At 36.0% G+C, this 72,089-nt stretch overlaps 3 protein-coding genes across 7 annotated transcripts in view; all 3 read right to left on the bottom strand.

Moving 5' to 3' along the window:
• Nucleotides 1-27,885: 27,885 nt before the first annotated feature.
• LOC147532223 (Pseudouridine synthase family protein) lies at nucleotides 27,886-35,819 on the bottom strand. Of its 2 annotated transcripts, none has more exons than XM_086648142.1 (15): nucleotides 35,561-35,819; nucleotides 35,386-35,445; nucleotides 35,128-35,275; nucleotides 34,259-34,331; nucleotides 33,346-33,391; nucleotides 32,684-32,794; nucleotides 32,180-32,246; nucleotides 31,627-31,723; nucleotides 30,653-30,713; nucleotides 30,401-30,531; nucleotides 29,934-30,051; nucleotides 29,027-29,150; nucleotides 28,844-28,948; nucleotides 28,701-28,769; nucleotides 27,886-28,346 (listed from the first exon to the last, which is right to left on the bottom strand). In XM_086648142.1, the coding sequence occupies exons 1-15, from the start codon at nucleotides 35,675-35,677 to the stop codon at nucleotides 28,297-28,299; spliced, it is 1,377 nt and encodes a 458-aa protein (XP_086504268.1). In that variant the 5' UTR covers nucleotides 35,678-35,819; the 3' UTR covers nucleotides 27,886-28,296. The 2 variants fall into 2 exon arrangements, with proteins under 2 accessions (XP_086504268.1, XP_086504267.1); XM_086648141.1 differs by having other exon boundaries at nucleotides 35,128-35,290.
• Nucleotides 35,820-43,521: 7,702 nt separating this feature from the next.
• Nucleotides 43,522-48,167, bottom strand: PIP5K2 (phosphatidylinositol-4-phosphate 5-kinase 2). Its single transcript, XM_086646244.1, has 8 exons — nucleotides 46,608-48,167; nucleotides 46,270-46,434; nucleotides 45,935-46,100; nucleotides 45,700-45,810; nucleotides 45,401-45,594; nucleotides 45,171-45,301; nucleotides 44,991-45,060; nucleotides 43,522-44,259 (listed from the first exon to the last, which is right to left on the bottom strand). Exons 1-8 carry the CDS (start codon nucleotides 47,792-47,794, stop codon nucleotides 43,968-43,970), a joined length of 2,316 nt encoding a protein of 771 aa, XP_086502370.1. The 5' UTR covers nucleotides 47,795-48,167; the 3' UTR covers nucleotides 43,522-43,967.
• Nucleotides 48,168-64,466: 16,299 nt separating this feature from the next.
• LOC147532225 (Pleckstrin homology (PH) domain superfamily protein) overlaps nucleotides 64,467-72,089 on the bottom strand; it is an 8,368-nt gene continuing 745 nt past the window's right edge. For 2 of the 4 annotated variants that reach the window (XR_015227943.1, XR_015227944.1), the window contains 11 exons: nucleotides 71,701-72,089; nucleotides 71,198-71,551; nucleotides 69,196-69,295; nucleotides 68,308-68,756; nucleotides 67,328-67,483; nucleotides 66,603-66,770; nucleotides 66,390-66,530; nucleotides 65,840-66,070; nucleotides 65,635-65,748; nucleotides 64,963-65,200; nucleotides 64,467-64,650 (listed from right to left, as the gene is read on the bottom strand). The exon at nucleotides 71,701-72,089 is cut by the window's right edge. Coding sequence is in view for 2 of the 4 variants with exons in the window: in XM_086649221.1 (XP_086505347.1) it covers nucleotides 65,030-65,200; nucleotides 65,635-65,748; nucleotides 65,840-66,070; nucleotides 66,390-66,530; nucleotides 66,603-66,770; nucleotides 67,328-67,483; nucleotides 68,308-68,756; nucleotides 69,196-69,295; nucleotides 71,198-71,551; nucleotides 71,701-72,089 (2,273 nt within the window). In the remaining 2 variants the exon portion in view is untranslated. Of the gene's footprint in view, nucleotides 64,651-64,719; nucleotides 65,201-65,634; nucleotides 65,749-65,839; nucleotides 66,071-66,389; nucleotides 66,531-66,602; nucleotides 66,771-67,327; nucleotides 67,484-68,307; nucleotides 68,757-69,195; nucleotides 69,296-71,197; nucleotides 71,552-71,700 lie in introns of those variants that run through there. The other 2 variants (XM_086649221.1, XM_086649222.1) reach the window with 1 other exon arrangement.

Below are 72,089 nucleotides of genomic sequence, written 5' to 3' on the forward strand. Positions count from 1 at the left end.
ATTGGGATCTATTAGTGGAGCTGTGGAGCACAGTTGGAGAATACCGTTAATGGAGTTTGAAACTTCTAACTGCATTAGCCCTTATTTTGTTCAATAGATCTAATAACAACACACGACCTTACACATATTACTAGAAATATGAACCAATAATGGAAAATATAATCTTCGCAGAATTTTGAAATTATATCTTGATGCGTCTATATTGACAAATTATGTAAGTGTTGTGGCTTTAAATGCTTTTGCAAGTAATTTGATTGGATGTAGACAAATATGGTATGAAGTCGAAAGTCCAATGTATTCGAGAGCATAGGGGCATTGCAGGCAGTTAGATACATGAACAAAGGAGTATACTACAACAGGATAGTGTACTCGACGTCCAGAAAATTGGAACCCAAATTTCTTTTGGCTTATTATAATTTTTATGTTTACTTATAGGGGGAAACTGTTATGGAGTAAAGTATGACTAGGCACAATCACCTATTACCTGTGCTGACACTTATGCTTCAAGACTGGCACAAGTCGAGCACAAATTAGTTTTTCAGTAGGTTTGGCGATTAACCTTGACTATGGGCAAACAATTTCTTTTGCTGGCGGAATCACACAAGAGAACTAAGCTTACTAAATTACTTAAGAGATTAGCAAGTAAGCTCAACTTACACCACTAGCACTTTGGTGGAAGGAACTCTTTTATTGCCAAAGAACTCTCTACAAACTTATACAAGCACGCTTTCCATGTCACTCACTACGGACTCTGTGAGGGTAAGAAATCGCGAGTCAAGAAGTCAGTTGGACCGAGTCGTTGACCGGAAGTCGAACCTCTACCTATTAATATTTTTGCAGGCACCGACGACGTTTTTGGGCTTAACCTGTGACAAAAGAGACAAGAACACACGTGACCGTGAGATCTTAGGCGACACCGGGATGGTGCCGGCCTAAGGGGGCTCAGACGGTCAAGTCAGTAAACTTGGCAAATAATGAATAGGGATTCTAAACTAGAGTTTGAGATATGGAGTTAAATATGTTGCTTGAGCGAGTCGATCATTATGAGAAAATGTGATACAACCGAGTGTATGCATGCCTAGTTCTCTAGTCGTCGAGTGAAATAAAGCGCTTGCACCCCTTAGTCGTGTGGAGAGAAATGATCAGTCGCCTTCCTTGAACAGGTGATCGTCAGGAGAGAGAATGATCACTCGTCTTCCTTGAGCAGGTGGTTGTTAGGAGAGAGAATGATCACTCGTCTTCTTTGAGCAGGTGGTCGTTAGGAGAGAGAATGATCACCCGTCTTCCTTGAGCAGGTGTTAGTTGACTGCCAGTGGTTTGGATGATCGATGTGATGTGAGAGAGAAAATAGTTGATTAGCTGATCGCAAGTGAATTGGATGTCATGTGTTGTTATCCGTGGTCAGATGATTTAGTCGATTATCAGCTGATCCTTATATAGAGTTTTGTGGTCAACTGTCTGTTTTGGTCAACCGTCACCTGGTGGTGAGTTGTTGCCTTGAATGTGGTAACGCATGGTGATGAGACATGAAAATGTCCCATCTGAATCTCTTAACTCGGGTTAGTTAGTCCAGTTCGAGCGGTTACTCTGATGATTTGTTTCTTTTTCTACTCAGGTACCTTTTTCAGAGTTATGTGTGCAAAACGGATAAAAGTCGGAGAAATGCAGACTAGGGGTATTTTGGTCATTTTGTGATTCTGATTTCATGATCAGTATTAGTGCTCGGATGGAAAGTAGAGTCCAAGACGAACCCGTAGGCGAAAACGAAAGTCAAATCGGAGTCCGGATGAATAAATTAGAGCAAGTCAAAGTTCGGGTCAAATTTGGTATACTAAAAGTCAAGAGGGACACGTGGCATGCATCCGGCAAGAAATCGAATGGACCAGGGAATGCGCGGGCTACTTTCTGTCACGTCCAGAGGTACACCAAGATATATGCGTGACCCGGACAGCCCAAACTGACTCGATGACGTCAGCTGACGTCATCATCTTCTTCTTCCTTTTATTATAACCGAGAGCTGTCTAAACTTCTTAAAACAAAGACTTCACCAAGATTCCGACCGACTGAAACAGAAATAGAAAGAGATGCAGAAAAAGGAAAGTGATTTTATTTAGAAGAGAGAATGAAAGATATGGAAAGAGAGCCGAGAACGGAAAGAAAAGTTAAGAGGGAAAGAAAACCGAGATAGAGAAGGAAAGAGATGGAGAGAGGTATAGGCTCTCGGCTATAAGAAATAACAGGAGGAACTGATTGAATCATCTCGGTTTTGGGGATTGATCCTCTCGAGCTCGACCTATAGAAAAATCAGAGAGAGAGAGAGACAGAGAGAAAGAGGAGAATCATCTCTCCGCCATTGAAGTATAGCCGAGAGCTAGAGAGAGAGTGAAAAAGATTATATCTTAAGTTCTGTTTTTTTTTCTTCTTCTTTTTCTTATAACTCTTCTCTTAGTGAGAAAGAGAGAGTTAGATAGAACGAGTTGAGAGAGAGAGAGAAAGAGATACTGTAGAGAGAGAAAGTTTGAATTTATAAATCCATTATCATCTTCTTCTTCTTCTTTCTTTATCATCACTCGGTTATAATTATTAGAGAGAGTTTCTGTATTCATTAGAGAGAGAAAGAGAGAAGTTTGGAAAGAGAAATAAAGAGAAAACAGATAAGGAGAAGAAAAACCAGGGAAGGAAAATTATTTTCTCACCTGGAAATCGTTTCCGGGAAGACGAGAAAATAATTTTCCCTGAGGTTCTGTTTGGCTGCGCAGAAGGAAAAAAAAGCGAAAAAAGGTGTTTTCTTCTCCGAATCTTTTTCTTTCTTTAATGTTATTAATTTTTATCTCTCCCACCATGATTATGATCTCTTTAGTGATGAGTAGCTAATTTATCTAATCTAGGGTTTTACGATGAAACCCATTTTTGATCTTTTAGAGATATAATTTTTATTGATTAACTCTTGATTAATGCTTCATAGTTTAATTCGTTTTAGTTTGATAAATAGATTTTCTTTTCACTATTTATACTTTACGATTTGATGCGTCGTGCTTATGTTAAATCATTTGACGGTTCATACTTATTAATTGATAAATAGTAGTTTAGAAATTTATTTATTTAAAATAAAATGATTACATTGTTATGTTTTATTCGGTTTTAACGAAAACATCTCCCGGAATTAGGATAGTTCATTATCCGAAATTTCGAGTTATAAAAAAAGAAGAGAATTAACCATTTTAAGTATTTGTTTCTAAAGGTGATTTTATGTGGTGAATTTCTAAAATCCTAGGTCCTCTCCCCCATTTAAGTTCGTTGTATCATAATTTGTTTTATTAATTTGTTCATTATTATTTTGTCACCAAAACCAAAACCATTTTCAAAACCGTCTTACTTCCAAGTATTAGAATAGGTTTCACTTCGTCTCTGAGGAACGAACCGGTCTTACCGGAATTTATTACAACTTGACACCCGTGCACTTGCGGGTGTAGACCTATTTAGGGTAACCTTCTAGGCCCATCAAGTTCTTGGCGCCGCTGCCGGGGACTATGTTTTAAATTTGTTCTAATCTTGGAAAGTTTTTATTTTTGGTAAGTTTTGATTTTTGGCCACTTTGACTTGCTTCTCTATTTTTGGTGTGTAGGGCATTAAGGAGCGAAAGAGAAGGCGCAAACAAGGAGGAGGAGTCGAAAAGAAGAAATTTACATTTTTTATTTTTTATTTTATTTTTGGGGAGAGAGAGACTTTAGACTTTCTGAATTTTATTTTTGGATTAAAGTTTTGACCCTAAATTAGAGGGCTTGTAAATTGTAACCGAAAGTCAAACGAAGCCTCGGGTTCGGACACTTGAGGGAAGAGTGGCCCGGGTCGTCATCAAAGGTCATCGCCCGTCTTGAACGGGAGGTAATTTCTCTGGCCACCCACGAATCCCCTGTAAGTGGGTACTTGTATGTTTTTTGTGTGCCTCATTGATTTGACGAACTGCTTAGTTTAATCGTCTTTAGTAAGGGCACAAACCCCATTACAAGATAGGAGTCGGATTTCATCACCGATCTCTTGCCCATTTAGGAAACAACGTTGCGAATCCCAAACCTCACTTACATTAAAATCTGGTTTAGACATTGGCCTTAGGGTATCGAGCTCATAGGATCTTTGAAACAATTCAGGGACTTAATTTTTATTTGGGCATTCCTAAAGGGAAAGTTCATTCAACTCTTTATAAGGTCGCCTCGAGAAGAGGAAACGTTACCAGGTTGGACGGCTATCACAACGTTTATCGTTGGTCGTCTCCAAGAGTTGTTTGATCGTAGTACTTGGATGGAGTAACCCTCATAAACATTATAGTTCAAGCTTTGTAACGAAGTAGGAGTTGTCTAGATTTTTAAGGGAAACCTGACCAACTTGTCTTTCGTCTAGATTTTGTTTAGGTTGCTTGGTGGAGTTAGACTGATTGTGTTTGCGTTCCTCTAGGGTCTTCGTAGTGATTCCTCGGTTTTCGATAAAAAATAAATAAATAAATAAATAAAAAAATTGATGAGAAATGGATAGATCGTGGTCCCAACATAATGGCAGAAGGGACGAGAGTTTTTCAAATCTACCATGGTGGTATTTAGCAAATGGGCAGAATAGTAGTAGTCATCCTAGAGACAATGTGCATAATGATGGTCGTAGGGATTATTACCAACCTCAAGAAGGTTATGAACCATATTATAGATATCCTGACAGATCATCTTACATGCATTATAGTAGAGAGTCTTATGCTCCAAATGTGTCCCAACCTCAATGGGAAAACATTGAAACTAATGACTCTTACATGCATTATAACGAAGAATTTTATGCTTCACACGTATCTCAACCTCAATGGGATAACGGTGAAACCATTGATCCTTCATCTTTAGCATCACCTTCGTTGGCCGAAACTATGAGTATGTTAAAGAAGGTTCATGAAGAGTCTATGAGTGCGCTAAGGAGGATTAATGGAGAATCTTCTGCTCCACACGTGTCTCAACCTCAATGGGATAACGGTGAAAAGGTTGACTCTCCATCTTTAGCATCATCTTCGTTGGCCGAAACTATGAGTATGTTAAAGAAGGTTCATGAAGAGTCTATGATTGCGCTAAGGAGGATTAATGGAGAGTCTTATGCTCCACACGTGTCTCAACCTCAGTGGGATAACGGTGAAACTATTGACTCTCCATCTTTAGGATCATCTTCATTGACCCAAACTGTTAGTGATCTTCAAAAGAGTACTTTCGAGTTTTGTCAGACTTTAGAAGAAAAGAATGACAATACCTATAGAACTCTACAAGAAATAACAACTAGTATTATAGAAGAAGATCACCATGAGAATGTAGAGTACGGTCCACAGTGTCCTGTGTACTATGATGACGAGGATACAATTTTAGAGGAGTATAGTTCTCCCGACAACATCGTTATTGAGACTAAAATCTCAGAAACGATGGATCCCGATATTGAGATATCCTCTCATTGTATCGAACTTGAAATACATTCAGACCATAATGAAGAGTTCACTAGAGTTGAAGATGATTTGAAGTCGTTTGACTCAACTGAGGATGATGAATCATGGTTGACCAATTTGCTAAATGAGAGGATTGACTCGCCTGATTTAGGCGAAGATTTAGAATTCTTTAGGGACACCAATGATAACATGATAAAAGAAATTATAGAAGGACTATCTAACTCGACTTCTAGGGATTGTGAGTCTGATAGTAGGGTTTCTCCATTGAAGGAACCCGAAGTACCTGTTTTAGCGAACCCTAGTTTAAGTCCGGGTGTCATTGATAGTCCTCTAGATTGCTTTGTATTTTGTCCCTCAAAACCATGTGTAGATTTTGAAACACTCACTCCCTCTGTCGATCATCCATATGAAGACCCTTTCTATCCGCTTTGTACACTCTCTGGTGCAGTACCAAACTTAACGACCTTATTGTCGTCTAAGTTTGGGGATTGCCCTTCCTTCTTGATAGTCTCACTTACACTATCACCAATTCACAAAAATGTGAGACTATCGTTCACTGAAAACTTTGTGTTTTTGGTGGACCCACAGATGTATCGAATATTGGTTTATAGTTAGTTACACTTCTGTAATCCAGTAGGTATAATTTTTTTCCATTTTTCGAATCATCTGTTTCGTCTGGCTGAAGACGTTAAACTTAGCGCTTTCTGGGAGGCAACCCACGGTTAGGACGTTGGAATCAGGTAATATCTTTCCCTCACCCTGTTATTTTTTTTGCATAGTCTTCAAAACATTGAGGACAATGTTTGGTTTAAGTTTGGGGATAGGGGATTGAAATTTTGCTAAGTCCTTATTTCAAAAATTCAAAAGGGTTTAAAATTTTTTCAAAATTTTTAATTTTTGGATTGAAAGCGTGAGTCTAGTTGTTTTTGCTTGTTAATAGTTATAGAGTCTAGTTTGTCAGACTATTCGTTTGCTAAAGGTTTTTTTTCCACGAATTTCGAGTCTTGAAGTTGTTTGTGCACTAGCCATGTGAGTGTTAGATAGGTGAAGAGTTGACTTTTCTGAGAGAACTTAATCGATCATTAGTGGAGACTTAACCTATGTGAGATTCTGAGCCTTTCTTGTTGTTTTGAGTGATCTCTTCTGAGCTAACTCCGAGTAGAATGAAGAGCTACTCAACCTCGCAATATTCACTAGAGCTCAGTTGATCTCTTGAGTTCAAATTTTACAACCACTAGGGATGTCATCAGGAAGTAAACCTTTCTCTTGTAGTCTGAGAAACTTGAAAACAGTGTCAACTAGAGGAAGATAGAAATCCATTTGTTAGAACCCTGAGAATAAGGCATGAAGCAAAATGTAGAGAATTATACCCAAGGAAAGAATAATGTCAAGAAAGTTCTTTATGTATTTGAGTTTGATTACCAGAAAAGTACTATGAAAAAAAAAAAAGAGAAAAAACAGAAAAATCAAAAAAAAAAATGTGTTTGTTTAGTTTAAGTGTTTATCCCTTGAATTAGTTCTTGAAGATTTGAAGACGTCAAGTTCTCAGGAGTTCTAGTTCATTCTTAGTCTATTGAGGAACGAACCGGTCTTACCGGAATTATCACTTGACGCCCAAAACAGATGATTTGAAAAATGGAAAAAATTATACCTACTGGATTACAGAAGTGTAACTAACTGTAAACCAATATTCGATACATCTGTGGGTCCACCCAAAACACAAAGTTTTCAGTGAACGATAGTCTCACATTTTTGTGAATTGGTGATAGTGTAAGTGAGACTATCAAGTAAGAAGGGCAATCCCCAAACTTAGACGACAATAAGGTCGTTAAGTTTGGCATCGCACTAGAGAGAGTATATAACGGATAGAAGGGGTCATTATATTGATGATAGATATAGGGAGAGAGTGTTTCAAAATCTACACATGGTTTTGAGGGATAAAATGCAAAGTAGTCTAGAGGACTATCAACGACACCTGGACTTAAATTGGAGGTCTCTGCATGGGTTGCCTCCCAGAAAGCGCTAAGTTTAACGTCTTCAGCCAGACAAAACAGATGATTTGAAAAATGGAAAAAATTATACCTACTGGATTACAGAAGTGTAACTAACTGTAAACCAATATTCGATACATCTGTTTCAAAACACAAAGTGTAACTAACTGTAAACCAATATTATCACTTGACGCCCAAAACAGATGATTTGAAAAATGGAAAAAATTATACCTACTGGATTACAGAAGTGTAACTAACTGTAAACCAATATTCGATACATCTGTGGGTCCACCCAAAACACAAAGTTTTCAGTGAACGATAGTCTCACATTTTTGTGAATTGGTGATAGTGTAAGTGAGACTATCAAGTAAGAAGGGCAATCCCCAAACTTAGACGACAATAAGGTCGTTAAGTTTGGCATCGCACTAGAGAGAGTATATAACGGATAGAAGGGGTCATTATATTGATGATAGATATAGGGAGAGAGTGTTTCAAAATCTACACATGGTTTTGAGGGATAAAATGCAAAGTAGTCTAGAGGACTATCAACGACACCTGGACTTAAATTGGAGGTCTCTGCATGGGTTGCCTCCCAGAAAGCGCTAAGTTTAACGTCTTCAGCCAGACAAAACAGATGATTTGAAAAATGGAAAAAATTATACCTACTGGATTACAGAAGTGTAACTAACTGTAAACCAATATTCGATACATCTGTGGGTCCACCCAAAACACAAAGTTTTCAGTGAACGATAGTCTCACATTTTTGTGAATTGGTGATAGTGTAAGTGAGACTATCAAGTAAGAAGGGCAATCCCCAAACTTAGACGACAATAAGGTCGTTAAGTTTGGCATCGCACTAGAGAGAGTATATAACGGATAGAAGGGGTCATTATATTGATGATAGATATAGGGAGAGAGTGTTTCAAAATCTACACATGGTTTTGAGGGATAAAATGCAAAGTAGTCTAGAGGACTATCAACGACACCTGGACTTAAATTGGAGGTCTCTAAAAAAAGTACTTCGGGTTCCTTCAATGGAGAAACCCTAATGTCAGACTCACACTCCCTAGAAGTCGGTTTAGATAAACCTTCTATACTCTCTTTGATCGCGATGTACTCAGGGTCCTTAAAGAATTCTATATCCTCACCAAAGTCAAGCGAGACAATGGTCTCATTTAACACATTTATCAACCATGATTCATCGTCCTTAAGCGAGTCAGACGACTTCAAATCAACAACCTCTCCATGTTGGGACCACGATCTATCCATCTCTCTTTCAATTTCTTTCTTTTTTTTTTTTTTTTTTTTTTTTCAAAACCAAGGAATCACTACGAAGATCATATAGAAAAACAAACACAAAAGTACCCACTTACAGGGGATTCGTGGGTGATCAAGAAATTACCTCCCGTTCAAGACGGGCGATGACCTTTGTGGACGACCCGGGCCACTCTTCCCTTAAGTGTCCGAACCCGAGGCTTCGTTTTGGTTTTTGGTTACAATTAAGCCCTTTAAGTTTAGGGTCAAAACTTAAAACATAAAAAGAAAGTCTAAAAAGTCTAAAGTCTCTCTTTCTCACCAAAATAAATACAAAAAATAAAAACTGTAAATTTCTCCTTTTGAGCTCCTCTTCCTTGTTGCGCCTCCTCTTCAGCTCCTTAGTGTTCTGCACACCAAAAACAGAGAAGCAAGTCAAAGTATCCAAAATTCAAAACTTACCAAAAATAGAACTTTCCAAGATTAGAAAAAATTTAAAACTTAGTCCCCGGCAGCGGCGCCAAAAACTTGATGGGCCTAGAAGGTTACCCTAAATAGGTCACCACCCGCAAGTATACGGGCGTCAAGTGATAATTCCGGTAAGACCGGTTCGTTCCTCAGAGACTAAGTGAAACGTATTCTAAGACTTGGAAGTAAGACGATTTTTTGTTTTTGAGAATTGTTTTGGTGATAATAAAATATTAAAATGATTAACGAAAATAAAAGAGATGAACTCAAATGGGGGAGAAAGCTAGGGTTTCGAATCCGCCTTGTCATGATACGTTCATAACCTAATCATCAATGACATTACAAAGCTTGATTTCTCGAATGATAATAAGTCAACTAATGAAATACAACTAATAAGCATCGACCATAAAAGAATTTAATCTAATGATGGTGGATCAAATCGGAGGTATAACCATGAAAACTAAATTATCAACATTGAACTCATTCACCATATTACGGATACTAACTATTGCTTATCAACTAACAAGTATCAATCATAAAAGAACTTAACCTAATAATGATAGATCAAGTCTAGAAGCATAAACAATGAAAGAAAATCACTAAAATTATGATACGAGTCTAAACAACAATATTTTGATGAAAAGGCTAAATATGTTAAACTTGATCAAGGTTTCATCTAACCCTAGATAAGAATTCTAGCTGCACATGGCCATAAATACAAACATGATCTTCATTATTATCTTGTCACAAATTTCAGAAAAGAATATAAATCAAGACAAGCAAAAGAAGATCACAAAGGAGTAGTAATGCCTTTAGAAGATGCTCCAAGATGTTGAAGATGAATATATGTTTATGTTGATAGCAACTACAACACTCTCTCTGTTTAAGCTCTTTCTCTCACTTTATTTCTACTAACACTCTCTCTTCTCTCTCACAAAGAAAAGAAAATGATAAAAAAAAGTGATGATGAGTGCTCTGCTTTCTCTATAAAGCTCTCTGTCATGTAATCTCTCAACTCTAATAAAACAGTAAAAGAAGAAGAAAATAAATCTATGAATTCTATCTATCTCTCTCTAAAAATTATGTCCTTGAAGCTCTAGAGAAGATGAAGAAGACAGAGCCTCAAAGATTATTCCGACCCCCTTGTTTTTATTCTCCCCGCAAGATGAGATCCCTTGCTATTGTTTTAACCTCTGTTTTTATAGGAGAAGCTGAACCAGTCTTCACTTTCTCGGTTGCTCTATGTTTCAAATAACAGAATCCTTATCTCTCCAAATCATATCTCTTTCCAAATCTCTTCTATAAATATTATGGTTAAGGATTCTTTCCCTCTCTCTCTTTAGTTTCCTGTTTGAATTGAAACTAAGAAAGTAAGAGAAGCAAGGAAGGTTATCCCAGCTCACACTTTCCATCTCTAAAATCTCATCTCACCCTCTTTCCCTCTCTAGAAATATTCTTGCCTTTTTAATCCATGGAGAGGTAGGAACCCGAGATGGTAATAGAGGGAAATAGGAATTCCCAAAAATTGGGAATCAACCAACGTGGGTATTTGCTGGATTTATAGCAAATGATTGGCTACTTCACAGTACATACTAATAACCATGCGTCATCCACGTTAAAGCCGCGGGATTTCATGAGTGTTACAGGAGCCGTCAGATCGAGGTAGGCACGAAGATGAAGGGATAGATTTTCTGGGACCATCTTAGCAACCTGCGTCCAGATATACTAGACCTCCGCCTCTTAGTCATCCCGAGAGTGTACCGAAAATCTTCTTTGAGCTGTCCGATTCGCGCCATGTGTCTCTGGCTTATTTGGTCATCCCTCATTGACCCCAATCTTTGACTAGCTATATTTCTATCATCCGAACTCCGATTGGACTCCCGTTTTCGCCTACGAGTTCGTCTTGGACTGCATTTTCACTAGAGCACTAATTTCGACCAGGATTACCAGAACCAACAAATGACCAAAATGCCCTCAGCATGCCTTTCTCTCGATTTTAATCGTTTTTCACACTGAACTCCGTAAGAGACACCTGAGACACATAAACACATAATTCATCAGAGTAACTGCCCGGAATGGACTAACTAACCCGAGTTAAGAGATTCAGATGGGACATTTTCATGTCTCATCATCTATCGACTTCTAGGAAGCATTGTTAGAAAGTAGATCAGGTGAGAAGAGTTGGTTAGCTTCCCCATCCCGTATTAGTGGTTGTTTCCTTCCTATGAGATCAGTCGTTCACAAAAATTATAGTCCGTCTTTTTCATGTGTTGAGTTTTCTTCATATTCATACTCACACATAGAGTGAACCATTCTGAGTGACTTTAATTTTTGAGTGTATGACCGTGAGGCAGTAGTCGAGGCGAAATGTATCGAGACGGTAATCGAGGTCTTGTCTTTTCAAAACCGAAATGATACTCATATTGGCTAGTCACGTGCACTTCGAGTCTTGATTACTAGTGAAGGGATTTTTAGCATTTGTATGGTTTGGTCGACTTGGATTTCATCTCTATTAACTTTCGAAAGTGTACCGGATAAACATTTTTTCCCCATATCATATTTAGACCCTTCTGGATTTTGAAAGTTCTGAATTTTGTGGGTATATTCACTGCAAACCCTCACGAGACAAAACTCGTCCTCTAGGGCAACCTAGAGGTTTAACGGCTTGTTGCACGTGCTAAGTGCAATCGTGATTCCCTGCGAAAGTGGTGAGTTAGGTTTGGTTTTATTATTATGTTTTGCTCGAGGATTAGCAAAATCTAAGTTTGGGGATGTTTGATGAGACATGAAAATGTCCCATCTGAATCTCTTAACTCGGGTTAGTTAGTCCAGTTCGAGCGGTTACTCTGATGATTTGTTTCTTTTTCTACTCAGGTACCTTTTTCAGAGTTATGTGTGCAAAACGGATAAAAGTCGGAGAAATGCAGACTAGGGGTATTTTGGTCATTTTGTGATTCTGATTTCATGATCAGTATTAGTGCTCGGATGGAAAGTAGAGTCCAAGACGAACCCGTAGGCGAAAACGAAAGTCAAATCGGAGTCCGGATGAATAAATTAGAGCAAGTCAAAGTTCGGGTCAAATTTGGTATACTAAAAGTCAAGAGAGACACGTGGCATGCATCCGGCAAGAAATCGAATGGACCAGGGAATGCGCGGGCTACTTTCTGTCACGTCCAGAGGTACACCAAGATATATGCGTGACCCGGACAGCCCAAACTGACTCGATGACGTCAGTTGACGTCATCATCTTCTTCTTCCTTTTATTATAACCGAGAGCTGTCTAAACTTCTTAAAACAAAGACTTCACCAAGATTCCGACCGACTGAAACAGAAATAGAAAGAGATGCAGAAAAAGGAAAGTGATTTTATTTAGAAGAGAGAATGAAAGATATGGAAAGAGAGCCGAGAACGGAAAGAAAAGTTAAGAGGGAAAGAAAACCGAGATAGAGAAGGAAAGAGATGGAGAGAGGTATAGGCTCTCGGCTATAAGAAATAACAGGAGGAACTGATTGAATCATCTCGGTTTTGGGGATTGATCCTCTCGAGCTCGACCTATAGAAAAATCAGAGAGAGAGAGAGACAGAGAGAAAGAGGAGAATCATCTCTCCGCCATTGAAGTATAGCCGAGAGCTAGAGAGAGAGTGAAAAAGATTATATCTTAAGTTCTGTTTTTTTTTCTTCTTCTTTTTCTTATAACTCTTCTCTTAGTGAGAAAGAGAGAGTTAGATAGAACGAGTTGAGAGAGAGAGAGAAAGAGATACTGTAGAGAGAGAAAGTTTGAATTTATAAATCCATTATCATCTTCTTCTTCTTCTTTCTTTATCATCACTCGGTTATAATTATTAGAGAGAGTTTCTGTATTCATTAGAGAGAGAAAGAGAGAAGTTTGGAAAGAGAAATAAAGAGAAAACAGATAAGGAGAAGAAAAACCAGGGAAGGAAAATTATTTTCTCACCTGGAAATCGTTTCCGGGAAGACGAGAAAATAATTTTCCCTGAGGTTCTGTTTGGCTGCGCAGAAGGAAAAAAAAGCGAAAAAAGGTGTTTTCTTCTCCGAATCTTTTTCTTTCTTTAATGTTATTAATTTTTATCTCTCCCACCATGATTATGATCTCTTTAGTGATGAGTAGCTAATTTATCTAATCTAGGGTTTTACGATGAAACCCATTTTTGATCTTTTAGAGATATAATTTTTATTGATTAACTCTTGATTAATGCTTCATAGTTTAATTCGTTTTAGTTTGATAAATAGATTTTCTTTTCACTATTTATACTTTACGATTTGATGCGTCGTGCTTATGTTAAATCATTTGACGGTTCATACTTATTAATTGATAAATAGTAGTTTAGAAATTTATTTATTTAAAATAAAATGATTACATTGTTATGTTTTATTCGGTTTTAACGAAAACATCTCCCGGAATTAGGATAGTTCATTATCCGAAATTTCGAGTTATAAAAAAAGAAGATATTGAGATATTGGGCCCTTATGGTATCTCGTACACATTCCGACGATTGGCCGAGCGAATAAGTCAACTTCAAAGTGGATCTGTTGTCCCATTTTAAGTATTTGTTTCTAAAGGTGATTTTATGTGGTGAATTTCTAAAATCCTAGGTCCTCTCCCCCATTTAAGTTCGTTGTATCATAATTTGTTTTATTAATTTGTTCATTATTATTTTGTCACCAAAACCAAAACCATTTTCAAAACCGTCTTACTTCCAAGTATTAGAATAGGTTTCACTTAGTCTCTGAGGAACGAACCGGTCTTACCGGAATTTATTACAACTTGACACCCGTGCACTTGCGGGTGTAGACCTATTTAGGGTAACCTTCTAGGCCCATCAAGTTCTTGGCGCCGCTGCCGGGGACTATGTTTTAAATTTGTTCTAATCTTGGAAAGTTTTTATTTTTGGTAAGTTTTGATTTTTGGCCACTTTGACTTGCTTCTCTATTTTTGGTGTGTAGGGCATTAAGGAGCGAAAGAGAAGGCGCAAACAAGGAGGAGGAGTCGAAAAGAAGAAATTTACATTTTTTATTTTTTATTTTATTTTTGGGGAGAGAGAGACTTTAGACTTTCTGAATTTTATTTTTGGATTAAAGTTTTGACCCTAAATTAGAGGGCTTGTAAATTGTAACCGAAAGTCAAACGAAGCCTCGGGTTCGGACACTTGAGGGAAGAGTGGCCCGGGTCGTCATCAAAGGTCATCGCCCGTCTTGAACGGGAGGTAATTTCTCTGGCCACCCACGAATCCCCTGTAAGTGGGTACTTGTATGTTTTTTGTGTGCCTCATTGATTTGACGAACTGCTTAGTTTAATCGTCTTTAGTAAGGGCACAAACCCCATTACAAGATAGGAGTCGGATTTCATCACCGATCTCTTGCCCATTTAGGAAACAACGTTGCGAATCCCAAACCTCACTTACATTAAAATCTGGTTTAGACATTGGCCTTAGGGTATCGAGCTCATAGGATCTTTGAAACAATTCAGGGACTTAATTTTTATTTGGGCATTCCTAAAGGGAAAGTTCATTCAACTCTTTATAAGGTCGCCTCGAGAAGAGGAAACGTTACCAGGTTGGACGGCTATCACAACGTTTATCGTTGGTCGTCTCCAAGAGTTGTTTGATCGTAGTACTTGGATGGAGTAACCCTCATAAACATTATAGTTCAAGCTTTGTAACGAAGTAGGAGTTGTCTAGATTTTTAAGGGAAATCTGACCAACTTGTCTTTCGTCTAGATTTTGTTTAGGTTGCTTGGTGGAGTTAGACTGATTGTGTTTGCGTTCCTCTAGGGTCTTCGTAGTGATTCCTCGGTTTTCGATAAAAAATAAATAAATAAATAAATAAAAAATTGATGAGAAATGGATAGATCGTGGTCCCAACATAATGGCAGAAGGGACGAGAGTTTTTCAAATCTACCATGGTGGTATTTAGCAAATGGGCAGAATAGTAGTAGTCATCCTAGAGACAATGTGCATAATGATGGTCGTAGGGATTATTACCAACCTCAAGAAGGTTATGAACCATATTATAGATATCCTGACAGATCATCTTACATGCATTATAGTAGAGAGTCTTATGCTCCAAATGTGTCCCAACCTCAATGGGAAAACATTGAAACTAATGACTCTTACATGCATTATAACGAAGAATTTTATGCTTCACACGTATCTCAACCTCAATGGGATAACGGTGAAACCATTGATCCTTCATCTTTAGCATCACCTTCGTTGGCCGAAACTATGAGTATGTTAAAGAAGGTTCATGAAGAGTCTATGAGTGCGCTAAGGAGGATTAATGGAGAATCTTCTGCTCCACACGTGTCTCAACCTCAATGGGATAACGGTGAAAAGGTTGACTCTCCATCTTTAGCATCATCTTCGTTGGCCGAAACTATGAGTATGTTAAAGAAGGTTCATGAAGAGTCTATGATTGCGCTAAGGAGGATTAATGGAGAGTCTTATGCTCCACACGTGTCTCAACCTCAGTGGGATAACGGTGAAACTATTGACTCTCCATCTTTAGGATCATCTTCATTGACCCAAACTGTTAGTGATCTTCAAAAGAGTACTTTCGAGTTTTGTCAGACTTTAGAAGAAAAGAATGACAATACCTATAGAACTCTACAAGAAATAACAACTAGTATTATAGAAGAAGATCACCATGAGAATGTAGAGTACGGTCCACAGTGTCCTGTGTACTATGATGACGAGGATACAATTTTAGAGGAGTATAGTTCTTCCTTTTATTATAACCGAAAGCTCTTCTTAAAACCGAGACTTCACCAAGATTCCGACCGACTGAAACAGAAATAGAAAGAGATGCAGAAAAAGGAAAGTGATTTTATTTAGATGAGAGAATGAAAGATATGGAAAGAGAGCCGAGAACGGAAAGAAAGGTTAAGAGGGAAAGAAAACCGAGATAGAGAAGGAAAGAGATGGAGAGAGGTATAGGCTCTCGGCTATAAGAAATAACAGGAGGAACTGATTGAATCATCTCGGTTTTGGGGATTGATCCTCTCGAGCTCGACCTATAGAAAAATCAGAGAGAGAGACAGAGAGAAAGAGGAGAATCATCTCTCCTCCATTGAAGTATAGCCGAGAGCTAGAGAGAGAGTGAAAAAGATTATATCTTAAGTTCTGTTTCTTTTCTTCTTCTTTTTCTTATAACTCTTCTCTTAGTGAGAAAGAGAGAGTTAGATAGAACGAGTTGAGAGAGAGAGAGAGAGAGAGAGATACTGTAGAGAGAGAAAGTTTGAATTTATAAATCCATTATCATCTTCTTCTTCTTCTTTCTTTATCATCACTCGGTTATAATTATTAGAGAGAGTTTCTGTATTCATTAGAGAGAGAAAGAGAGAAGTTTGGAAAGAGAAATAAAGAGAAAACAGAGAAGGAGAAGAAAAACCAGGGAAGGAAATTTATTTTCTCACCTGGAAATCGTTTCTGGGAAGACGAGAAAATAATTTTCCCTAAGGTTCTGTTTGGCTGCGCAGAAGGAAAAAAAAAGCGAAAAAAAGTGTTTTCTTCTCCGAATCTTTTTCTTTCTTTAATGTTATTAATTTTTATCTCTCCCACCATGATTATGATCTCTTTAGTGATGAGTAGCTAATTTATCTAATCTAGGGTTTTACGATGAAACCCATTTTTGATCTTTTAGAGATATAATTTTTATTGATTAACTCTTGATTAATGCTTCATAGTTTAATTCGTTTTAGTTTGATAAATAGATTTTCTTTTCACTATTTATACTTTTCGATTTGATGCGTCGTGCTTATGTTAAATCATTTGACGGTTCATACTTATTAATTGATAAATAGTAGTTTAGAGATTTATTTATTTAAAATAAAATGATTACATTGTTATGTTTTATTCGGTTTTAACGAAAACATCTCCCGGAATTAGGATAGTTCATTATCCAAAATTCTGAGTTATAAAAAAAGAAGAGAATTAACCATTTTAAGTATTTGTTTCTAAAGGTGATTTTATGTGGTGAATTTCTAAAATCCTAGGTCCTCTCCCCCATTTAAGTTCGTTGTATCATAATTTGTTTTATTAATTTGTTCATTATTATTTTGTCACCAAAACCAAAACCATTTTCAAAACCGTCTTACTTCCAAGTCTTAGAATAGGTTTCACTTAGTCTCTGAGGAACGAACCGGTCTTACCGGAATTTATTACAACTTGACACCCGTGCACTTGCGGGTGTAGACCTATTTAGGGTAACCTTCTAGGCCCATCACATGGAGTTATTACCATGAATGGGGATATCTTAACTCCCATCCAACGGATATATTGGGATATTGTTATCTTGAATGACGGTAAAGCCTCCTCAACGGATATACGAACGAAAGTCAGCTAAGGAGGAGAGGACGGACCTCTTCTATCCAGAGCAGGATGTACGTCCGTATTTTGGTTTACCGAAGGGGCGAGGACGGACCTCTTCATCCAGAGCTGGATGTACTTCCGTACTTTGGCTGGTGAGGACGGACCTCTTTATCCAGAGCTGGGCATACTTCCGTACTTTAACGTTGCTTCGGCATGCCTGAAAATAAATGGGTCGGACCCATTAGCCATTAATTCATGGGATTGGCCACCGCGTAAGCCCATCAATCATGTATTTCTGGGGGGGCCCCTGGTGACGTATTTTGGCCCATACAATTTGTCCCCCACTCTCTAAGTCGACGAAGTGCGGAGACTTAGAGAGTAAAGTCGCTGAGACTGATTCGAAATTTGGTATCGTTACATTTGTAACTTGGTACATGTCCCGTGGGGACGTGGTAGCGAGAAGTGTCGCTTTTTGTGAGTCAAAGACGTTTGGAGATCGATAAGCTATTGTCAGAGTGTTCCGATGCTTTTGTAGAAATTTGCAAATATTTCTGCGTCCTTTGGCGTAAACCGTAGAAGGGTGGTATGGGTCATCACTATGAGGTTTCGAAAACAATTTGACAAAAGTGATAGCCTCGTGACAAAATAATATTACCAAAATGTTTTGTAAGAAATATTTGACCATAATAACATTAGTTACTGACCCAAAAAGAGTCGGGGTTGAAGCTTGGAGGTTGGTCGAGGAGCAAGGATCGACACAAGTAGGTCAAGGGACGCGATTGACCAAGGCAGGTATAGGCTGACCTCGGGTCAAATGTGCGATCAGCACATGTTGCCCCGGGGTCATGCGTGTGTTGATCAGTGCGTGACCCGAGTCAGCGCGTGCTGACTAGCGCGCTGACCTCTGGTCAATTGCGCGGTCAGCGCGTGACCACGGGCAGCGGGTCCTGACCAGCGCGTGACCACGGTCAGCGGGTCCTGACCAGCGCGTGACCACGGGCAGCGGGTGCTGACCAGCGCGTGACCACGGGCAGCGGGTGCTGACCAGCGCGTGACCCTGGTCAGCGTCCGTTGACCTGAGGTCAAGCGCGTAAAGGGACCAAAATCTTTTTTGTAAAAATGTAAAATGAGGGGCTTCATACCTGAGTGATTTTTCGGGTCATTCGACGACGATGATCGTTTAACGGGACGGTGATGCGATGTTGGATGAACCAATGCAATGAGCACCCGTAATTGTTCCTTTATAATTACTTTTCACGAGGTACTTTTATTTTTGTCTGATCAGGGCGAGCTCGTGAAGCAGGAGTACCAATCGAGGCAAGACATTTGCGAGGTGGTCCTGATGTAAGTTTTGGATGAGGTAGATCCGGAGCTCTTGGCGAGGCGGACCTAGTGCTCCTGAAGAGGCACGTTGTGATGCAGGTTTGTCAGTCAAGGCAAGGTGTGTGTCGTGTAAACCTGACATAAATATTTTAATGAGGCGGGCTCATAGGATAGGACTTCCAATCGAGGCAAGGCATTGCCAGGTGGTCCTATGTAAAAAGTTAAATGAGGCGGGCTCATGGGGTAGGAATACCGACCAAGGCAGGGTGTCTGCCTGTAGTCCTGACCTAAATTTTTGATGAGGCAGATCCGGAGCTCTTGGCGAGGCGGACCTAGTGCTCTTAGAGAGGCACGTGACGCAGATCTGTCAGTCAAGGCAAGGCTTATACGTCGAGTGTACTTGACGGAGACTTAGTGAAAGGCTACTCAAATCGAGGCAGGATTGTAGAGTAGTGGTACTGACCGAGGCATGGCTTATAAGTCGAGCGCATATCCTCCCACATTTTGATTCACAACTATTTTCAATCGGTTATTTTCACAACTTCCTTAAATGTCTCTTGATTTTCTCCCAATATTCTCTCGCATACGGTTATTTTTCTTCCGAAATTAACTAACTACTTTCTAAAGTATATATTCCACGTTTATTTTTCTCCTGGCAACTCATTATTTGTTTTCGATCTCTTTTTCCCTCTTTCCTAAATTAACTAACTACTTTCTAAAGGTTTTCCTATTGGTAAGTTAATTTGATTTATCTGTTGATTTCTCTTTTTCTTTCTCTCGTTTGATACTTCCTTCTTATATTTCACTAGTTTCTTTTCTCTCATTCGATACTTCTTATATTTCATTAGTTTCTTATATTACTCATTTGTTACATTTTTCTTTTTTCAGGTGATCTCAAAAGAAAATAACATTAACAAAAGAAATTATAGTCACTTTACTCAGTTTCTTAACTTTTTGATGTAAATTTTAAATTGAATTTGATTCAACCCCTCCCTTTGTCTCTATATATATAAAGTTTAGTTTGGGTTCATTTCTCAGTTTTATTTTTTCTGTATTTCTTATAGTTTGATTCAAACAATCTCTTTCAGTCTCTCGGTGTAATTGTGAGTTACATCAAAAGAGGAGGATTATGGTTCCATGAATGGTGTAATTGTTGCAGTATGTTGGCAACCATTTACTACTTCACTATCCTTACATAACATACTTTTATTCTAACTTCTATCTCTTAATTTTATACAATTTCTTTGCTTGATGAGTTGATAATGTTTATTTCTAATTAAGAAATGGTAGTTTATTTTGCAGCACTTTTAACCGTTGTGGGACTACACATACCAGGAAGGAGTAGGAGAAATATTTTGGAGGGCAGGAGTGACGAAGAAATGTTGGTTGTAAAAAGGTACACGAATTGTAATTCATTCTTTGAAAAAAATTTAGCAATTTTAATCAAATATCATTTTTTCAGTCTAGCTATTTGAGTTTAATCTATTAATTCGCAGTTATGGCTAATTCTTTTCATTTTCCTGATGGTAGAATGTTTGAGTTACCGAGCTTCAGCCTTTCATTCATTGGGGTATGGAGATTGGAGAAGTTTGAAAAATTTGTACTCTAACTTGGTTTAGTGTTTTTTTTCTAGTGTTGGCCGATTCCAAACTTGTGAAAAGGGGATACGAGGATTTTGGTATTGGATAAAAAAGAACTCTTTCATTGCATGTTGCTAATTTTTTTTTATGGAGTTCTTTGTCCTTTTTTTTCTTTCACTTCTAAAATTTGAAAATTAAATTAAAATTTTATTATTTGATTTTTTTTATTAGTTTCTTTGTTTCCATTACTAATTCGTGGAATAATCTTCTTCTTTGTTTGTGCCATATAATGTAATTTCTATGTAATATCTAATTAGTAGTTTACATAAATTGTATTTTTTATTTAAATTCTTTTTTTGTGGAATCTCAAAGAATTGATTATACCTTCTTATAGCTAGGTGTCCATCGTGCCCTACGAGTGCGGCAAACCCTTTTGGCTAACGTCGGTATAGTGCAATACGCTAGAATGTGTGAGGTGTTTGGGTGCAACTTGCAAGTCAGGGTCGAGCATAAATTCGATCGTGCATGTACCGTGGTTTTCATTTTTTCTCCATTTGGGATCACACAGGTATCTGTGATTCGCATAGTTGCGAATTACAAATACCTGTATAATATCGGATGGGGAAGGATGGAATCCACGGTACATGCACGTTCGAATTAATGCTCGACCACTTGCACCCAAACACCTCACACATTCTAGCGTATTGCACTATACCGGTTTTAGCCAAGAGGGATATGTCGTGCCCGTAGGGTGCGGTATATATATATATTATGATAGGTATCCAATGGTAAAATTATATAGGCGAATTAGAGAGAGAAACAAACTACACACATGACACATAACTCATTACAATTAGGTCAATTAATGTCAAATACTAAAAATTCTTTTAGGAATGATCAAACTTAAAGAACGAGGGAGTGTAAGAGTCTTGGAGAGAAAAATAGAGAAGAAGTGCAACAATACCTATTGTATTAAGAAGACAGAATAAAAGTTTGAGATCAAACAAAAATGAGAGAGAGAAAGCAATATTACTACGTATCAAAAATCAAAATCCTACAGAAAGAGAGCGAGTTCTATATCAGAAATCAAAATCTTATGTATTACGGTGGTTTTACGTCAATCTCTATACTTTTTTCAAATGTGAGTTCTAAATGCGCCTATTTTTGGATGAAAATGTGTCACTAGAAAAGTGGAAACTAAGTGGTAGTTCTGTCATGTCATACATAGTCTTTTACCTTAAGGGAGTTTTAAATGAGCCTATTTTTATATGACAATATATATAAATTTTGAACAGAACACAACGTTCTATAACATTTGTCGAAAACAAGCTACAGTTTCCAATATTTAATTCTCATTTACTCAAGCTACTACAATGACTAACTTACCAACCACTTCCCTACTATTGATTTTTTTTTTTGCTAAGTAATTCTATCCATTTCATCCTCACAATCCCATCGCTAAGAGAAGAAATAGAATCAGAAATAGTGTTCGGTCCAAAAATCAAATTTTGAGTTGAAACTGTTTGGCGCAAAAAGTAGCGTTTTTGTTTGCTAACTTTCTGGTCCACATTTTACTGTGACCAATTGCACAACTGTTTTGATTTAAAAAGCCGGCCCGACCCCGTCTCTACAAGCCCGAGCCTTATGGACACGAGCTAGGTTGACCCGGGTTCCTTCCCAATCTGGGGTTGGGCCTACGATTTTTTTGAAAGATTATTTGAAATGATTTTAGGATGTTTTGAAATTGATTATTCAATTACATTGAATTTTGCACGCAGGGAGAAGGTCCACTTATACGCCAATTGGACAAATGTAATCTTCGAAGACAAAGGGGTATATACCCCTTTTATTGTATGGAATGATACCGCAAATTCCACCAGAAACTCATTTTATAGTTGGTATGTGAGACTATTTACTTCGAATTTCGCTGCATTCGATATAAGCTTTAAGATATAAGTTATTTTCATACTTAGTTTTAAGTACCATGGTGTAGCTTAGCAATTTTTTAAGTGGAGAGATGTTCATTAATCAAAGCAAAAATAATAATGAGTAATGGTGTTTGACCGACTGGTTGTACGATGTTAGCCAGAAATCTGGTGTGCTCGGCCACGTCTGGTCAGACTGCATTTTTAGCAAAGTGAGTTGAAGAAAGAGACAAACTATATGACATATAACACATAACACATTAATGCAATAGGTGTCATGTGACACAAACTACGCATTAATGTGTCATATGACACAAACAACAACGATCTTTACTTTGAAGACTTGCTTGAAAATAAAATTAAGTGGGCAATCTCGTTTAAGCGTTTCCATCCACATAAATGTCATTATTTAAGATTATATGTAAGTTGCTTAATCATTCATTATCTGCTTCAGATTATATGATATGTTTTTTATGAGTGATTTTTTATTTGATTTTGTAGGATGGTGAGAAAGAGGCTGCTGAAAGTTTTGAGGTTTGAAATGAGGAATGGTAATATTGTGAAAAATTTTAATGCAAAATAGGTCACTATTTTGAGAAATTTTGGTAACTAAATAATGGAGAAATGAGGTAATATAGGTCGAAAAATGTGAGATATCTTCTCTTTAATGCAATACGTATTGTTGTACTTCTTCTCTCTTTTTCTCTCCAAAACTCTTACACTCTCGTTTTTTAACTTGGGTCGATCCTAAGAGCATTTTTAGGATTTGACATTAATTGGCCTAATTGTAATGAGTTATGTGTTATGCGTAATATACTATGTGTCATGTGTATAGTTTGTTTCTCTCTCTAATTCATATATAATTCTACCATTGGATACCTATCATATTATATATATATATATATATATATATATATATATATATATATATATACTAGGTGTCCACCGCACCCTACGCCTACGGGCGTTACAGATCCCTTTTGGCTAACGTTAGTATAGTGCAAGGTGACCAATACGTGGACAATCAATTTTTTATATGGACAACTATTTTATGTGGACAGCTAGAAAAATAAAAAAAATTATATGGACAACAATGTTTAAGAGGACATCATTCTATGATTTTTCAGTCATGTCCTCTGACAATTAAAAATTTTACTTCAAGTCTTCCCTCTCCTTCTCTCTACTCAAACAAAAACTCCCCACCTACGCCTTCTCTCTTTGTCTACTCTTTCTTTAATGATGGTGGAAGAAAATGACGAGTGACATAGATGAAGACTAAAAAAAATTCGGAGGACATGAGTGATATATATTAGAATAATGCTCGCCGATGCCTTCATGTTTATGTATAACATTGGTAAAACCTTAGCCAGACTCCCTCTTTCCCTACTTCTTCTTCCACTTTCTCTCTCTACACTTCAGCTAAAATTTGGAAAAGTAATCAGAACATGAGTACTGCTTCTAGAGTTTTAATCCGAGACAAGCACTTATTCTGCTCTTCAAAAATTTTAATTTGGGAATTGTTGCATATAGATATTATTGTTAAATTTATTTAAACTCAAAATTAATGAGTAGATATATTTTATTGGTTAAGTAATTAGAGAGTTAATTTTAGTGGGGTTAATGTACTAGTTAGTGGAGTTAATGTACTAGTAACTGGGTTAATGTGCTAGTTAGTGGGATGATTTTAGTAGTGGTCTTAGTTAGTGCTTGTAGTTTTAGTCTATAAATAGACAAGTCTTTGTAGTTAATTTCAGATCAAATCAAGTCAAGTAATTCAATTCAAGTTAAATATCTTCTTTATTCTTCTTTGTTTGTGCAAGTATTTTTAATTTCCAACATTTGGTATCAGAGCTAGAATTATTTTGTGATTACTAACCGAATTACAAAATGAATGGATCAATCCAACCTCAGCTTCCGCGGTTTTGTGGGAAAAATTTTGATCAATGGTGTATCCAAATGAAAGCATTGTTTGGCTTCCAGGAAATTTGGGAGGTTGTCGAATTTGGGTATGTAGAACCAGTTGATCAGGTAGCACATGAAGTTCTCTCTCATGTCCAAAAAGATAGTTTGAGAGAGAACAGAAAGAAGGATAAGAAGGCCTTGTTCTTTCTCTATCAAGCTGTTGATGAGATAGTCTTCGAGAAAATCTCAAGAGCTGAAACAGCTAAAGAAGTGTGGGATTTGTTGCAAAGATCCTACAAAGGTGATGAGAAGGTAAAAAATGTAAGGTTGCAAACTTTACGAGGTGAATATGAATCTCTTAATATGATTAACACTGAAAATATTTCTGACTATTTTTCTAGAGTTCAATCTATAGTTAATCAATTGCGGGTTAATGGTGAAAAATTAACTGATCTACGTGTTATTGAGAAAATCATGAGATCATTGACAGGTAGTTTTGACTATGTTTTCGCTGCAATTGAGGAAGGAAAAGACCTTTCAACTATGTCAGTTGAAGGTTTAATGAGTTCATTATGTTCTCATGAACATAGGATGAACCAGAGAGCTGTTGCAGGGTCTATTGAACAAGCTTTTCAAAGCAAAGTGACTCTGCTTGAAAAAGGTGGTTCTAATGGTGAAGAGAGTCATGGTAAAGAATCCAAAAGAATTGGAAGGCATGACAAATCTAAAGTTAGATGTTTTCGTTGTAAAAAATTATGTCATTATCAGTCAGAATGTAGAGTTTCCAAAAAATACTCAGAGCATGCTAACTTTGCTGAAGATGATGCAGAAGAGGGATAAATTCTTTTATTAGCTTGCAGAATAAATGAAGATTCAGATGAAGATTCGGATGAATATTTAGATGATTATTCGGTAGAAAGTGATGAAGATGCAGTTTGAGACTGTCTTGTTAAAGAAGATCATCTAGTAAAAATTGATATTGATGATGAGACAGTAGCTTCAGAATCTCAAGTAATTGAGATTCCACCTATTTCTCTGAATATTCATGAAAACTCAAATCCAGAATTATGTCCCAGTTCAACTTATATTCAAGTTATGTCGTCGAGGTTTGATGAATACGTTGTAAGCAATAATAATGATGATTCTGACGAAGATTTTGCAAGTTTTGCATTTTTTGCAGATTGCAATCCTATCACTTTTAAAGAAGCAGTAAAAATGTGGGGCAAATTTCAGCTACAAATGATGAAATTCATTCAATTGAGAAAAATGATAATTCGGGGTTAAATTATCTTCCTGCAGGAAATAAGACAATTGGGTTGAAATGGTCTTCCAAAAACAAGTACAAACCAGATGATGGTCAAGTAGACAAATTAATTGTGAAAGAGTATGATCAAGAACCAGATTAATGTGCAGTTTTAAATTGAAGAACAAGTGACTAATATTTTTACTAAGCCATTGAAGGTCCATTTATCTTTCAAGTTGAAGATTATGATGGACGTTATGTCGTTTGAGTTTAAGGGAGGGTACGTGTTAAATTTATTTAAACTCAAAATTATTGAGTAGATATATTTTATTGGTTAAGTAATTAGAGAGTTAATTTTAGTGGGGGTTAATGTACTAGTTAGTGGAGTTAATGTACCAGTAAGTGGGTTAATGTGCTAGTTTGTGGGATGATTTTAGTAGTGGTCTTAGTTAGTGCTTGTAGTTTTAGTCTATAAATAGACAAGTCTTTGTAGTTAATTTCATATCAAAATAAGTCAAGTAATTCAATTCAAGTTAAATATCTTCTTTATTCTTCTTTGTTTGTGCAAGTATTTTTAATTTCCAACATTTATACCATTGGTAAAACCTTAATCAAACTCTCTCTTTCTCTACTTCTTGTTCTTCCACCGTCTCTCTCTAGACTTGAACTAAAATTTGGAAAAAATAATCAAAACGGAACAATATTACTAGAAATCTACAATTCTAATCATCACCATTAGTAATGGAATCATCCTGCCATAAATCTCTAAGCAATTTCAACAACAGTTGAGCCTTCCATTTTGCCCTAATCGTACAATCACTTTTAACAAGTAACAACAACTGCGTCACAACTCTGGCAACCACCTTATCTCTTAAAACAAAAAAATTTAATCAGACAAAAACTCCTCATGTTCGGATTGTTTTTTGAATGAAGACTAACATGAAGATGAAACAATTAGATTTTCTATTTTTAGCTATTGTATTTGTTAATAGTCCTCACATTAATTAGTGTTAATATTCAAGTCCCTGGTAGAGTGATCGTACCAAGGACCGACTAAGTCAACTAAATCAAATATAGTTAAGTAGCATCGGGCCCGAAAATAGTTGTCCATATAAAAAAAATTGGTTGTCCACATATTAGCCACCTAATGCAATACGCTAGAGTGTGTGAGGTGTTTGGGTGCAAGTCGGGGTCGAGCATAAATTCGGTCGTGCATGTACCGTGGTTTCCATCCTTCCCCATCCGACATTATGTAGGTATCTGTAATTCGCAACTATGCAAATCACAGATACCTGTGTGATCCCAAATGGAAAAGAAATGGAAACCACGATATATGCACGTTCGAATTTATGCTCGACCCCGACTTGCACCCAAACACCTCACACATTCTAGCGTTGCGGCGTTAGCCAAAAGGAATCTATCGCGGTCGTAGGGCATGGTGGACACCTAGTTATTAATAACGAAGAGTATTATTACGATATAACTGTGAAATAATAACTGGAACCGAGATCCATATCTTGTCTTCGTGATTGTTTCTTGTCCATTTTGCTAATGTATCCACCTGCTTGTTGCCATATGTTTAAACTGTTGGGGTCCTTCCTTATAATAAAAGGACTCCTAGTTGAAATAGGATTTCCCTTATTCCTTATTTGGGGAAAAAAATAGAAACTTCTATTCTTTCAAGTCTAAAAAGGAATCCTATTTCTATAGGAATACCTCCTTATTTATCATTATACATAGAAAATGAAAGGGAAGAAATTATTCATACTTTCAGGTTAGAGTGTATCCTCCCAGTTGGGAGAGTTACCAGAGAATCCTTTCAGATCATATCCTCTCAGATTAGAGATAGATAGAGATCAGAGAGATGAGAACAGAAAGAGGTTAGAGAAAGAGAGATTTCTGAAGTGGTTCTTGCAAGAGAGATTGAAAGAGAAGAATATTGATTTGAAGAAAAGAAGATTATTGATCTTGTTAAACTTCTCCATGCTTTGTGGTTATCTACTTCAGCTTGTGGTAATCTAAGATTTGTTCAAATCCTAATGGTAGTGAGAAATCTTTGTATCCCCTTTCTTGTTTGGTTTATCCACCATAAGCTTAGTGAAGAATTGGTTAATCGTCTATTTATTTAGGGAAGAATTGTTATCCAAGAGCCTTTCTGCACATCTTGAACAATTAGTTTATCCACTATAGGTTTGGTGAAGTATTGTATAACCCATTATTTAAATATAATGGAAGATTTCTGGACTAGGTCCCGTGGTTATTTTACCTTCTATCTTGGAGGGGTTTTTTGCCACGTTAAATAATCTTGGTGTCTCTCCTTTTACATTCACATCTTTTATCTTCATATTTGTGAACAAGTTAATTAGGTTATTTTTCCTAACACAAATCTATACAAAAAATTGATTAGCATCTTTCCATCCAAATGCACAAATGTATTATTGCTCCTGAGTTCAAACGTTAGCAGTTCCTTACTGCTTAAAAATATGCCGACCATTACAGAGACTATCAACATCTTTTTAAATCTTAAATAGAAAACTGAAGCCTAGTAGCCTACAACAACATAATGGACCATCTTCAAAATATAGAAAGAATGCTTCATGTAAAACAAGATAAAATCCATCATACATCAAACTATAACTTCAAATTACACATGTACTCCCTCTTTTAACACTTTTTAAGTTCTCCATGAAACATAGGAAAATTGCTTCGCAGATGCAGATATGAAAGCTTTTTTGCTTTCCTTTTGACAGAGATGGGGGGACATAATAATGTAAATTAATAATGGCTTATCCTCAAAATTTTGATGAGAAATCAGTGGGATCTCATGTCTTTGTCCTTGCCTTCAGTTTCGCCTGGCGCTCTTCGTATGATGCTGAAACCAGTTAAAACTTAGAAGCATTACAATTTAATGGAAACCCTAAAGACCAACATTTAAAGGACTTAAAATATATAAAGGCCAACTAGAGAGTGAAAAAACAGATGATCCTTGACAAAGGTAGTGTTTAATTGTTTTCTATAAGTCAGACCTGAAAGAGGTTTGAACTGACTGAAGTAAGATTTCACAATATTAGCGTTTGTCTGACTCATGACGTTTAACTCGTTTGAATGGTTGATTCGGGTACATTTGACAGACGATAATGAAAATCTAGAGGTGACACATGAAAAGGCTAAACATAGATGGTCGATAATGACTATTCAACTTTAAAGGGTTATAGTGGGGACTCACGCTCTGTGGGTCGTGACATGAGAGGAATGTGAGCTGGCTTCTTCTTGCCATGATTCAAGACATTTCTATCTGAAAATCAAAGTTTCATCACTCAATATATGTAATCAAAGAGTTCTCAGTGAAAATGTGTAATTTTTTTTTACCTGTAGATGTGGAGCACGTCAAGAGTGCCTCCAGAAAGATAGCAGCTTGAAGTTTGTAAGCATTGAATTCATTAGTCAAATGCTCTTTTAGTCCTTGCTGTGCATCTAAGACGTAAAATTCACACTTACTTTCATATGGTACAAAAATATAGAGTAGAATACAATTACTTGTCTCTGGAATACCTGGTGAGCAAATGAAACTAAGATCTTCAAATTCACACGATCGGAGAATCAGTGGAACCTCAGAAGCCATTTTGAACTGAGGTTTCCTAGAGGTCATGTTAGTGTCAAGTAATGCGTCTATTACCTACAGCATGTTCAAACAATTAGAATAAGGATCTCGACAAACTGGATCGAAAATGCAAAAGAAAAATAGTGATTGTTTCAAAGGGAACATCTGAAATTTAGAAGATCTTGAAGAAATTGATGTTAGCAGTTAGGCTTATTCTTTCACAGTTGCATACATAACTACAGCCCAAACTTAAGACAAAAATATCTACAGTCCTAGACCACCAACGCTTAATTGCTAGCATTGTTATAATCATTTTCACAAGAACATTAGGTGCCATAAATCTAGTAGAAGACACCAATTGAACGGATAGGTTATTCTAATCAATGTTACAATATACTCTACCTCCCCTTGTGAACCGCTGACCAAATTCCTCACGCTGTTCTTTGGTACTTTAATGATCCTGGTGTGTTCAATTTTCCGCCTTAATTAACCAATGTTTCTTCTGATAACATGCTATAGAGATTAACTAGTTGAGCAGTAAGGTACAAGATTGTTTAGGTACTTCGTTAAGATTTTAAGTTTATGGAAATGGAATGCTCTGACTCTAATGTATGTAGACTATATGCGTCATAACATATATCCCCAAACGCACCATGACCCAAAATGACATACCGAAGAGATATTTTAAGTGCTAGAGTGAAAATTGTGGGATATTGAACGCTGTTTGATAGTTTTATCCAGTGAAACGTTTTTAAGGTAGCTTATCCATGTAAATGAAGTCTTAATTAACAAACAGGATACATCAATCAGAGAATCGGAGTGTGAATTTCAGTAAGGTTAAGGATATTGTATACGCACAGAAGGGGATTCAAGACCTTGACCAATCATAAATAACACAGCAACCATGCATCGGACCTGGTGCCACAGAAAAGCACTACCTTTAATTGTAATTGAACATAGCTGACCATATTCAGACCTGTGAATATTATAGAGAAACATTTATCATGATGTACTGCACTAAATAAATATACGTAAAAGAAATCACAAACATGACAAAGAATTGTTTTTACGCTATATCAAAGTGCTTGTATCATGTATGGGCCTGAGAGCCAAAGAGGTAAAGAATGAACCTCTTTTTGACAACGTCAAGATTCGAACCCTAATCTCTCTGGTGGAGAAATTAGAAATATACATGTGATGACTCAACCAAAGTAAGTTCCACAAGAGAATTGAACCTTTAATTGCGATAGTTTACAAGAGAAAAAAGGATTGTTGCGATACTATCATAAAAACTGTTTACAAGTTTATTGTGAGAGAATTTGAACCTTTCATCGCTGGAAGAGATTTCAAAATCTGAGATATAACGCATATAGTTGTGAACATTCACTGCATCCATCTTACAGAAGTTCCTAAAATCATGCTCCCCTGTAAGTTTCTTACCGGCTTTCTCCATTGCCTGGTAAGAGAAACCAAAATAGAAAAACACAGAGTTGTTATTACTTCCCAAGAACCTAGAACCAGTAGACACTAATGCAACATAAATTTCAGAGAGAGAGAGAGAGTTACAATTTGCATACCGAAATGTCCATATTCTCTCTCCAAAAGAGGTACTTGTATTCCCTGCCCAAACAGCTAAACCTGCAGTTTTTAAGTACATTATTCACCTACAGCCCGGAAGTTCAGATACATTAAGTTCTTCCCCCCGAGTTCAAACAACTATTGTAACTACAGAAGCAATTCAACTGCAGAAAGCAATGAAATACTAAAATGGTACAGAGAAAAAGGAGAATTTTCCCTTCAGCAACTTCAGGGGCCAAATCTCATGAATCTACACTTCATTTGACACCATTAATCTTCTTCAGGTGAGCGTACAAACGGGACTAGTAAAAGCAATTACATCACAAGTCTTGGATATCTAACTTTAAAAAATGCTCATATTTGAATTTTATTTCTCCTTAAAGTGAACGGAGATTGAGCCCGTATGCAAAGATTTCAGATCTATAAGGACATCATTACAAGACCACTACTGGTTCTACGAAACATGGACACACCTTTTTAGTACTGTTCACCATGTTGGGTGCTCGGACTCTAAGATCCTTCTGTTGGATATTACAACGAATACTAGCAATCAATTTAGTATGTACAGTTTCTGTATGTGTGCTGTGTGCATACTTGCACATAATCGAGTTAGGACAATAAAATCATTGTAGGTCAACGCCTTTAATCTAACAAATGTTACGTCATCCATGATGTTACATAGCTTTTAGCGAGAGGCATACAAAATAACGGTACAACTTTTGGTGGTTTTCTTCCTGTCACTAATTTGTTCATTTTCCTTTCCAGAGTAAAAAGTGTTTATTTGGTGATCTTTTTATAACTCAGAAACAGATGGCATGTCCTCTATTATGGAACTTTTTTACGCTTACAAAAATTATAACCTTGTTAGGAAAGCAATAAAACGCAAAGACCAGAAACAGCAAGTCACTCAAGTGTATAATTCAAACAAACACATGAAGATTCTAATGCATAACACTATAGAAGAATAGAAAACCTTGCATGAAAATCAGCAGGAGCCGGACACCAGCCAAGGACTCGGATATCGTTTGGAAGGACTCTGTTCAGCACCCTCACATAGTCAATTTCTTCTTCTAAGAAACAAACAATTAGAGAATGAATAAATCCAGCAAGAACTGAAAAACTAGAGAAGTCCCATTTTACCCCGAGTGTAGCAATAACTTTGTAAACAATTAATGATACTGGTTAAAACTAGAATTACATCCTAGGTTCTTAACTGAACATAAATGGATCTTTCTGATTCCACGTTAGGAATTACTTCATGGTCATCGTAATTCATAGGAGCAGATTTGCAGCAGGTAACAAGATAACAACTGCCACAGTCGGCTCCTCTGAATTATTTTCTTGTATTTCAAAAGTTATATATTTAACTATACCATGCAATGGGTACGATAAGAAATGTCGAGATAGAGATGACTCCTTTCTAGTTTCTTTTCAGGGCGATATGGTTTTCTACATGTTAAAGTAAAACGAAAAATGACTACTTAGAAAAAGAAAACGGAAAAATGGAACAAGAGAAGATGGCAAACCACATGATTCTTTTGGAGAGTTGTCATCCGCATTCTTGATACTTGATCGTAACAATAAAGCAATCACCTACACCAAATAACTTAGCATTATTGAGAGAGGTGTTGATTAAACATACTTTAAGAGGTTTACAGTAATGCAATTTGTTTTGTTAGTAAATAGGGACTTTACATATTTCCTTAAACCTTTTCTTACATTTTCTTTTATGGAAAGTATTTGAGCATCGAAGAAAATGATATTGTATTAATTTTCATTTCTACACACCGCGAATCACGATTATTGATGGCCAATTGTAACATGCTTCTTCTATTGTCTGCTAACTTCGAATACAAATTTCTATAATATTTCCATGAGTTTTGCAACTTCTATCACTTTCATGATCCATGAATTTGTAATTGAATCCATACTGCTAGTAAGAACTTGAAATAGAAAATGTAGGTCATGATCAATCATCCTTAACAGAAACACAAAAGTACTTGTGAGGAGTTGTCGTGGAATTGATTTACCTGCCCAACTGCAGAAACACCCTTGTCTGTTCTACCACACCTTGAGTATCGCGACTGCTCCTTATCGACAATCAAGAGCCTCGTCTTCTTGAGTGCTTTAAATATCTCAGACTGTAAGAAAACCGAAACTTGAGTGAATCATGACCAAAAGAAAATACCCCGTAAGTCGTACCTAAATATAAAGGACGACTTTGTAGGAATTTCATTGGGTGATGCAGAATAGCTTAGGAGGTCCGTTTCCAAAGTCAGAACACAAACTACTACAAGCAACCAATATCTTTAGCCTAAACATACGGAGTAGTTGGGTTTGGTGGGTGAGCACCGATTAGTGGTCTGATATCCAAGGTGGTGTTAGTGGTTGCTGCTGCACCACTGTCTACAATAACCTTAAACATAAATGTCTATCAATAGCTGAAGTAATAAAATCAGGTATAAACCCCTCATAGTGTTCCCAAAATCCAGAAAAAAGAAAAAAGGGAGAGCGAGCAAGTGAGTGGGGCCTCTTGCTTTGCTAGTAGCGCGTATAAGAGATATCAGACGCTACCAACTTGCAGAAACATAATCTTATGCACAACCAGTTATCAATGCGACCATTGTTAAGATCTTCCAATCAAAAGAAACTTGTTGGAGGACCATCCACTTCAATTCCAGAACAAACGTACCTCAACAGTCGGATCCATTTGTGCCTCTGAAGCAAACCCGTAAAACCTGCAAAGATTGATATAAAGCGTTTATACTCAGTTAGGTTATGCATTTGCATCAAATTAGAAGACAAAATATAAGATCAAGACAAGTAGAACTATCAGTTGTAAGGATTTAATATATAGGTGACGAGTTAGAAACTTGTTTAGGTATACTTCAAACAAGACAAGAGTCACAAGACAGGCAAGGGGTATGGGATACTTGTCTTCCAGAACACAGTATTTTAGAGGCTCCAGAAGCCCATCTATTTGGGTCTTTGCTATCTCTCATCATAGAGAAGGAGAACTTTACCCTGATTCCTCCTTTCATCGTAAATTATGTCAGACCAAGCAGTACAAAGAAACTACCAACGCACACTGACTCTATCCCCCTAGCAGCAATTAATTGATTATGGTGTCTACATCAAGACGACTACCGTAGATGCACACATCTGATATACACTTCCCAACTGAAAGACTAAAACGTCTTTTCTTCCTTTCTCGAGAGTAAACTTTGGAGTTCTTTTGTCAATGGAATAAATTCTGACATCATGAACATCACAACATGACATGTCTAAGGAATACAATTCAACCAAATTTTAGGACAAAAAAGCAGACGATTGGAGTTCTATATAATTGTGGAATTGGCGCCTTGTCTAACTCAACCAAGGGAAAAGAGTGAGTCTTACAAGCCAATCTGGCATATTTTTACATATAAAAAACTAAGACACCTCGAAGAGAAAAAAGATAACACGTCTTCAGATGATAAAAGAGAAGGTGATGTGACCATCCAGGTTTTGAAACCACCTTAGGTCATGAATCAATAATTGCACACTTGATACATATATCACCTCTTAACTTATAATATTAATACAATTAAAATGTACTTGTGTACCTTTTACCGAAGTACATGACTTTAAGAGCAATATATCTCTTGGCATGGTGATGTATGGTCCTAATGTTACAACCTGCACGCAAAAGCAACTAACATATAAAGATATGCAGATGTGCTCGGAATTCATGATTTCTGTAGTGACCAAAAACACATAATTTTCAGCAGAACCTTGAATTATAAATTTCCCCACAACTGCATATGATCTGAGCAGAAATTACTTTAACTTCATAACATTAACAAAGATGAACTCGTGTTCCATTCTCTTTACCCGCAAACACCCAAAAAAACCGGTCAGAAGGGTTTGGTGTTATTATTCCTAGTCCATAATAAGATACCATATACAACATAACGAGAGACGACATAACAAAAGTATGTTTAAAAAACTACTCAATGTAGCTTTAGGAAAGCAGCTTGAAGGTGAGTATTCTCATTTTCTAACCAACCACATTAGAGTCATGAAACATATAAACGTCGAGAAAGATTTTCAGCCACCTATTTTACACGAAGCATAATAACTTTTTTATTTTACGTGAATCAACCGGGAAGTTCTACCTCAGCATATCATACACCAAAATTTAAAATATGTCATAGTGCATAGGTCGTAGTGCATTGACAAATTCTACAATTTCTATGCTATAATTACTAAATATGCTGAAGAAACCTCCTTTGTTCCAAATATAATTATTATTATTTGTTAGTACTTATTACATCCATCATTATCATCCCCAAGTAACATAAGGATTTGCCTGAATAGTGGTATTAGGTTGAATTCGAGTCTATTCAGACAATTCAGATTCAGACAATGGAATAAAAACAAACACCACCTTAGCCAATTAAGAAATCAAAAGGGTGAGAAATCAACAACTAACCTGAGGATTTATCTCTTACATTCTTCATTTTAGTTTCATCAATGGATTTGATTCCTCTTTGTAATTCCACATTCTTACTAACTTCATCTCCACAGCTTCTACTTAAGTTGCTTCTGTCCTCAGCAGAACTGTTGCTAGATTCTACTAACTGCACTTCAAAACCCTAGATTAAGCTCCAATTACTTCAATTACACTAAATCATACTTGAAATTGAAAAAAGAGAATCGATTATATTACAAAGTGTTCGTTCACGCAAACCTTTTGACAGTGGCAATGTAAAACCTGAGATGAAAGTCTAGCGTTCTCCATCTCCAATTCCTAAAAAAAATTAGTTAAACTCCATTAACTGCCTAAAAGAGTTCTAGAGAGAGAGAAAAAAGGAAGATTCGAAAAGAAGAAGAAGAAGAAGAAGAAGAAGAAGAAAAGTTTACACCTTTACTCTAATTTGGAGGGAATTGAGCTGAGATTGAAGGTTAGTGATGACATCTTCACCGTTCAATCTTTCTTTATCCAGAGAGAGTGAGAGACGATCGAATCCTTCATCCGCCATGTTCGATCTCGAGTTGTCGAAGAGAATCCTAAAACCCCAGAAAATCTACGGAAGTATAACCCTTATCGCCGCTATAGGATACGCAGAAACATTTTGAATCGTTTCGCGGAGTTTTTGTGATGGTTATTTTTCACAACGGTTTATGGATGTCACAATATTTATTGGGGAACACATTATTTTGGGAAGTTTTATAGGGGCCTCCCATAAGTGTTATAGGCGCCTCCTTCCTTCACTTATAAGGGGGCCCTTTAAAACTACCCACACATTTTTCTTTTGGTCGAATTGTTCCAAAAACATGTCTTTTTTTCGAGGTGTTGTTAATAAATGTAATATAAAATAACAACTACAGTAAAAATATATTTCATCAAAAAACTACAGTAAAAATAATAATATATTTTCCATAAAACAACAGTAAAGAATTTTTTTAATCGGGATATCATTTTTACAGAAAAATCTTTTTATCGATAATTGAATTTCTCACTTATCTCTACAAATGAAAGAGATTCTTCTAATCTCTTATTTAGGAAAAATAGAGAGTCTTTTCTTCTTTGCAACGGTTTACATTTTTACTTTTTTGTGTTTCTCTCTACAAGTGATACTTAAAAATTTAACACATGTTTTAGTTAGTTATTTTTGCCTAATAATTTCATCTGAGTATAAAGTAGAGTTTTGCATAGTAATATAGTATTGTTTAAAAAAGACCGTGGCTTTCATCCTAGATTTGTATTTTGTAGTGGGAATTTCTTGGATGTCTATCACCCACCGACCACCGCTCATTCTCTTTACGCTAGAGAAGGGTCGCATCAAATTGTCTTTGTTAGCAAAATATGGTCTGTATTATGATGTTTCGTAACGCCCATATCATTGTGTAACATAACGTATTATGAAAGATTACTTTTGAAGATAATTTGTTCACAATGGTGTATGACTTTCATATGATATTCCTTTGTAGCATCCCACAACTTGTAAATTTCATATGACATTATATTGGTTGATACTAATTGTTCTATGTTAATAAAGTATTATGACCAGTCGAACAGTACGAGCATTTCAAGTTTTCTATTGTGTTTTAAGTTATCAAAAATCCCAAAAACACAAACATCTCAAAAGAAAATACCGCACACATAACAATTGCGAGAATTTCGTGTATAGTTTATCAACTAAAACACTTCAAAAGTAAATATATCTTAATTAAGAGAGTTTTTTATGATGTGTAATAAAAATTATTTTACATTGTAAACCTCGTCAAAAAGTCTTACACTTTTATTAAAATATCACAATAAGAATCACTTGTTTGGAATGTCATATCTTCATTAGTCTAGCTTTTTCATTAGTTGCCTCTTTGGAAAGAAAGATATAATATCTTCGTCAGGGGGCTTGACAATGATTTAAGTCTGCAACAACAATACAATGTCTTTGACATAATATATTTTGAAATTAATTCTGTTTCGACCCCTAATTTTTTACCAACCGGCTCTTATAGGTTTTCAACGATTCATTGTGGTATTCTTGTAATTTTCATTTATCCACCTCACTCTTCTTCATGGTTGTCAGCAATTTTCACCAGAGATGGTGGTTGGAGAGAAAATTTTCACCAGAAATGGTGGTTGGAGAAGAAAAGAGAAAGATTTATCAAAAAAAAAATCAAGGTCACCTGTAGTAATTGATTGAAGATAACCCTTATGCCATGTTAGGCGCGCGGGAATAGCGTGGGAATGGAATGTGATTCCCGGGAATCACATTCCAAATCATTGTTTGACTTGCGGAATGGTGTGGGCTCGGGAATGTGATTCCCTCAAAAAAGGGTAATAGCAAACCCTGGGGGAGGGTTTGTGATTCTCATTCCCTAGAATCACATATATTAATATTTATTGACAAACATATCCTTAACAAATTATTGAATTACCAATTTTATTTTTTTGTAGGATCTGATATTAATAAGTACTATTTATGTTTATGAACAAAATTTAACTTTAGATAAATTTCTATTTAGGTTTACGAACAAAATTTTACTTTAGATAAATTTTTATTAAGACATTTATTTATTATCTTTAAATTCTAACCCTTTGATGTATCGTGATATTATCTCGTATCTATGAATTTGAAAAAATAATACTGAATTCAATATATAACAAAGTTGATGTGTATATTTTATGCAAAAAAAAATAGTTGATATGTATTTTATGTAGTTTAAGTAAGGGTAAAAGTGAACTTTTACAAATATTTACATTCCTATTCCTATACGAACCAAACACCTAATTAGGAATATGCAGGAATCAAATTCTTATTCCTGGTCAAACCAAACATCAAACTACAGTAATCTGATTCCCAAAGATCGCGTTACGGGAATGTGATTCTCAGGAATCACATTCCATTCCCGCGCGCCAAATATGACCTTACTGTAGTGGATAAGGAATGGTGGTGGGAGTTTGGGGAAACAAAAAAACAAAAACAAAATAATTTTACCCACAATTTTGTACGAGGAAAAACGGTTTGGTCTTTCTTGCCCCAGATAACGTTTTGACCCTTAACTTGGACAACAAGCAAATTTATGGGTATAGTGGATGCGGACATTGGTGGACATGGTAATGCCCACAAATGTTTGTGTTATTGGTTTGAGACATTTAAATTGTTCTTAAATGTCTGTGTTATTCGTTTCGGACATTTTAAATGGGGGTATTGCTAAAAGCATCCGACAGTTCAGCTATAAGCAGACGACTTATTAATTTGAATACGGTCAATGAACATTGACACAAATATAATTAACACTAAAATTTAAGTGTTTTTTAATCTTTTTCTTTGTAAAACATATAAAATAATCAACTATAGCTCTTCCTAGCAGGTTGTCGACGAAGGAAAAATCTGAAGTATATAAAGATTCTCTAACCTACTATTTGATGTTTGAATGTGTCATGTATAAGGGTCAACGCGTGCTTGTTAGAACAGTCTAGGTGCTAAAAGATTTTTTTGAAATAGTATGTTGCTAATAGAAACGTCCGCTTATAGATCAAAATCGAGTGCCTCTAGCGGTGCCTTTCAAATGTCTAAAATATCTGTGTTATTCATTTGAGACTTTTCAAATGTACTCCAATTCCTCTATAATACAATAATAATAAATTTCCACCTATTGTCTATCAATGTCCACAAATATCCATACGTTCCATGAAACTCCTAAAATGTAGCGTTAAAATTGTTTTTGTCGTATGATAAGATAATGATAATATAATAATAATAATAATAATAATAATAATAATAATAATAATAATAATAATAATAATAAATATCCACTAATTGTCTATCATAATAATAATAATAATAATATTGTAATAATAAATATCCACTAATTATCCATCAATGTCCATTGATATGTAGATATCCACGAAAGTCCAAAAATATTTGAAATATCAGTAAAAATATGTTACATGTGATACTGTAAATAATAATGATATAAAATCATAAATATCCACCAAATGTTCATCAATATCCACAATGTCTAGATGTCCACAAAAGTCCAACAGTATATTTTAGAATATTATATATTTCAAATTATGGGATGATAATCTATTAATGTCTATTTTGATCGAGAAATACAACAATAATATTAAACATTTTTATTATTATAATAATAATAGATATAATTATAAAACATTCATTACACATTTTGTCTATAAACTCAATATCTTGAAATGTCCACAAGACATTTTGCCTATAAACAAATGTCTCAAATTGTTGGCAAGACATTTTATCAATAGATTAAATGTATTGAAATGTCTACAAGACATTTAATCTATGGACTAAGTGTCTTGAAATGTCTATAAAGACATTTAATCTATGGACTAAGTGTCTTGAAATGTCTACAAGACGTTCTATTAATAAATGTTTGTCAACATCAGTATCCGATACCCCTTAGAACAAAACCAATAAATGGGGAGCCCAACCTAACTCCCAGGTCCAACAGTAGAGCCCTGGGTTGGACTCCCTGCCCCTCTAAAATTAGATCAAATTAGAAATTTAGAGCTAATAATTTATAGCCGAAAAATTGAATAAAAAACACACACGTAAATCACACACATGACACATCCGTAATAAATCAAATTTAAATTTGAACTTATGAAAATTTCTTTTCAAACAAAAAGTTGTAGGAGCTCCCACAATAGGATGGGAGCATCTCATACTATCATTTAGGAGACTCCATTCCGTTTGTTCTAGGAGATAATTGAGTCAACTCCATATCTAACTATTTAAAAATAAGAAACGGCAGAATTATATATCAAGAGAATTTTGTAAGGATAGATGTTGGTGATCTCACAATCACTACTACTGACCTAGCTTATTGGTATTCGTATTCAACTATAATTAATTATGTGCTAATTGGTAATTATATTGTTTAAATGGAACAGAAAGCAAAGAAAATCTCATTGAAATGGGGAAGAAATCTTTCCCATTTGTTTGTTTTCTTTTTCTTGGGTTAACTTTAGGGTTTGAGATGGAGGAAACTTTCTCTCTCTAGGCGTGCTTGAATGTTGTAAAACCAGCTCAAATCACTATAAAAAAAGAAGCTTGGTTTCAGCATTTTTAATTACATGTAATAGTGCTTACTCATTCTTGTCTTGAAATTCCATGTGATCCCAAAGAAGGGTTTAACTGTGGGATTAACGTAATAAGATCATGAATAGATTTCTTGCAGGTCAAGTTATAATCACCATATTTCGTGAAATTAAAAAGTTATAATCACCATTATAAAATTATTTATGTCATAACATCTACTATGGGTTTTCAGTTTTAGTGAGAATGGAACCTCAGGCTTTTCGGTAATGGAGTGGGTAGCCGATAGTGGTGGGAATGAGTATGGGCAGGTCGAGCTCTAACTTTATCAGATCGGACTCGGATATAAAATGTTGGTGACTACCTATTTATTCAGGCGGTCTCAGACGGTCACTTTCAAAAATTGTTTGACACCGTCCAAGATCATTGATTTTACCGGACCAGTCAGACACCAGACCGTCTCGGTTCAGGCTTTCCAATAACAATTTACATAAACTTATAATTTCATTTTCTTCTGCGTGAAGCAAACAAATATGAATCGAACCAGTAAATATGAATGAATTCAGTAAGTAACTAAGTATGAATCGAATTAGTAAGGACTAAAGATTCAGATAAAAACATAACACAAAGTTATACAGACCTTCGTAGTACGTGTGAGAATAGTCCCACATGGGAGAATGGGTAACTAGCAACCAAGAATATAAAGTATAGGTCCTCTCCACTCATTGCCAATTGGTTTTGAGTTGGATGGCCACAAACTTAACAGTACGATGCTTGATGCAAAACTTCGAATGGATGGAGAGACTCAGAGAGAAAACAATATAAATAGAGGAAAAAAACTAAGATGATCATAGATTATGTTCTAGATGGAGAAATCAGAGAGAGATAGTCTCAAACTTGTAGCCCCTTGGGTCATGTAACAAAAGTGAAGTTGCCCTCCATGCCCAATCTCTCTTACCACGAGCAATATCAAACGTGTGTTTCTTTAGATCTATTTGATCCGTAAGCTACACAGCTGTCTGAAAGCGGAGCTTGCTGCGGTTAAGCTTGGCTTTATGGTTCCACTAAGAAAGGATATGCGCTAAACGCCTATATGGCGTAAGGTCTCAGAGAGCCTCTGATTAAATTCAATGAAATGAAATCATATGGGTCAAGGGCGGCGCTCCCCTTGACCCCTACTAATGGGCCTCGACCAACAAAGCTCAGGCGACAAATTTTTGTCGAATTTATCTTCCTGATGGCTTTGGCGAGGATCTTTTCTCGTTCAATCTTGGTCAATTTGTTGACTTCTTAATTTCGTCAAAAACTAACTAATATTATACCCAATATTAATCGTAGTATTTATGATTACAGAGAGTTATACAAGACACCCACTTATGGAAACCGAATTTATTTCAACCATTAAATGGTTTAAAATTTGTGACCAGATTGTTAGAAACCCCCATAAAGAATATGGGTCTCCTATTTCACAGCTTAATTCTGACAGAAACGCCTCCTTTCACGGTTAACTGTTGGCAAGTTCAATTACACAATAAATGAAACAACAACAAGACTCTCTCTCTCTCTTTGGCTTTCATCAATAAAAGGGAAAGTTTATCAAACAATAATGAAACAAAAGAAAAATGAAAGTTAGTAGATAAAAATTCAAAAACATTAATGATTTTACTTTATTTGGACAAACAATTTTAGGTCTGATATATAAATGACTGCATTGTTTCCTGTTTTTATATCTCTTTTCCATACCCCTAAGCCCCTACAAAAATCAGTCACACCTCTCTTACTATATCCTCTCTGTCTCTCTCTTACTCTTCCAAATCTCATATTTCAATCATCTAGGATTTCATGGTCCTTTTTAATTTTCAAAATCCAACAAGTCTTTATGTTTTGTTTAGTAAATTTCTAAGGATGGTAATTTTAGTGTTAAGTGTTTTTGAGTCATATCTAAAATTTGGATTCGAAATGACATTCTATCGGATAAATGGTCTATCGGATAAATGGTTCATTCTGAAATAAGAAAAAACAAGAATGAACTCATTTATATGAAGCAAACTTTTTAACTATTTACTTTTCGTATGTAAGTATTGATGCTAAACAGAACTAAAAAATCAAAGAAAAATAGAGTCGTTATTTCGCTACATGGCACCTACATTCATTGATGTTCTTTTTACCTAAGAAATGCTCTTAATTCCCCACACGTGGAGAAAAATTCGAACCAAAAATGTTCATTATAGTAATCTCTATATAAGTCTAATTAGACAGACAAATAAGAAAACAAAAGAATGTAAATGAGTTTTGAGATGATAATATTCAATAAATATATTATCTTCCAAAAACATGTTCAAGACAATGTCATACTCAATGATAGACGTGCCTCCCACTAATCTATAAACAATAACATATAGAAATAGACGTGTCCAACACTAAATAAGTCTTATAATCCTCTCGAGTTGTTTTGAATTACCGATCCCCAATATCCTCTCTCTCCGACTTGTCTTACATACAAATTCAAACCGAAGATGACGACTACAAAATTAGATAAACATAGAGGCCAGATTGAATTGTCATATATATATATATATATATATATGAATATCTATATAGACTTCTTAACTATATTTTTTATTTTCTAAAATTTTAATAATAAATTAGTGGTACAGATTATCATCTCAATAATTTGATTCAAGCAAAGCCCTATTCTCATGAGACTCCCCTCCCCATAAAGAGAGATGATTATTAAGACCAAATGGAGAGAGAGGATTGTTTATATATAGAGAGAGAGAGAGAAAGACTACACCAATCCATATAGAGAGAGAGAGAGACTTTTTTTTTTTTTTTGTTGAAAGGAGAGAGAGAGACTTTAGATCTCCACATTTCCCAACAAGTCTTGTTATTTTAAAATTTTATTCTTGATTTCTCAACAAATAAAGCAATGACAAATAGGTCTCTTCCACAAAGTTATTGACCAACTGATTAGAAAAAGAATGACTAGACTGGAATCTGGATATCAATCCATTGAGTCTTTCTTCCCCACTCCTACCCCCTTCTTTCAAAAGAAACAAAAGAAGAGAGAGAAGAAAGCACTTTTCTCTCCTTTTCATGTTTCTCTCTCTCTCTCTCTAACCCTCCCCCCTCTTACCAAACTACCATTCTTCTCTCTGTTAAAGCATCCATCTCAACCCTAAAAGAAAAGCAAAAGAAACAAGAAAACAAATAAGGGTTGTATAAACAGAAATTTATGTATAATAGTAGAGAGAGAAAGATACTACTTAAAAAGTGCAAGAATTGAAAACACTACAAAAGGTCCCCCAAAAAATCTTATATTTCCATCTTGTCCTGTTTTAGCTGTACATTTCTTATTCCAATTCTCTCCTCTTCCCAAACCCTCTCTTCCTCCAATAGTCATACGGAAGCATTGTTTTTTCTCTCTCTCTAACTCTTTTTTTCTATATCTATTTTCAGAATCTTCACATTTCCTTGTTACCCACCCAAAAAAATAACAATAATAATCAGAATCCCACTCAACAACCCTTTCAAACATATACAACATCTCTCTTTTTGTCCCCTATTCATGGCTGATTTTCCAAAATTCAGCCATGGAATCCGATTATCCTCCTCTGAACCAGTTGACTGAGAAGCTAACTAGCTCTTTATGCCACCGTGGGATGTATATACCGTCTCCTGCAGCAACACTCCTCTAACCAGTGACCCATCGATCATTTCGTTCATTTTGAAGTTTTAATGTTCTTTAAGAATTATCCTCTACAAAGATTCTTCGAACGAAATCCCTGAATCTCTTCGAGTAAAGCTTTGGATCGACAGCTGAAATTGAAGAAGGGTCTGCTTGCAAAGACTTGTACGCATGTTCTAGCTTCTTGCTAATGTCGTAGTCTTGGAGAATGTCAATGATCCCAAAGTAGAGAACTACTTCATAAACTTCACCATTTTCGGGTCCAAAAGGAGTGAACTGATCGAAGTCCATTTTTGGTACTTGTTCTGCTCTTGCTGGCATATTTGCTCCTAACCTGACTGATGGTTTCCTGCAAGAGAAAAAAAACAATCGATAAATATATACTTTTTCTAGTTTTCCAACATACAAAATCTTCATTCATGGTTTATCAAAAGAAATTACAAATTGGAAGTTGGAAGTTGGTGAACAATATATAATAGTAAGTCAATGGCACCATTAATCAGATCCATCTGTAAACTAGTGGAGTGTATTACTCAAGAAAGAAACCAAATTTATTTGAACTTCCATATTTAGAGTATAGATCATAGTCAAACATAAAATCCAAGAACTCCATGTTCGATTGTCATGTTTGCATACTTTTAGAACAGGAGATGAAGTTAAAGTCGGACCAACAAAAACCATTAAAAGAAGACTTGTTCTTATGCATGAAAACAAGAAGACTACAGTCTGGATAGGTACCCCACACTCACAACTGTTACCTGCAAAAGACCACCAGTTTGGCATAGAAGACTAGTGGCCTTGTTCAATTATTTCTAACTAACACAATCGTTATCGAAAAAGAAAAATAATTGAAATCTTGTTGATCTAAGCTAAAATGGATAGAAAAGCCCAACCACAAGATATTTTGTAGCAGTTTGTCATGATTATTTGCAGATATTCTTGGAACTAATATCAGTACAGGAATTTTTGACTTTTGAAGATATATGTGGAAGGTAGATTAGGTGAACTGCTAATTAAAATTACACCAAAAATGTGGGATTAATGATACAGAAGCTATAAGGATCAGTGAGCTAATCATACCGTCCAGAGAGAACCCGGTCCACATCTTTCAATTCTGCACCAAAGAAGCGACGTCCTGAATCTGTTTTGCCTGGTAACAGAAATGACATTTAAATAAAGGCTATTGCTATATTAAGTCATATAAGAATTTTGAAAGTTGCAGATCAAATCAAGCCTAGTGAGACTAGAGAAATCTTTTACCAGAGGGTGAAACAAAAGGTGACATTCCAGCCGAATCTCCTGGGTAATCCTCACGAAAGTGTAGACCCACCAAGAGACTATAATCCATGATCCTCTCAGCTTCCAAGAATTCACAATCTCGGTCTATTTGTCTGATAGCAACCCATGAATATTAATACCATAGTCATAATAAAGCACTAGAGAGAGAGAGAGAGCTAAATCTGAAAAGATTGTATGGGCTAGCCACTAACCTAATTAGATCTTCAAACCAAGATTTTTGTAGGCGAAATACAAAATTTAAATCAAGGTCTTTGAGGGTGGTAGTCTCGTCAATCTCTCCTTCTGGTTTATCAGTTGTTCGGCCATGTGAGGAACCTTTCAGGTCAAATCGCCTATGAATCCGATACTCCGAGCAGAACAAATTTCCCATAACAATAAAACGAGTCTGGAAATTTAATCATGTGTGCCCAAAATTAGACCATGAAGCAAGTATTTGTAGTATTATGGAAGAACGAATTTCTTATGTAATTACAATGCCCGTTTGACAAACCTTTGGACCTCCAACTGGTTTCACACAATGCACCCCGAAGAACTTCGTAACCAAGGAGTTCTCGTATCGACAAACATGTTGATAGTAACTTGGAAGCATCCTAAGAAGCACCTGAAAATGGAAGCAAACCATGAAAAATAAATCAGAAAATTGAATGAAGTAATAAACATGAATGAGGTAGTGCATAACAAAATCAGTAAATGTGTGCAATAGCTACTCAAATTAAGCATCTAACCTTCACTTCGGACTTTCTTACGGTCTTTATCATAAACCGATCATCGTGTGTCAAGTAAAAGAAGCTTCCACTTTTCCCTGGGGAAGATAGCTCCCGGAGTGCATCATTTCCACAAATGGCTAGCATGTAATCTGCCCGATCTATCGCAAACAACTCCCTCAAATGTCTAGATTAAGCCAAAAACAATCACAACCATAACAAAAATTCAATCAGGATCCAATCACCAAATGCATTGAAACCCCCCAAAGCATAAACGCAATCCAAATCACAACATACACAACTAAATATCGGAAAATATCATATGCGAAATGAGCATTTCGGCCGTAAAACATTACCTGAATACCATGGGGCAGTAATCCTTCCATCTAAATTCGCCTGTTTGATGAGGAGGTGTAACTTTGGATCCTTCTGGCGGGAACCTCGTCCAGTATTTCTCTCTTGGGTCAAAATCAGCTGGTCTAAGTTCCCTTAGAATTGAAGCATGCTTTCCAGCAGAATACCTACAAACAAACAACAATTTCAGAAACCCAACCCAGGATTACAAAACCTTAGATAATACACCAACTACAGATCCATTTCCTTCACCTTAACAAAGCGAAATCCAAAACAAAAAAACAGCAAAAAAAGGAGAGATCACAGAAACCCTAAAATGGAATCAGTGATTGATTATTACCTGATACCCAGTTGAAGGTTGAGCATCAAATCATAATTCTTATGACCTTTAGATATAGTCTGACCAGGTTTCTTAACCTCACCAGTAAAACAACAAGGACTTCTCCTTGTCTGTAAAACTCCACCATGATTCAAATGTGTTCCATCTCTATAAAACATAGAAGCTTCTACATTATCAATAATATCACAAGTAATATCACCAGCTTCTCCATCTGATTCCCAAATACAAATCCTAGGGAAATTTTTCTCAGCCAAACTACCTCTTCCTCCATCAACAGAAGATCTCTTCCTTGTAGTCAACAAAAAATTATCTTCCATTAAAGGACTTGATATACTAGAACTTCGATCTTTACCAGTACCTGGATAAAAAGTTCCATTAAGCAATTGATTCTTCAAATCTTTGTTCCAATAACCCACATAACAACTTCCATCAGGCCAAGTAAAAACCCCATTTCCTTTAGGAACTCCATTTTCCCATTGACCATCATATCTATTCCCATTAGCCCAAATCAAAATTCCCCTTCCATTAATCAACCCATTTTTCCATTCTCCAACATATTCATTACCATTTCTCCATACATATCTACCTTGACCTTCCTGTAAATTTCTTTTCCATAAACCCTCATAAAAATCACCATTAACATAACTTTTCTGACCATACCCATGTTTCCGATCAGAAATCCATGATCCACGATAAGTATCACCATCTGAACCAATAAAAGTACCAAATCCATCCATTCTACCAGATTTAAATTCACCTTCAAAAGTAGCTCCAGATGGCCAAGAAAACTTACCTTTACCTGAAGCTTTACCTTTTCTCCAATCACCTTCGTACATACAACCGTCGATCCAAAGATATTTTCCGGTACCGTGAGGTACGTTACCTACAAAACTTCCTGTATAGAGATCTCCGTTTGGAAGAACTTTTTCTACGTTGTTGTTTGAGCTTGTTGATTCAACTGTAGCTGATATTGTTCTAACTAGGGTTTTCGTTGTTGTTGTTGTTGTTGTAGGGGTTACTCTTCTTATACTACCAGCTTGAGATCTACTTCTTCCTGCAACAATAAATGGTGGTGGAACAACTAATAACAAAGGTTCAGTTTCAGTTTCTCTCTCTACTTCTTCTTCGTCTGATTTCTTCTTCTTGTTGCTATTACTATAATCTTCGTTACCTATTGATTCTCGCATCTCTTTTTTTTTTTGAACTCCAGATCTTAAATAAACTTCACTGTTACCGGAAATTTAACCGGAATCTGTTACTCCAGCTGCATTTCCGGTGAATCTCAACTCTCTTTCTCTTTCTAGGGTTTCAGTTTCTTTCTCTCTCTAAAACTTCATAGTTGGAACGATCTTCGGTAGATAGATTCAGAGAAGAAGAAGAAGAAGATACAAAAATGTGAAAGAAGAGAAAAAGCAAAAGCGAGAGAGATAAGAGAGTTGTGTGAGAGAGAGAGAATAGTAAAGGTCTCTCTTACAATTTTTTAATGACGATAATACCCTCTATGTTTTAGAATATTCCTTTTATGTCCCAACAGAATTAGCCGAGAGAATATGATCGAATGAAATTTTAAGGGTTTACTTATTTTAGGTAGTACAACAAAATTATTAAAATTGTACGCCTGAGGTTGATGGTACTCTCTTCCTTTCCCTAGTTGATCTTGTGTGTAGACGTATCTCGAGGGAGATCAATGGTTAGTATTAAGGCACAACAATGATGTAATAGCCCGAGATTCTGGGCCGATCACAACTTGACTATTGATATGGGTGTAGCCCGAAAATATGGGCGATCACAATTTACTATTGATATGGGGCACCAAGATTTTTGGAGCATGTTTTGTCTCTAACATGCTCGGTGGATCGGGTGCTCGGGGCTAAGAGCTACTCTAACCCGGAGCGACTCAGGTCTAAAATTTGAAGTTGAATTTGAATCTGAGTCAACAACTCAGGTCGGAAAGGCTGAGTTAAGGCTTAAACCAAGTTCCCTCCTTCAGCCGACCCAACAGTTTGGTCGGCTGAAGGCCCCAACGGTTATGTAGAGGACCAAGTCTGGATGTTGGATTTGACCCAACCACCACATTTAAAAAAAAAAAAAATCTAATTAGTTTTAATTTAATCTTTATTCTAGCAAAACTCACACATTAATAATTAAAATACATCTCACCAACGTGTCAATTCTCGAATTATTCCTCAACTTTAGAAAAAAAATATTATTTCGAAAATTGTTCAAACACGTTTGTCGCCCATACACAAAATCACACTTTTTCGCCCACCCCACAAAAAAATTCACACACGCATTTCTTGCGTAAACAAATTTTAAGCCTCAATAGAGGCCGAAGTTGGAGTTGATTTTTGAGGCTGAGCTGAAGTTGAAAAGTGTTTTTTTGAGCCTAAATCAGACTGGAGTTGGGGTTGCTCTAACTTTGTCAACACTGAGACTGGTGACAGTCATATTTTTGGGGCAAATATCAATTTGTATAATAGATATGTCATGACATTTAGTTTTGGTATTAGATGACTCATACGTGATTATCAACCTACAGCCAACCGTAAACTACCACTCAATCTTGATGTAACCCAGAGATCATAATGTGAAGATATGAAATTGGTATTCTCCTAATTTAATACAACCTACCAAGCTTCTACCATGAATAAACCGTACTTGTATAGTTATGTTGACTTGATGTGTCGATTTAATACCATTCACACCACTTATTGTCTTAATCTATTTCCTATTAAGTGTGCCATAATTTATGATTACAAGCTCTCGTTTTCACACCGACCCATCCGGTGATCGTGTCGTTACTTCATGTTTGTACTCATTATCAAATAACACATTTTCTCATCTTCGCCCATAGCTCTCTTCATCCTAAATAACCAAACACTTGTATCAAATCTCCGTTTATCATCTATAACAACATTAGGGTGTGAGACAATCGTTGCAGCTGCTTTGGATTTGGGTCGACCCGAACCAAACCATTTTGGTGGTGTTGATTGGTAGGTAAAAGAGGAGGAGAGAGAAAATAGTTTTTTTATCTCCTCTAACGAGAAATGTAGTCTTGGATATGAAAATTAGATAAGAAATCCATGAGTGAATGAAAATTAGATAAGAGAACATTTTGGGGCGCTCTGGGAGTTTAACTGCATCCTCTCTCTCTCTCTCTCTCTTAACATAATGATAAAGTGGACAGAGGGAAGGAGGGAAAATAGGAAAATGACGGTTGAGGTACTAAAGGAAATTACGGTCATGACCTTGCCTCCTTTTTGAGAGAATGTGGAATCAAGTATGTTGGGGCTATATATTTACAAAAGTGCCATCCTTATTTACTGACTGTACAAATAAAGAGAAGGCTGAGACAAAGACTTATAAATAGTGGTCCCTTTCCTACCTAATTATAAATCATCTAGGTCATCAAATTTTCAAACAACAACATAATAGTTTATGGTTCTTACTCTTATTATTTTGTTTCATATAATTCTTGTACTAGTTTTTCTCAGTAGTAATATTTATTGTCGAGAAACATAAAAAAATAATGCAGTTAGAATAATTAATGTATAAGTGGTTGATTTTCGTTTTTCAAGAATGTTATGGTTGTTCGTAATGTATTTTACTGTCACTGAAATAAATATTTTTTAAGAAGATTCGACTTTCAACTATTGAACAAAATTTACATTATAATCACTGAACTATATCTTATAACTTGACTTTAAATCAGTTGACTGTATTACGAATCCGATCTTAGTCGATTGACACATGTCGGGGTCCAAAAGCAACGTCTTTGGTTGCTTTTGGTTTGGACCTGTTCTAGCCCTAGTGGTCCAACATTTTCTGTTTGTTTTCTATTATAAAGGTTGTAAAGGGAAATATAGATATTGAAACAGTTTTAATAACCACTTACTAAATGATAAAAAAAGTTAATTACGAAAGATATTTATAGCAATCGATAAATGCTTAACGCGATTGAAGCCAAAATATAAACCTAAAACCAAACACATGACAAAGATTATTTTAACAAATACACTTTCTTTTTTTTCATTAAAAATTTTATCTTTCCAATTTGAGAATTATTGGATTGAAAGGTAGCTCAAGAAAGAAAGTTAATCAAATAGAGCAAGATCACCACGATTTTGTCATTGTATTCTTAACCCTAAAATTGTTTAAGTTGATAGTTAAGGATTGTAGGTAGAGATTTTAGCATTAGGTTGTCTAACTTTCTTCTTCAAGCTCATGTGGCTCACTATCATGAGAATGTATTATTTTATAGTATTTCCGTTAATTGTCTTTGTTAATATACAACAAAATCTTTGATATATGTATGCCCATTAGATGGTTGTCTAGTACTCTAATGGTTGTAAACTTTCTAAAAACAGAGTATCTACTAAGATCCATACATATAGTCCTGGGTTATTTTTTGTGTTGGTTTTATGTGATTCATAATTATAACGAGACAGACTGTCTAGAGGCACCTCCTACATTAATTAATTTGAAAATCCCATGGAAAAATAGGTTGGTCTCTTTTCTATTTACACATACTTTATTGGAAAGTCTTCTCCAATACAACACTCAAGAAAAACTCTAAAAACTTATTTTTTTGGTGTAAAAGTAATTGATTTGTTTATGTGGCACTTAGAGATCCTCTTAAGGATCCTACAGAAGACATTCTAATTTTAGAGTGTCCTCTTAAGGATCTCTAAGATAACCGTTGGGAAAAACGGACACTTAGGCGCAGCGGAATATAAAGTTTTTCCCTTTGTGCTAGTTACGAGGATAATATAGAAGAATATGTGGGAGCAATAAACAAAGAACTGAAAGTAAATAAGACAGCGATTTTTAACGTGGAAAACCTCCTCAATGTGAGAAGTAAAAACCACGGGACTCGTAGTCCAACCAAATCAACTATAATAAGCAAAGTAGTTACAGACTACGTCCACCCGAGACTCAGACTCTTTCAAAAGAATCAATCTCAAACACGAAGAAACACGGAGAAACCCTCACAAGAAAGAACAAAACAACCCAGAAATTTGCAGTAAAAAAACGACCCTAAATTCACTAGGATCTTGGCGATCAATCAACGATCTCTTCATACAAATACTAGATGAATATGTCAAGAACAATTCTGTCAAGAGCAGTACTACCAAATTTCTGCGCGTGCTGAAAAAGTTCTGCCCCGCTCTTCTCGGCAACCTCCTTCTCTCCCTTCTTCTCTTATGCGTTTCTAATTGTGTTCTCCCCCTTTGGTGCTCCTCACACACATCTAAATTAGGTTAAGGTAGTTGTGGACGGCACAATTAATATATCGTCGATTGGTGGGCTACCGACAACTTGGGCTTTAGACCTCGAGACGGACGAAGTTCCGGTTGGACCTGTAGACAGACAAAAACAAGTAAAACCGTGAAGTCTTCGGGACACCGGGATGGTGTCTTGCCAAGGGCACTCCGACGGTCAAGTCAGCAAATTATAAAAGATAAATATTAATCGATTGAATGCCGAGGGTGTCACCGTGTTGTATCGTCGGAGGGTGGCTAGACTCGTAGAGTGGCTGGAGCTTCGACTCTACGGGATAGTTGGTCGGATTGATCTCCTGGAGCAGGTCGTCTCGATCGAAGATTCTGGATAAGGGAGAAGTGGGATGTAACAGGGACTTTAGAAGGACTTCGAGGGTGATGGAGCTTGAAGATATAATATCGCCGTCTAGAGTGATCCCCTAGAAGATTACCCTTCAAGTCTTCTGGAATTCGAAGGTCGATTATCGTCGTCTAGAGCACTGATCAGAAGATACTAAATGTGAGAGAGAGAGAGAAGAATGTTCTGTAGTTTTCTAGTCGGTATCTGATGCCTTTGGAGTCAGAGTCTCCTTCTATTTATAGGCGACTGATGGACTCGTGGAGTCTGTCAGATCCGAGATAATTGAGGTCGAGGGTGACCTCAAACCCTAAGGGAGACTCGTTCTCGGCCGTCGATCTGTCGCCTGGAGTAACTCGATCGTACGATTACGCCGCCTCGACTTTAGACTCTTCGTAGTCTGAGATCGCCTAACGATACTTAAGGCGACGTGGGGTTTTAGAGGGACTTCGTCAAATGAATACGTGGCGAGGTCTCCGGAGTTGAGGTTGACTCGGTAACCGGCAGGCTCGGTTGAGGGCGACCAAGGGGTGCTTGGAGTATTGTTACTTTTAATTGGTTATTGTTCGTCTAGATGGACGTTCACAAGGGCTTAGAGCTGTTTGGACCTTTAGTTGGCCAAACTTCACGTTGGAGAGTGTCCAACTAGTAGGCAAGTGGGTCGGGCCCAAGTGACGGAAATTCGAAGTAGGCTCGGTCTAGGCGACCTTTAGACGAAGTGGGCCCAACACGATTTTTGACCACTACAGTAGTATTTATTAAACTCTCCCTTAATCCTAATTCCACCGTCATAAGTAACCGACCAAAGAAAACTCGACTGGGGCCCGGGTTTGGTTTCCTAATCCAAACCCAACTAAGGTTTCTCCACTAGGAGGAAAACCCAACAATAACTACCACCACTTCATTTTAGAGATCCAAGTTATGTGTTGCATTGAAGATAAATTTTGAAGAGAAACTCTAAAACATCCTATGTGGCACTCTAAGATTTAGAATTTGAGTCTTGCATTGGAGATGCTCTTATACACTCTACTCTATCATGCCCTCTCAAGTTAATGGATGGAGCCAACATAGCAGGTTGCGTTTGAGAAAGTGAAATTGATCTTTGGGAGCCTCTTTAGTGAGTAAATCAACGGGTTGCTCAAAGGAGGCAATATGAAGAAGCTTCAACTTATTGGAAGTGACCAAATCTCGAACAAAATGATAGTCCACTCCAATACGCTTCGCTCAAGCTTGGAAAACAAGATTTGTGGCTCTACTTTGAGTTCCTAAGTCTCGAAGCAAGTAAGATATCAAAATAAGTTCAGATGTTGCGACGAATAGTGCCTTATATTCAACCTCTGTAGAATATCTTAAAACTGTTGCTTGCTTCTCGGAGCACCAAGAGATTAAAGATTGTCCAAAAAACATACAAAACCAGCAATTCATCTGCGTATATCAAGACATTTTACCCAATCAACAATTAAAATACCTTTAGAACTATAATATTATAAATCCAGAGAAACTAGCCTATCTCTAGCATAACCGTTTTCTTAGAGAGAGAAAGAGAGTTTGTGATCTAGCTTTCCGGCGAAGGGGAACCTTCGCCGGATTTTCCTCTTTTCCTTCTTCGTTTCTTTCCCTCTTTCTCTCTTATCTTTCTTTAATCTGCTTTTTATCTGTAATTTCTCCAATCTGTCAATTACATAGCTTCTACCTCACATTTCTCTCTTCATCATTTAATGTTTGGTGCGTTTTGTAACATTATCAACAAAGCTTGTAGAACTCAAATCCAAACGAAAATTTGAGGAAGTTTAACATGAAACAACAAATACCCTAACGCAAATTTACATGGTTGTGTATCGTTCAATTTCAGTTCTTTAGGAAACGAAATTCTAGTCTTTGTTTTTCTTCTTCATTCCCATTTCACGCGATCTAAATTTCTTCCATTCGTTTCTCGTTTCAAATCCATCTTTCTTTGATCTACTCCTAATTGGTTTCTAGGGTTTCGATCGTAGTTATGGTGATTCTGAAGACGATGAAGATGATGGGTTTTTTGGGACGGATGATGGTTCTGGTGGTGGTGGTTCTGGCAGCGGAAGAGATGGAAAGGGGTGGAATTTGGTGGATCGAATTGGGCAAAAGAATCTTCATCATATTGGAGTCATGATGCTGTTGATTTCGTCTATGAGTGGTGGTGGTGTCTGGGGTGCTCTGCGATGGTGGTGTTTTAGTGGTGTTTCAGTAGCGGTGGTGGGTGGTGCGAAGAACAATAGAAGAGAGAGATAATTAGTACATCTATATTTTAGTACAATAAATTGGCGGTTCTCCGGCGACGGTTTTCCGGCGACAATAGAATTTTCCGACGAAAGCGGCGGTGGTTATTTTAGTTTTTTTCCAGTTTTTTTGTCAGACCTTTAGGGTCTCCTTTCACGATCTATAGGATCTTCTTGTCGACCTTTAGGGTTTTTTATTCTCGATCTTTAGGATCATCGTGTCTGTGTGTAGTCCAATTTCTTTCCCTTCATGAGGCACTTTGCATTTAAAAGTATGTAACTCTCATGCAGTTTTCAGAGGAGAGAAATAAGAATTATTATCCATGTATCATTGTGACTTTGTCACTTATTAACGGAATCTGTTTCCCTTGGCTCAAACAAAAAAAAAACAATTAAAATACCTTTAAATATAGTTTCTAATTTTAAGTTTGATTTGTAGAATTTTTGTAGTTAGAGTAGGTGGAGGAGATTGTGAAGAAGCACTTTGAATCAGCATTACCTCAATCTACTTTGTATTGCATCACTAAAAAGATGAAAGTATGAGGAAGTTCAGCTATGACAAATTTAGAGAAAAAAAAGAATAAGGAGGTGAGAGAATAATTAGATGAAGAGAAGGATATGATTTAGATTGAGTGCGCCTCCAAGAGAGATAAAGAGAGAAAAGAAAATACTAGAAAACTTAACGAAAAATGCTCAGAGAAAATGTTAAACTAAATTACCAATTATAAAGGAGAAATAAACTTTCCTTTTTAGTATGTGAACATTGTATTAATCATAGAATTACATCAAGAGAAGTAAACTCAAGTGGTGGCGTGGATAAGATAAAACAGGTAATAGATTTTGACATTGCACTTATTCTTATAAGCTCCAACTTAGATGTTAGTCTAATAAAGAGTAACTAGGAGAAGAATAAAATTTTGTTTGGATTTGATATTTTTGTGGGATATCTATTTTTGTTCATTTATCTATAATTTTGGTAGGTGTGGTACCTATTATTGTAAAACATTAATAATGGTATGGTCTCTATTTTCAAAAACTAGTGCTATAAACATAGAGACCCATTCATCCCCACCTTGCTTTTATGGCCCACCTCTCACTTGCTTTGGTTCCTTGAAATGGTGGGGTCCCAATCACTTGAATGGAAATACAAACCAAATATTGATTGTTTTCTCTTCAACAAATTTTTGGGTGGCACATCTCACATTTATTAAGCAATAAAAGAAAATAAGAACTTGATGGGTATTGTGTGTTAATTTTTTTTTTTTTTTTTTGTTGAAGAGGGTATTGTGTGTTCATTATAGGCCACAATTGAGATCCTTATATTCCTCAATAATTTTTGTGGTTAATTAATCATTCAGTGTTTGCCTCTTTTAGGTAAATTTGATTTACAAGTTACTAGAATGTTCTCATGTTGATTAGAATATTAATTCTAATTTTGATTCTGACCGATTTCTGTTTATAACATATACCAAGTTTTATGAAATTTATACATTGGCATAAAAAACAAAATAAAATTTATGTAAAAAACATGAATTTAAATAATTAGGGACTTGCCGAAAATTAAGTATAAGACCTAGAAGTTGTTAGCCGCTTATAAGGAATAATAAATAAATTAAACTACTTAAATAATTAATTTCAATTATTTTATATCCATTCCATCTATGATATCTTGATTAACAATAGTATAATTATGTTATTTGTGTATACCCATCAAAATATGATATCTAACTAGTATTAATTAAGCAAATAATTTATATCTAAACAAGATGTTTAGTTATTTTATTAGGTTGAATATGAGTCGACCCAAACAATCCCTTTTGTAGTTTGGGAGTGAGGGGCCGGGCCGGTGGGGGGCTGCCAGATTGGGTCCACATGGTTTACTGTCTATGTGACTTTGTAAATAAGGCCGGTGGGGGGTTGCCTGCCCACGTCCTTGTTGTTCAAATATGAGGAATTCCCCTCTCTTTTTCTCACCCAACTCTATTTTCTTTCTTCTTTCTTTTCCCCATGAGCCATCACATGATTAAAGGTGGTTAACTAGGTATAACCAGTGCCGCCCACACATACAATTTGTCATCTACATTGATTATTTGGATGACACGTTTGAGTTTAGATCAATAGTTTTCTTGTTCCGTTCTTTCTTTTCCTATGTGTTCATGAATGAGAGGTTAAATCAAGAAGTGAGAGGAGAGAATGAAATGAGAGGAGAGAATGAAGTGAAAAGAGGGAGAGTGGGTACATTCAAAGGAATTATTTCATCTTAATTAGAATGATAAGATGGTTCATGACTCATGAGAAAGTTCATGATCTACATATGAAAAAAGGACGATCAAAATTTATAGATACATTTATAGTTTGACATTGAAACTGTTCTAGTTTATTGTAATTCTTTGAACCAAACTCGGTAGAGGATCTCAAAGTTCAACAAAAAAAAAAAGGTAGAGGATTTTAAAAGAAATAATTAGTTCAACAGTCTCATAGGATCCTTTAGGTAAAGACATCTTCGATGTAATTTGTCAGATTCAAATAAAAGATATAGTGAAATTATAGTGTCTCTGATGATAGAAGACAATGCCTCCATGGTTTCGATAAATCAATCGTTGGCTCTCCTATATTCCACTTTTCTTTTTGTTGAAACATGAAAATTTATTTATATAACTATAATATTACAAAGAAAGTAAATTAGAAGTACACAAATTAAGAGCTATAAAATAGCACATTCTTAATTTCACAGCGTGCTACTATGATAGTTCATCTTGAAAATGATATGAAGTATGATTGCAGAGGCCCGCCTAGCTGAAAGAAAGACCATCAACCTGAGAGAGTGAAGATGGATAAAACAGATATTCAAAACTCTTAAAAGTGTAAAAGATGTCCACAAGAAAGAACCAAAAAGTAATTATGAATTACCCCGCTAGTATTGTTTAAACGACGAGACCATGCTGACTCTAGTTTTGATAGCAAAAAAAGAATTCGAAACCTAGCTAATGGGGTCGCTAACAAAGCAAGGGTATGGATACCAATCTAGGTCTGCAAAAGGGCGCAAGAATATTACGAAGAAAGGTGGATGTGAAACTGTTAGAGATATTAGATGAAAGATTAGATCTATAAAGAGCCAAAAATAGCTACTAACAAGAAAATGAAAGTTGAAAGAGAAAATGCTCAGACACCAAAAAACATATAAAACCAATTAACACTAAAGTCAGTCTAAGAGTTAATTGACATTGCAAGTGAAATGATGCTTATAAAATACACCGGTCGGGCCAAGTATCAGGACAATAAAGTAATTCCTCATGGGCTGAAAGTTAGGTCTAAAGGTAAGTGACGATCAAGTCGATAATGGGCTGGCGAAGTAACATATGCGTGTTGCTTAAACATATGGGTCCGAGATGGGCCGAGCAAAGTCACCTGACATTGTTGAGGCCCATTAACTTTAGGCTTATGTGTTCGTCGAAAATCAATTGGAATTAGTTGTGACACTAGACCCCAAGTTAGTGACCCATCCTTCATCAAAAAAAAGTTAGTGACCCATGACAACAAGTTGATGAGACATGTGGAGGATTTAATCAAATGCCCCGATAACCTATAAAATTGGCGGAGTAGAGAGGATACCAGTAGAGTTTGAGTATCCCATTGGATATGCTCTTTTAGAGAGAGGAAAAAGGGAAGGTGGATCGTTGGATGTCAAGTGAGATCTTCTCCTCCTTCCTAACCTGTTATTTTGCTACTTCCGATTACCTTTTTAAAGACACAATTACATTACCAATTTGAAAGGCAAAAAATAACAAATAAAGATGAGATATGTTCAAGCATCCCTTAGACGAACAAATGACTTTCCCCAATCCAATTCTTTCTTCTGGTGATTATTTCTTTTCGAGATGACTAAAGATTTTAAAAGAAAAAAAAAAAAAATACTTGGACGGATTCCCATCGTGATTATCAAGAGTAAAAAAAATTTTTTGAGATACGATTTTCGAAAAAAGAATAACAACTAGAAGTGAGATGACAACACATCAACTAGACAAAGAGTTGCAAGAATGAGATAATATGACAACACTCTTAATCGAATTAAATCTCAATTCTTGAAATCTAGATATTTAAATATAGGTTGTTGATACAATCTCTTGGAGACCTCATCTTCTGACATCTTGGGGGTGATTCTCTTTTTTTATGTCTCTCTCTCCATTGAATTTGAATATAAGACCCAGATTAAAATAAAGGACTGGTGTATCCCAAGTTTGATATGCAAATACTATTGTATCCTTTTATTATAAAACAGAATGATAGCAAATCATCATTGGATAGGGTTGGAGAGAAGGTGAGCCCTAACTTCTAAGGACTTCTCCTTCTAGGAAGATGAGTCTATAGGTTAGAACAAGTCAAACTTCGTGACTCTTCCTATCCCAATAATGCCATTAAAACATGATGAATGTGCTTGTCTAGATAAACTACTTTTAAAGTAGAGTGATCCAAGTTCCAACTCCCCTCAACTGAAAAAAAAAAAAAAGTTCCAACTCATATTATACTCCTAGTAGTCCTATAAAGGAGGCTCACTAAACAAGCCGCACCAACTTTTTAAATCACAATGCAAAAATATAAGTCACTAAACAAGACATCACTAAAATGTGATGTGTGAGATATTAGAATTTAGGGAGCCAATTCAGTAATAAAGATAGAACGCGAGGGAAGTGAGGAGAGAGAAATTTTGTTAAGACCTTAACGGATTTACTGGTTTGGAGTACTCCTTTGTGTACACTCTTGTGCATCCTACGCGGACAATATGACAGTGACAACATTGTCTTTTTGATGTAGATTGTTGCGGAAGCGTAAAAGTAATGGAATCCACCATTGTTAATAAACTAAACTAACGAAATAAAACTAATAAAATAACGATAAACAATAAACTTGATTAATAACTTGAATAATAATAAACTTGGTTGATAATATTCTCGGATCTGGTTAACAAAGACAGACTAGACTTCTCTTATATAGAGATTGTACTTTCCTAGATAGACTCAAATAAGGAAATAAGATAACTACTAATAATACTTTCCTTGATTGCTAAGACTCATAATTATGGAAACCCTAAATACTTAATTATAGAAACTACGCTAATGTAGCTTCTTGACCGTGAGGCCCACTATCACCATGGCCGTGAGGCCCAATAGGAAGATGGTCTCCATCATACTCCCCCGCTGCGGAACAACTTGCCCCCAAGTTGGTGTTGACATAAAGCGGATCGTCCAAGTAATGAGGATATATATCAGCGATGTTGAAGGTAACTTCGGCGACGAGTTTGAAGGCAATCCTTAGTTCCCACTTTTCACGAAAATTGCCGAAAATCCGAAGAAGAAAAATATTGACAATATCACCAATTATAATGTGAAACATATATTGCCAAGATACTCGCAAAAGCAATACCAACGTAGATACGTCTAGTAAATTGCGACATCGCCCGTCGTCTTTTAGTTTGACGAAAGAGGTCACATATACAACCTGTCTTGTTCTTGGAAAAACAATGGATGGCCATGAAGATTGGTTTGTATGATTCGTTGAAGTTGAAAGCCATGAAGAAATCAATGGAGGAGAAAGTATTTTATGATTCGACACAACTAATTCTTCTCCCGGGATTATATACGGAGCAAATAATTTGTGTGAGCTTGTGTTATTCATCTCATTGAACTATTTTTCCGTCATTGAAAAACTAGTATTTATTTTATCAAGAAAATCTCCTTCAACAGTGCCGACCATGGTAGTCGAAGGAATTTCGGATAATTCACTTTGTTCTTCTTTTTCCTCGGTCATTGAAAATTTTTTGTTCTTTTTGTCAAGAACTTCTTTTTCAATACTATCGAACACGGTGACCGAAGTAACATTGGAGAACTGTCTACTTGATTCAATATTTGTCTCCGCATATGAAAAATATTCATCTAAAGGAAGAAAAACATACCTGAAGATGCTTTTCAATGTAGTCCAATCGTCTACGAATTTTTTCCCTTGATTAATGAGTCCCCATTGCATTGCATTGAATTGTTCATAGATTCTTTCGGACATATGTTGTTCGATGAGAAAAACCTTATCTTCATCGTGGATATCTTGGTTTATGAACCAATCTTCCATATGTTGAATCCAAAAATTTATATGATATTGACCGTCGAATAGAGGAATTTTAGAAATGGTATTAATTTTTTCTGGATATTTTCGATCAACATAAAATTGTTTAGAATCTCGAAAGGGATCCCAATCTAAACGTGGAAAAATTTTCCAGCACTCAAGGAGAGATGTATCCATGAAAAAAATTTCATCTTTTGTTCCCAGATTTTTCAAGCTCTGAATACCAGCTGATGTAGATTGTTGCGGAAGCGTAAAAGTAATGGAATCCACCATTGTTAATAAACTAAACTAACGAAATAAAACTAATAAAATAACGATAAACAATAAACTTGATTAATAACTTGAATAATAATAAACTTGGTTGATAATATTCTCGGATCTGGTTAACAAAGACAGACTAGACTTCTCTTATATAGAGATTGTACTTTCCTAGATAGACTCAAATAAGGAAGTAAGATAACTACTAATAATACTTTCCTTGATTGCTAAGACTCATAATTATGGAAACCCTAAATACTTAATTATAGAAACTACGCTAATGTAGCTTCTTGACCGTGAGGCCCACTATCACCATGGCCGTGAGGCCCAATAGGAAGATGGTCTCCATCACTTTTTCACACACTTTCAAGACGGTAAGGTGGGAGGTGCACAAAGGTGTATGTGTATCAGGCTCATTCTAATAAAATCGTTAAGTTAACAAACTTCAACGTTTTTTTTTTGTTGAAAGACAAACTTCATCGTTAAAGTCTTTAAAGAACAAAATGTCCATTTACGTCTCTCTCTTTCTCTCTCTCTCTCTCTCAAATTTCTCTTTTACAAACCTAAGACCACCAGATCTACACTATGCATTATCGTCTTTTTCTTCTGACACTAACTTTCCACCTAAAGTTGAGTGAAGAAGCATCTGATTGCATAGGAGATCAGGAAATACCGGATTAGAGATTTGTGATCCGAAATTGAGTAAGATCAAACTCCAGAGAAATACCACCTTAAAAATCAATCACATACAATATAAAATCAACTTCAACATGTTTTGGTTAAAGCATGAAATATTATGTTTGTTGTTAAGTGCTTAGCTCTTAGTTTATCACATCTCAATAAATAAGTAAGCAGAAATCCCTAATTCATCCATGACATACGAAATGCATATCAGCTTAGATGATGCTGTCTTGTACTCAAACTTTTACTTAACCACCGTAGGTTGTTTCTTAGAGGGTCAAGCAATGAAAGTGGAGCCAAGAAATACGTGTAGAACCCTTCGAGTTAGGGCAACCAACCAAATAAGAATCACTATAATTGGAAGATTGGCCAACAACCCTTGGTTGGAGTGGTAAGAAGTATAATCTTCCACCTAGAGGTCAAGGATTCGAGGCACACGCTGAATAATCCAAAAAAAAAAAAATTGGAAGATTGTAAACAAATTTCCACGTAAGAGTAATTCCAGAATATTCTTTAAAATACATGAGAATCATTTTTATCAACTGAAGATGAGAATCTTTTGGAGTACGCATAAATTGATCAACATAGTTGACCCCAAGTTCAATATCAGAATGAGTCACTGTAACGTACTGAAGACCACCTTCTAGATTTTTGTGATATGTAGGATCTTATAGAAGTTTACAATCCTCATTTGATAGTCGTTTCCAAACATCCCAAATGAGAGCCGATTTATAATATATATAGCATCTTCAAAGGCATCAAAACATATGGTTTTTGGAAGAGAAACATTAAAAGTCAAGGTATTGCTCATATTCTTTCATCAAAAAAGTAAAGGTATTGCTCATGTATGTTATTTTTCCATTTTTTCTTTCAGTTTGGTCGTTCCCTTGTGGGATAAAAGGGCACAAACACCTCCATAAAGTTCCATTTTTATCATGAAACTAATTAAATTCCCCTTAAACAACTCATATTAAAAAAAAAAAAACTCATAAACCCCATCACTATGGAAATTTTTGATGGAAGTACAAAGTAGATATTTCTCAAGTGGCATTGAACTCTTTCACCAAAAAAAAAAGTGGCCTTGAACTTCTTGAAATAAGCAAGGCTGTCGGACTTTTTCTTCCTAAGATAAATAAAAAAGCATCTACATAAATTATATACAACCAAAAACATAATCTCTTTTTTTTTTTTTTTGAAAAATCGACTACGATCTACGTTAGTCGTTACAAGTCATTGATGCATCATCAAGATGTGATAAGCACGATAACCGCCTTGTAAAACCAATAATTAAAGATGTTTAAAGCCCAACAACAAAGAGTATAGCCCGACAACATCTACTTTATTTAGTGCCTAAATTATGTAGGACCTTGATGATAAACTACTTCCAACGAAACTCGATCCCAAGACCTCATGAACTTAAAAAGGATGTCCTACCATTACACCAAAGAGTGATGGACAATAGCTCACTTCTGAATTTGTCTCTCAAGCGTTGGACCCGGACATCACAATGCACCATATACAAGGGACTAGGAGTGATGCTAGAAGGTAATTCAAAAGGTTGACACTTGCTTTATTTTAAGGTAAGAAGAGCCTCATACCTTATCAAAATTCTTTGCTCGTTAAATTAAATTTGAATTATTAATTTTTTTTTTGCAACATTTTAGTTACGAAACATCCAAGATTTTGGGTGAGAAATTGTGGACCCAACCCCTACCACACCACTTCCTCTTTTCATGCCGAGTCCCACGAGGATCGTTGGCCAACTGCCATTGTCCATGACTCTTCAAAATATATTTTGAGTTCTTTATCATTCTCTTCTCTAACTACTTTCATTTTGTGTTATAAGAATGAAAATCTCAATTGAGACTTGACACATAGAATTAATAAATTTATTTTCCTTTTGCATATGCTGTAAGTCGTGGTTAGCTTTAATTTCTTTTATATCTATCATCTCAAAATAGATCCAGATTTGTTGAGCTACTTGTAAACCTAGAACATTAAAAGATATTGATTGAGAAGAATTGTTTCTAAACAGAGATTTAACCGAACAATTTTGTTTTCTCTAGATTAGATCTACAGGATTCACCTCTTATCATTCCATCTTGATTGTGAACTAGAATACCTAGTTGCTCTATTGTTCCGTCAATTAGATCTATAGGATTCACCCCTTCTCATTCCATCTTGATCGTGAACTAGAATACCTTGTTGCTCTATTGTTCCGTCAACATAGCCGCTTAGGTCATTGCAAAATCAATATAGAGTCACATCGATCTCTCCATAGAAAAAATAATTTGTTCGGTCAAGTTTGTCAGATATAAATTTGGTAATGTTTATTAAGTGTGATTGAGTTCGAGAAGAAGATAAAGGTCAATCTGCAGTTGCAAAAGTAATTTGACTCCGTTATTTGATCCAACAGAATACTGGAAAGAAACTTCGATTACACCTCTTTCTCTCAATTCTTTCATTTTGAAACCTTACCCCAGGTTTACATTTACGACTACGACGATGCTTCTTCTCCCTCAAATTCAAATATGAAGTATGTTTTGATGTGTTAATAGGCTGGAACCGGATTTTCAAAGAACTTTCTTCGGTTTGGAATTTTTTGTTTCTACATCTGACTCGTTTGAATGACTGATTTGGGCTGATTTTCAACCCATTTATGAGTAGTTTTTTGTTTCTGCATCTGCCAATTGAGTCAGTTTTAGACACCAAGGAAAGATGATGCCACCTTAAAATGCCGAAGTAGTTATTTGAGGACGGAAACAAAGTGGGAGTGTAGGACTAGGACTCGTATGTGGTTGTTCTAAAACTACTTCAAAGCGCTGGCCAATAATTATACTCACTTTTACTTCTAATATTTCGTCGTTATTAGATAAATAGAGATGCAACGAAGCTTCTGACCCGTCTTTGACAACACAAAAAGTAACACAACGTATTGAAGTAGAGAACCCAAACTTGAATATATGATGATAGAGATGCCATAGTTGTGCTTGTGGTATATTCAAGTTGAATTGATCTATTAGATTTGAGTTTGCTACTTACCTTAAATGAATTAGTTAGAAGAGGCAACCATATCTAATAACTCCATCCACGATTCGACTGACAGAATTTCTCTTATGCTGCAAAGAGCTCATCAGTCAAATCTAACCCAATCTATCAGCAGAAAGCTTAGTACGACGAAGAAGATATTAAAAAGGATAAAATGAGAAAAACTATATTATTTGATGTTAGAGACTAAAGTTGTAATCTCAACATAAATTTTCAATCTTGACGGAAAAGGAAACCTGTAAGAGAAAGAAAAAAAGAACAGATAGCCTAAAAAATTGACATAGACAAAAAAGATGGATCGAAGAAAGAAATGGTTTCTATCATTTTTCTTTTTTGACTTTTCAGTTTCTTAGTTGATGGAGTTATAAGACTTTGATATGTACCTCTTGTTATCTACTGTCGAATCGAGTTCACTATTCAAATCTAGTAAATCAGGGGAAGATGATTTCTTCAGTCATTCATTTGTGGCTCAGTGGAGATTTGGCCAAAGATATCAGGACAGGATTCCCAGTCTCCTTTTTCTCGGGCCTCCCAGTATCCACCAATGTATCGGTAAGAATCACTTTCGTTATCCTTAGCAAACCATTGTGGTTTCCAACCTCTCTCTTGCATTTTCCGTGACTGCATCATACAAACACGTTTGCTCACTTTCGGTTCATAGAATGAGAATATCATAATAAGAATTGTCTGTTTAGGTTGTAGTACACACTTGACCTAACTATTCTTGAAAACTGGATTGTAAGGGAAACATTCCCCAAAAGTTATCTACTTCACAAATTCTAATGCCCAGACGATGTGAGATAATGCTAATACTTCCCCTCAACGTCAGGGAATGAGTTTGACACTATCCCTCCGTGCAGGGTTAAGGTTACGAAACCCCCAATGATCCCTCTGTCGGACAACATGCAAAGCCCATTAGGCCTAACTTTCCTTGAAAAACGGCTTGCAAGGAAAGGATTGCCCAAGAGTCATCTACTTCACAAATTTTAATACCGTGGGATAATGCTAATAAAGTGAACATTAAAATAGGGGCATTAAGAGACGATGAATAATACCTGGCGTTGCCTCTGCTCAAGCCGCAATTTCTCAGAGTTTGCCATTTCATATTCTCCATTCTCTAGACATCTCTGATCAGGTCTAAGCCTTGAATCTGTTGGTGGTAATCTTTCCTGCAAATATTTAGAAACTTCCATTGAGATGACTTGAGATTTGTAAAAATGAAAATGAAAAAAGCAGAATAAAATGAATTCATCAGCAAACCTTCAATCCAGGAATAAGTTCATTGAGTGTAATAGCGAAGCGTGTCAAGTTATATCTGGTTGGGAACTTGGCTGGTTTGCTTCGCTTCCACAGCAACTGGGCATCAGATAATGATTCTGATCCTTTTCCTTTACCAGACAAGTCTCCATATACATAATGCATACTCTCATCCCACTTGCCAAAAACTGTTGCCACTGTTTTGCCGTTCTTATCTTGAACTGCACCTTGTACCTGGAATCAAAACATATGCTTGAATTTCAAGTTTCACTTGCCAAATTTACTATTTAAGATGATCTATAACGTAAAGAAAGAAAACGAGTCACTAGTTTAAGTCACTGTCAAAGGAAGACCTGATAGGCAGATCAAATAACAAGGTGAGGGCATCGACTCGGAAACTGTAATACTACACAACTAGATAATAAAACAATATTTGTACAAGATACTGTATATCTCCCATGAACTAACCAATTAAATAATATAAAATTATAATGAATCATCAGAATAGTAAGTCCAAGTATGATTTTAGAGCAAAATCAGAAGAATAAGGAACCTGATGAGGATTGCGGTCTATGATCGATTGCTCTTTAAATTTCAGTTTGCAGGAATGTTCGCGATTTCCCTGTATGCGCATTGTACCGTAGTGATCACAGTAAAGCTTTCCTAATATAAGGTTGTAAATTGATGTTGTAACCTGATGGAGAAGAAAACACCAGTCAGCTGAGTAAAGAAAAGAAACTTAGCTATTTTAAGCAGTTTTAATTACCTTACTCCATTGGAACACTTCTCCATCATCAAACTCAAGAGTTAGGACACCAACTGGATCGAGTTGAATAGACCTCCCCCAAAATTTACTTTTTAAATTGCTGTCCCCCCAGAATTTCCATCCATTTCCCTGACAGTGGCATGCAACGATCATTGGATGATGACTTACCTGTTTCAATAAAAACAGAGACTTGTAACTGGTAATATCATTAAAATCCCAAGTAACAGATACTGGCACACACCAGTCATTGGATGATCAGTCTAGTGGTAGAGATGATACCTAGAGTGTAGTAAACGAGTACAAGAAACATCCGCGAAACATAACATACGTTTGAGGGCAAGGTAGGGTAAGGAAGAGCAGAAACAAATCATATTATCCACCAAGTATGGCATAGTTACATACTTAGATTTGTGTCGGTTTTCGTCATGACATATTTATAATTTTGTAGAGTAACTTTCAGAATGACTACATGAAGAAAATGAAAGATTTTAACTTTTGATACAAAGAACAGTTTGAGGAGTTCAATTGTGATCCTTATGACTTGTAACATACGTTAAATTTAGATGATATGTAACATATGTCACTAATCCAAAGATTGTCCAAGCAATTCATGAGCAGGTCCTTGCAAACTAAAAGCTGCTAGAATGTCTATGCTGCAAACTAGATTCTAGATAGCGAAGTAAGCTAGACCAATATAATCGAGTATTTAGTAGTGAAGACCAAACCTTCTCAGAGAAAAATCGAAGACCTTTATCTGGATATTCCGCCTCATATGTTTCACCCAGAAGTGGATTAAAGGGTTTGCAATGTCTTCCCTCTGTAGAAGCATATCCAGACACCGCAAAAGCTGCTACATTAAGGATCCTCATAAGGCTATTACCCTACAAATCATATGATATAAAAGTCAAGAAGAGAGATACAAAAGGAACATGAGAAAAACTGAACTCTTTAGAATAGTATTACTTAAGGAACTTAAACACCAATCATTAGGGAAAAAAGCGAACAAACAAATTGCATATTTCCACATCCGAAAAATGACCAAGAGAATGCACACAAGTTCAGTAGCAGAAAGTGCTGAGGGGCAAACAATACAAAACTTTCAATATCAAACAGAATTGAAGGACACACAATAAGCAAAATTTTCACGACTTCAATTTATTGTAATAGTCACTGTTGAAATGTCATTTGGTTGAAATATAAAATCTGCAGTCTGCATGATAAGATTGATACTCCTACACCAAGTCAACACTTGGTTGCCCGAGTGGTTAATAATGTTGACATAAACTCCAAAATCCTGGAGGTCTCAGGTTCGATTTCCATAGGAGGTGGAATCCACGGTTATTGAATTCGGGTTATTAAAGGTATAAATAATGTAATAAGTTTGTCGGGCTTTAGGCCTCTTTCATGTTGTTGGGCTTTAGACCTCTTTTATTATTGGTTTAACTTGGGCAGTTATCAAGCTTATCACATCTTCATGATGTATCAATGCCTTGTAGACTGACATAGATCGTAGTCGATATCTCAAAAAAAAAAAGATAATCCTAAACCAAGAACTATCTCGTAAAAGTAAAAAGAATCTAACCAGTAACTACTTCATGTTCGTCAAATATTGCACTTTCCTCGAGCAAAATTTTAAATGAGCAGCCAAGTTAGGCTTGTAATTAACATATTTTAAAAGAGAATATGAACGTCATCATAAGCTTACCCTTTTACCCCATTCATATGCTCGGTCAAGAAGGAAAGAGTATTCTAAGTCTTCGAAACATTTTTGTAAAGATGACAGGGGCTCGTTGAAGTAAACAGGAAGACAGACTTTTGTTAGATCTTTCCCAATGTTGTCTTTAATCATTGACCACAGGCTAACTCCTTTCTCCTTTTCGATTGGGTCAGGTAATTTTTTACGTCGCCTGATATAAGGGTAGTTAGCTCTGGGATATGTACTGTGATCATCAATTCCGTCTTCAGAATCAACTGCATAAAGATCTTCGTCATCTGAATCAAAGGAAGATCTGTGGTATTCAGAGCTACTACTCCTGAAAGAACTTGATGACAGGAAATCTCTTGTATCAAAGAAAGCATTCTCATCTTCATCGGTTTCTTCATCTGCAGCATCTTGCCGTTCATTATCATCGTCGGATTCACTTGGACTTCCTTCTGAAAAAGCATTACAAATTTATGATAAATTAGGTTTTATTAAGAAAACAAACTGACCAAAAAACGGCTGACACAGTATAATGTGAAAAAACTAAATAAATTACTCTTTTTGTATGCATCCCAATTTCTTTGCTTTTCCTTCCCTCTCTCCCTCTCAAACCAGTGTAACTAGAAGCAGAACCAGATTCTAACAAGTGCACACCCCAAAAGTATTGACAGCCTAGATTACAGATTAATGTTGCCTCACCAACTTTCGAGATGTATCCAAAGAAAAAAAAAAGGTTCCAATTTAATCTCAAGCTAATGCTTATGTTAGTTAAAAACGACGAGATTCAAACATTTCTATGAAATCCTGAATTCAAAACACTAAACATAACTTCAAGTGAGGCAACCAAATCAAACTGCCAAAAAATAACGAAAAGATTATGCCGAATCGTACCACTGGATTTGTCTTGTTTTGTCATGGAGGAATCCCCTTGTTCTTTTGTCTGCCTCTGGCTCTCGTCAACAAGTGTATTCTCCAAGTCAACCTTTTCTGTCTATACACAATACAGGTAAATGTAACTTTTCAGTACCTTGTGAGAAGAATGTCCAAGTAAAGAACACAATCTACACTACGTTAAGTAAGATTATCAATGGAACATCAAAGATTTTCCTAAAAGGAATGCTACAAGGATAAGATACATATCGTGGAGTATATGAGCAAACACGAGAATAACTGAAAGTTTTAGGCAATTCTAATTTCTAACAGTGCAGTTAAATGTTTGAAGCTTAGAGACTGTCTGAACCATGTAAGAAAAATAAGAAATTAAGAGTATAAGCAAGTAAGCAACGACACCCCAACTAAACTATAACAACGCTGTTGCTAAGCCTAATGTAGTGAGTACTGTATATTTATAGTATTCCTTTTATCATTCATCATTATGTTAGACGTGTAAGCTAATATATATATATAGGTAAACTATGACAAATGAAGTTTGAATAGTAAGAAGGAACCAGTGACTAGCTAATTAGAAAATAATTACCAACAACCAAAATATTATTAATCAACTACTAATTCAAAATGTACTACGAATGATACAATAACACCACCAGAAGCTTCTTCAAAAATCAAAAAAGAAACTCTAAGAAAATCATTACATGAGCAACCATTAGAACAGTGTCATACGAATGATATATACAAGTAGCTATATATCACCAGCACTTTCAAAAAAATTCAGAAGAGGAGAATCATGAAAAGAACAAATAACATATAAAGCAAAAAAACTTCACATCCAGCCTCCAATGAGAAGGTTGGACTTTTGGGGCAAGTTCTCGAGATGATATGTGATCCGCCATCAGATTACAGCTCGAGAAGTAATTTTAAGAACTTACAGCCCAAGGTTGAGCCTAAAAACTACCGACTATTAAGATCTAAATAGTTTTTTCAAGCCCAATGTAAAACAAAGAACATGTTTCACGTGTCAGTAATTAGATTCTTTTAATATTTTTCCAGTAAATAAGGAAAAAAACAAATTAGACAGCCACTTTATCAAATCTATCCATGACAAACCCAAAAACGTATGCAGGTTCTGGAGTAATTGGAAGTTTCAATCATAGTAGTAAAAAAGTTTCAATCATAGTAGATACTTGTATGAAGATATAAAACCTACATTGAACCAAATAGAGCAAAAAACCTATTGCAAAGATAGTCGGATGATGCTTATAGTAGTCAAAAAGGTTACTTCACTTTCATCCTCCACAACATATTCTTGACATTATATTGCGTATTAATAATTCCATGTAATTGAATGAATCATCTAAAAATTGAGTGGTGGGCAAGGGGTGGGCATGTGTTCCTGTAATGTTGACGTGCGCAAGCTTGCAAGAAACTTCATATTTCTTGTTTTTATTACTATAAATTTTGGATTTTATACTTCACGTGACGGAGAAAGGACTTGTAGTCTTGTCCTTTCTACAAATGGACTAAATGCTAAAAATCAAAGAAAAGAAAAGAAAAGAAAAGAATCCATAACCTCCTCAGTGAAAGCTTGCTACATGAGATGTTTGAACTTATCCTGATGAAGTTTATACAAGATAAAAAGAGAAGGAAAGCAATTTGGCAATCAGTTTTTTTATTGCTGAAGATTTTTCAAAAGTAAAAAACTAGCACCTAATGCAAATCCAAGTTTATACCAGTCACCCAACATAAAAGAATATCATTTCTTGTTTTATAGATAAGAATGTCTATAGCAAAAGGTACACGGTAAATCCACTTATAAAGAGAATTAGGGGAGAAGGAAAGAATCAAGGACTTACAAGTTATGGTTTGTACTAAGAAAAAAGTTAAACGAGTGACAAACTTGGCAGGCCTAAAGTCTTATAATTTTGATGGTTCGAAAAACATTAGGACGTGCAAAATTCTGTGCAGAAGAATTCCGAATTTGAAGCGATGAATGTACCTCTAACTGCCGTAGTGTGTCAATAAGGAGCGATTGTTTCTGCTTAAGGAGAACGAGTTGGTTCTGCATTGCTGAAAATTCACTCCGCATGATCTGTTCGCTATCATGGATTGCCGCCTCACTGACTCCCTCCTCCAACAACCTCTGCCTCAGTTTCTCTGTCGAGACAACAACATCAACAGGAGCCATGAGTTCGCTATTTGACATCCGAGGGAACATATCCTTCACCGCCTGGAATGCTTCCATCCATGCTACTCGATCTTCTCTAGCATCGGCTCTCAAATGTAACCTCTTTGTTCCCGTAAAAATCGAGAATCTCTTATCGTCTGACTTGCTCTCTCGAATTGAAGAAACCTAATTCAACCAATCAAATTATATCTAATAAGGCAAAATTACATTTCGAAATCCTGAATCAATCAAGTATATATAGGCGAATCAAATTGCATTTCTATCAAATCAATAAATCAATACATCAGAAACTTCGAATCAAATTGCAAAATTACCTTAAGATGGACTTCACCAACAGGATTACGACGAGGATGATTATGATGACTATTATTGTTCTTGTGACGAGAGATTCTACGGATTGATTCTTCCCCAATAACTCTAGATCCTTTCTCTGTTTCAGAATTCAATTCGATTTTATCAGGACCATGAATTTTGTAATAAGATAAAACTCCATCCTGTAATACGAACCATCGAGATCGCCAACCTTTCCCGTAATTAACCCATTTATAAAGTATACCAGAAATTCCATTACCAACGATATCATTAATCTTCAAATCTCTATGATCCACCATTAAAACTTGAGGTTCGTGAACAGACGGAATCCTATCCATCGAATTCGAAGGCGGTAACAACATTGTCTGAATCAACCGCGAATGATCGCCGC

This window comes from Eschscholzia californica, unplaced genomic scaffold (genome assembly GCF_041429995.1).
Source record: "Eschscholzia californica isolate CP2 unplaced genomic scaffold, dmEscCali1.0.p SCAF_6, whole genome shotgun sequence".
Taxonomy (NCBI): domain Eukaryota; kingdom Viridiplantae; phylum Streptophyta; class Magnoliopsida; order Ranunculales; family Papaveraceae; genus Eschscholzia; species Eschscholzia californica.

What these genes read in the sequence shown, in the direction of transcription:
- LOC147532223 (XM_086648141.1), bottom strand. Translation starts at nt 35,677, where the DNA reads ATGGCGGATGAAGGATTCGATCGTCTCTCACTCTCTCTGGATAAAGAA. An exon ending in CTCTCCAAAAGAATCATGTG is followed by an intron (nt 31,724 to 32,179) that starts GTTTGCCATCTT and finishes TTTGTTTCTTAG; the next exon opens with AAGAAGAAATTGACTATGTG. An exon ending in CCTGCTGATTTTCATGCAAG is followed by an intron (nt 30,714 to 31,626) that starts GTTTTCTATTCT and finishes TAAAAACTGCAG; the next exon opens with GTTTAGCTGTTTGGGCAGGG.
- PIP5K2 (XM_086646244.1), bottom strand. Translation starts at nt 47,794, where the DNA reads ATGCGAGAATCAATAGGTAACGAAGATTATAGTAATAGCAACAAGAAG. An exon ending in TACTGCCCCATGGTATTCAG is followed by an intron (nt 46,101 to 46,269) that starts GTAATGTTTTAC and finishes GGCTTAATCTAG; the next exon opens with ACATTTGAGGGAGTTGTTTG. An exon ending in TGGTTTGAAGATCTAATTAG is followed by an intron (nt 45,302 to 45,400) that starts GTTAGTGGCTAG and finishes GGTTGCTATCAG; the next exon opens with ACAAATAGACCGAGATTGTG.